The sequence below is a fragment of the Momordica charantia genome (assembly GCF_013281855.1).
Source record: "Momordica charantia cultivar OHB3-1 chromosome 5 unlocalized genomic scaffold, Mcharantia_2.0 BLBB01000005.1, whole genome shotgun sequence".
NCBI lineage: Eukaryota > Viridiplantae > Streptophyta > Magnoliopsida > Cucurbitales > Cucurbitaceae > Momordica > Momordica charantia.
This window is the reverse complement of record NW_028275163.1, coordinates 17280328-17352416: the sequence shown is the minus strand read 5'-3', so window position 1 is coordinate 17352416 and position 72089 is coordinate 17280328. Positions and strand designations below refer to the sequence as shown.

At 36.2% G+C, this 72089-nt stretch overlaps 2 protein-coding genes across 2 annotated transcripts; both read left to right on the top strand.

Moving 5' to 3' along the window:
* The first annotated feature begins 26601 nt into the window (after positions 1 to 26601).
* LOC111023663 (ARM repeat superfamily protein) lies at positions 26602 to 43520 on the top strand. Its single transcript, XM_022301137.2, has 18 exons — positions 26602 to 27304; positions 27624 to 28161; positions 28889 to 29134; positions 29918 to 30006; positions 31417 to 31627; positions 31805 to 31986; positions 32104 to 32274; positions 35127 to 35311; positions 36289 to 36382; positions 36938 to 36994; positions 38148 to 38282; positions 39198 to 39266; positions 40585 to 40695; positions 41401 to 41562; positions 41644 to 41772; positions 41937 to 42038; positions 42453 to 42532; positions 42619 to 43520. Exons 1-18 carry the CDS (start codon positions 26723 to 26725, stop codon positions 42983 to 42985), a joined length of 3510 nt encoding a protein of 1169 aa, XP_022156829.1. The 5' UTR covers positions 26602 to 26722; the 3' UTR covers positions 42986 to 43520.
* Positions 43521 to 70791: 27271 nt separating this feature from the next.
* On the top strand, positions 70792 to 71226 carry LOC148211469 (uncharacterized). Its single transcript, XM_088124428.1, has one exon. The coding sequence runs from the start codon at positions 70792 to 70794 to the stop codon at positions 71224 to 71226; it is 435 nt and encodes a 144-aa protein (XP_087980554.1).
* Positions 71227 to 72089: the final 863 nt, after the last annotated feature.

Here is a 72089-nt window from a genome sequence, read left to right as displayed (position 1 = left end):
ATTTTCCTATTTTTACGTTGTTCATTCTTCAAAACTGAGAGTTGTTTGGCCATTTTTTGAAATGACTTATTTTAAAGGGCTATATCGATTACCCTAAAGGATAGGAACCTCTTTAATAAAAGGTGAATTGATCGGGTCATGTAGGAACAAGGTTCAAGTCTACTGGTTTGTTAGGATGCCACCTCAACTGCATACATCACTACACTTCCACTTGACACCTATCGTGATGATAAATGGTTCATCTCGCCATTACCTTCTCTTGAATTCTCAAAACTTCTGTTGCTCCATCCCTGCAGGGCAGAGAACCCATCGTCGTCTCGGCTGTGCTGCCGGAGGCTTTGGGGAAGTCAGAATAGATGCCTCTTTTTTTTTTTTAGTTTTATAGGTTTGGGAAATGGAGTTTTAACCTAGTAGGGGTGTGAGGGTGCAAATTGAGAGTCTTTTGGTCCTCTTATTCGTGCTAACAGAACTTATCATGTTTTTCTCGCTCTCATTTTCTCTTCCCTCCTCTAACATTCTCATTTTCCTCGCACCCTTTACTATTTCATTGTGCTTCCAAGCTTTTATATGTTTTTGATGTCTTGTCCACCTACTTATGCTCTGATTGGCGAGGGATCCTCGTTATCATATATATCTCACTAGGTATTTTTTCCTCTTTTTTCTTTTAATATATATATTTATAAAATAGCATCTATATAACGGGTGCAAGCCCTATTTAACTAATAGCCTTCTTGCATAATTTAACGAAAAGGGTATAACTAATTGAGGTAAGTTTGAGATTTATATTGATAAATTTTAGTTTAGGGCTTTTACTGACTCAACTTGCAACGTTGAAACTTTTAATTAATAAAATTTTTAATTAAAAGTTTTAATTGAATCATCTTGTCAAGTCTTACTTTGGAATTGTGTCAACCGTGCTTTTAAAAACATCTATTGTAGTAGTATGAAGTAAATTAGTATTAGGTAAATTTCAATTTTAAATATAAAAAAGCAGTTGGCAATGTTTAGTAAATCATCTTTGTAAAATTATGGAACAACGGGAGTATACGAGATTTGGACAAAATAGAAAATACAATTTCTCTTGGAAATTCAACATGAATTTTCCACCAAATATTTACCTATCAAATGAACCATGAATTGTCACTATTTATAGGTAATTTGTACAACCATGAGGTGTTACAATTGGACACTAATAATAGGTAGAAAATAGACACATGGGACATTGAGAATTAAGCACTTGGACATTGGTCAATTTGACACTTGGAGACACTAAGCAAATGGAAAATTTTGACACATGAGTTAAGGCTTACTAAGGCATCTTTCTTTTTGACACCTGAGATTGGGCATCTATTATTTGATGATATGTATATAGATTATATATATATCTATATAATCTAATAAACCAAAAAATACAATATATTGTGCTCCCCCTCGTGGAAATATCACTTAAGATCTCTGAGTCATCGTATTCCTATATCACATACCAATCTTTCAAAGGTTGTAGCAGGTAATGTCTTTGTAAATAAATCTGTCAAATTATCATTCGAACAAATTTGTTGAATAGTGATGTTGTCATTTTCTTCAAGGTCATTAGTGTAAAAGAGCTTAGGTGAGATATTTTTTGTTCTATCTCCTTTAATATATCATCTTTTGATTTGGGCTATACATGCTGTGTTATCTTCGTATAATATTGTTGGAAGATTATTAAGAGACAAGCCACATGTTCCACGAATGTATTGAGTCATTGATCTTAGCCATACACATTCTCGACTAGCTTCATGAATTGCAAGAATTTCAGTATGATTTGAGGAGGTAGCTGTTATATGGTCTGTTTTATTGATTGCGATGATTTGACAGTTACTCCACATGTGAACAAATAACCTGTTTGAGATCTAGCTTTGTGTGGATCAGATAAATATTCACAATCTGCATAACCAACTAGATCAAAATTTGATTTGTTTGAATAAAACAAGCCCATATTAGTCGTTCCTGAAAGATAATGGAATATACGCTTAACTTCATTCTAATGTTTTTTTGTTGGAGAAGAATTATATCTAGAAAATATAAGTTTAACTAAAAATGCTATACCTAGTCTTGCATTATTAGCAAGATACATAAGTGCACCAATTGCACTAAGATATGATACTTCAGGACCAAAAAGTTCTTCATTATCTTCTCGATGTCGAAATATATCTTTCTTCACATCAAGTGAACGAACTTCCATTGGAATATTCAATGGATATGCTTTGTCCATATAAAATATTTTTAAAAAATTTAATGTATAAGTTGATTGATGCACAAATATCTCATTTGCTAAATGCTCAATTTGCAAGCTTAGACAAAATTTTGTTTTTCCGAGATCCTTCATTTCAAATTCTTTCTTAAGATACTCTATTGCCTTTGAAAACTCTTCATGAGTTTCAATTATATTCAAGTCATCAACATACACAGTTATAATAGCAAATTCTGACTGTGATTTCTTTATAAAAACACACTGACAAATTGAATTATTTTGATATCCTTCTTTTAGCAAATATCCACTTAGGCGATTGTACCACATTCATACTGACTGTTTTAATCCATATAACGATCTTTGTAACTTCATTGAATACAATTCTCAAGAACTTGAATTATATGTTTCTAGTATATTAAATCCTTCAGGGATTTTCACATAAATATCATTATTAAGAGATCCATATAAATATGCAGTAATTATATCCATAAGATGCATGTCCAAACTTTCATATACAGTTAGACCAATTAAATATCTCAGTGTAATTGCATCTACCACCGGATAATATGTATCCTCATAATCAATACCAAGTCTTTGTGAAAAACCTTGTGCCACCAGTCTTGCCTTATATCTTGTGACCTCATTATTTTCATTTCTTTTTCTTACTAATACTCATTTGTATCCCACAGGCTTAACATCTTCTGGTGTTCGAACTATTCGTCAAAAGACTTGACGTTTTGAAGGTGAGTTTAATTCTGCATGGATTGCTTTTTTCCACTTAAGCCAATCATTTCTTTGTTGACATTCCTTGATAGATTTTGGTTCAGAATCCTCACTTTTGGATATAATGTTAAGAGCTACATTATAAGAAAACATGTGATCAATAATTACATTAGTTCGGTTCCATCTTTTCTCTGTCATGATGTAATTTATTAAAATCTCATTATTATCTTCAGGTACTTAACATTCTTCGGTATTTTTATGAGTAGTCATGTTTAGGTTTTCTTTTGGAATATCCACATTCTCAATCAAGTCATTTTGATTATTGACTACTTTTCTTTTTCGAAGATTTTTATCTTTGGAGCCCATTAGTCTCCCACGCTTCTGGCGTGTCATAAACTCATTAATGACAACTTGTTGTATTGGGATATCAATTTTTTATGGAACATTTGCAGTGAAATATATGACTTAGTCACCTTCTTAGCATCTTTAAATGTATATAGTAATTGATTTGCTATATTTTGAAAATGGATTATCTTCTGAAGTACTTCAAGTTCACTTTGATTTTATTAATGTAAGTCATTAATTTTAATTAAATTTAAAATTATTTTTTTTTAGAGATTTGACTTCTTACATATGAAAAAAAATTAAGTATAGATTTTAAAATATTATTTAAACCACTAAGAATGTGGTAATTACGCTTTACAAAACTAGTATTTCTTAATTATCCCATATTTCATTAAAAAAAATTACCTCATATTTTAATAATGTTAGCCATTAATGTCTTAAAAAAATTTGACCTTTAGATATGGTAACAATGTTAATTATAGGGTAAAATTTTGTTTTTTAAATTGAAAATAATAAAATTAGTCCTCCTAAGGTAACTGTTCAAAGCAACAAATTAGTTCTCTTAAACGGGAATATTTAAATGTTTTTTTATAAATAATATGTAAATGTTTCAAAAAAAAAATATTTAACCATAATTATAATTTTTTGTAATCCATTTTACATATGTAATTTGATTTAAAATGAATAAACTTAAAATAATAAATAGTTTTCTGTTATGTTAAAATATATATTTTTTTATTTTGCACTTAATTAATATAATGTGTAATGATAACTCTCCAAAAGAAAGTTATTTGTGCAAGTATTTCATATAAATTAGCTAAGGATAGTCTCACTAACACCCACACTACATTGATTTTGTGGAAATAATGTTTCAAATTCACTACCATCCATGCATTTGCAAATGATGCTAAGATTTATAAAAGAATGATCTAACTTTGAATGTTTTGATGCAGCATTGTTGATGCTACAACATCGGAATAAAAAATGCAGAAAAGACAGAGCTGATAGTGATAGATTTTTACCCGAGAATTTAATGTAGTAAAACACAGATTCACCTTAAATTAAGTTGGACCCCGTTTTATCCATTTTGGTTGCACTAAAATTGAAGAGGAGTATAAAAGTTTGCATTCAAGGTTGCCTCCATTCATTATTCATCAATCCCTAGAGATAACAAGACAAGAGATGAGGGAAGACACTTGGAGAGAAACTTGAAGAAAACAAAACGGGAGCTGATACAGTGAAGGGTTGCTATTATTCTTCATTTTCTTCTTCTTTTGTACTTTACTCTTAAGTACACGGGCATTGTATGCTCTCCTTCCCTTTTCTTGTATGATATTGCGTAGCTAAGTTCATTGTTAGGGGGAGGATGTTGTGAACTTGTTATTGGGTTGTAAACCTTGCTTTAGTTTTTAATGATGATATATATACTAAGTTGAAGTTGTTTTTAACGTTTGATTTTCAATGTGCTTGGCCAAAATATTGGAATACCTCTTTATAGCTTTTGTAATAAGGAGTGTTTGGCTTCAACTCGTGCTAGATCTACTTGAGTTTAGAGCGAGGGTACTTAGGAATAAGGCTCACCTAGTAAGGCGCTATAAACTGTGTTGATATACTGTCATGTTTGCCCTAAAACGGAATAGCAAAAAATCTGGGAAATCTGGGAATATTCCATGTCTGTTTGGCTAGTATATTACATCGTTAATGCTATAGTTACTTGAGCCCAAAAGAAGTCACATAAACTCTTCTCTTTATCCTTGTTACATTAGTAGTTAACCTTTAATTCACTTTCCTAAAATCAAATTGTATTCATCTGTTTTTAATTCAGTTAGTTAGTAAGCTTTTTAAGCACTATTTCATTTAAATTCTAAAGTCTTTGTATTCAACCCTTTTGCTAAGAGTTTTCTTAAGTAAAATATTGAAGTGTTTAGTTATCAATCCCTGTGGATATGATTTTTTTATCACTTGCTACAACGGTTGTGTACACTTGCACACAAGGGTTCTAAACCGTACAACACGTAAAATGGAGGTTTCACCTTTTTAAAAAGAATATTTATTTTGAAATTTTTGGGATGGTGACACAAATTTTTTTTAAAATGTTTTTTAGTACTTTAGATTTTGATTTTTTGATATGGTAACACAAATTTTATTTTTGAAATTTGACTTTTTAGAGATGGCAACAACATTTAGTAAAAAAAAAACATTTAGTAAAAAACATTCCTTTTTAAAAAATTCACATAAATTTAATATTTAGTTTAGTATGAATTTCAAAGTTGCTAAATTATCAAACTACAATAATTTTTCAAGTTTTATTTTGTTCATTGTTTTATCAGCCATAAATATTATATTATAGTTGATTTTTTTGTTTTTTTTAATTGTTTTTATGTTGGGATTTCATATTTATGCCATAACATTTTATTAAGTCAAGATATCGATTTCACTTGAAGCTCGCATTTGGAACTATCTTCCAGCAACAAGTTGTTGTTCATCAAAGTGTAGGTAAATTGTATACATGATTAAACTTTCAATTTTTATACGTGATCTCACAAATTTTATGATTTATATTTTATATCTTGATATTTTAGACAGAAATAACAATGTCACTATAATATTTTATTTCCTTCACAAAGCCCACTATAATAATTAAAACCTATAGGCCATGATAATAATTTTCCTTCGAATTGTACGAAGAATATATAGTTTATAAAGAAATTCTTTTTTTATATTTGAAAATCTTACATTTTTATTCTCCTTGTATCTATTTATTTTTACATTTCTTAATACACGTCTAAGTTATTTGTATCATTTTTCAAATCCATACTCTGAAAATTAACAACAAGGACATATGTGTAATAAAAAAAAGGACATATGTATGTGCAAATATTATTATAAATTAAAACTACACAATTATACGTGCAACACACGTGTTTTTTACTAGTTTAAATAAAAAGTTTATGATTTGATGTCAAAATGTATTTTTTTTTTTGGAAAAAAAATGAAAAGTCTTATGTGTGGGTTTCTTTCTTTAAATAAATGAGGTATGAAGTTTGAGAAGTTTATTTTTAATGTCAAAATGTATTTTGTATTTTGGGAGAAAATGAAAAATCTTGTAAGTTTTGATAAATAAATGAGATATGATGAGTTGAATAGTGGGGTGTTGGCAATAATAGGTGATTAAGAATGAGTCTTTTTCTTAATAGATTTATTTTCTACTTTTGATATTTTACAACTTCTAATATTCTATAATTAAACACTATTAAATAATGATAAGAGATTTTTTTTTTAATATTCTAACATGTTAATATATATAGCAGTGTTCAAAAAATAAAAATAAAAAAGAAGTATTAAAAAAATAAAATAAAAACAAATAGTGAAATTAGAACTTGCCGGCAATGTTTACTATATATAGAGGTGTTAAAAAAATAAAAAAAATTAATGAAATTTGTAGAACCAAAAAAATTGGGTCAATCATAAACGGTCACGTCATTATCTATTTTATTTAGGGATTAATTATATATTAACCCTAAATTAAAATTAAAGATAATTTGACAATTAAAATATGTAATTAGGTCATATGAATATTGGGCTTGGAATCGATTTGGTTCACAAACTTTGCCCAAAACCCAATTTACCATGAAATAAAGTGGATTAATATTTAAATTTAAATAAATCCATTTAAAGAATTGGGTTTGGCCCAAAATTATCCAAGTCCAATGGCCCACCAAAGCCTATGGAAACCTCTATAAATATAGGGCACCTCATTCATTTTGAAGGTTCAAAATTTCAGAATTGAGAGAATTCATACCAAATGGAAGACTCTCTGAAGACTTGAAGATTCGAATATCAACTTGAAGACTTTGAATACTTGAAGACTTGGAAACTTTCGAAGAACATACAACTTTGATCCAAATTCAAGAACAAGCATCTCAATCTTCACATCAAGTTTGAGAGAAAGAATCAGATGATAAAGATTAGAGATTGAATCCACTATACAACACATAAAAACAATATAAAAGTTCAACTCCACAAAACTTAATTTCTTCGGAAATCTCATGTGAACAAATTGGCATGCCCAGTAGGACAATCTCTACCTCTCATCTCTTTCTCAAGACTTAAAGTTTTTCAAGAAAATCAATGGAATTTAAAAAGGCTTCTACAACAGCTGATTACATGAGTAACCTTCATACAAGTCATATCACCTATGGTTGCTCTAATGAATTCCAACTACGGGAACATCAAACTCCTCCTGTTGTTGCAAACAAAGTAATGATGCCACAAAAAACATCTATGGAAGATAAATTTCTTGTTGATCATAACCCTTTATTTGATCCTAATCCTGACATTGTCTCTGTTATGATGACTGATGCAAGCACTATGGATGAAAAAATAGCTGAAATGGAAAAGAAGCTAGCTGCATTGATGAAAACAGTGGAAGAAAGAGATTATGAAATCGCTTCCCTGAAGAATCAGATTGAAAGCAGAGATGTTGCTGAGTCGAGTCAAACCCCTGCTTTCAAGATAAATGACAAGGGAAAGACTATCGCTCAAGAAAATCAATCGCAATATTTCACTTCGATCGCTTCGCTGTCTGTTCAGCAACTCCAAGATATGATCACGGACACGATTAGAGCGCAATACGGCGGATCTTCTCAAAGCTCCCTCTTGTATCTAAGCCATATACTAAGAGGATTAATAATCTGAGAATGCCTGCTGGATACCAACCTCCAAAATTCCAACATTTCAATGGGAAGGGCAATCTCAAACAACATATTGCTCACTTCGTCGAAACTTGTGAGAATTCTGGTACAAGAGGCGATCAATTGGTCAAGTAGTTCGTCACAACGTTAAAGGGAAATGCCTTTGACTGGTATACTGATCTCGAACCTGAAACAATAGAGAGTTGGGAACAGCTTGAAAGAGAATTCCTAAATCGCTTTTACAGTACGAAGAGAACCGTCAGCATGATGCAGCTCACGAACTCCAAACAAAGAAAAGGTGAACCGGTTGTCGAATATATCAACCGATGGAGAGCTCTAAGTCTTGATTGCAAAGATAGACTTACTGAACTATCTACTGTCGAATTATGCACTCAAGGTATGCATTGGGAACTTTTTTATATCCTTCAAGGTATAAAAACTCGCACCTTTGAAAAGCTAACAACTCGTGCTCACGATATGGAGCTAAGCATTGCTAATCGAGGAAGTAAGGATTCTTTAGTGCTGGACTTAGAGAAAGAAAGCAAAAGTGTTGAGAAAACTTCAAATGAATTTTTTCGTGTAAACACAATCTCTCCCAAGTTGTTTTCAAAAATAAAAGGGAAGAGAATTGATAAGCAACAAGGAAATAGGAAAATATGGCTAAGCTTGAAGGAAAGACAAGAAAAGGTTTATCCTTTACCTGATTTCGATATCTCTTATATGTTGGAACAACTACTGGAAACACGACTGATAAATACTTCCTGAGTGTATACGGCCAGAAGAAATGGGTAAAGTTGATAATCCAAAATATTGTAAGTACCATCGAGTTATTAGTCATCCAGTGGAAAAGTGTTTTGTCCTAAAAGAGCATATCCTAAACTTAGCTCGAGAGGGAAAGATTGAGTTGGATTTCAATGAAATAGCTCAATCAAATCACGCTGCAGTAACAACAAATATAGGCAGCCAAACACCTCAAAGTTCATTCTACAATAAGAGGATAAACTTGATCAAATTTGGAACGTTGAAGCCTATATCTGTTCACTCTCAACAAAAGACTTCAAAAAATACCATTCTAGATGTTGTCAAATCCATCAATCAGGGAGAGGAAAATTGGGCTCGTCGGAAGAAACAAAAACAAAGTTTTGCTCAGAAGAAGTCATCTATGCTCAGCAAAGAGCATGAACACCAAGGAAATAAGGATTCAAGGAAGCCTAAATCAGATATGAAAGAAAATAAAGACTCCTTTCGACCCCAGATATCGGCGACCTTAAAAGAATTTTTCCCAAAAAATTCTTCTACATCAAAAAGAAGAAAGAAAATCTTGCAAGTTCACATTACATAAATGTGGAAGAGGTTGACAACTTTAAAATAACTGAGCAAAGGGTTTCTGTCTTCGATCGCATCAAGCCTTCAACTACTCGACCTTCGGTCTTCCAGAGGATGAGTATGACCACAACAAAAGAAGAAAATCAATGTTTTACTTCCATCTCCATTCAACCTTCAGTCATTCAAAGGCTAAACGTCTTCACGTCAAAGAAAAATCAATTTTCGACATCTGTTTTTGATTGTTTAGAAGTGATAGGCGATCAATTTGAAAAAACGATGAAGACCGTGAAGGCAAAATCAATTGGTGAAGTGAATGATGACAAGAAAATTCATAGCATTGTTCCTTCCCGTATGAAGAGAAAATTCTCTCTTCTCATAAATACAGAAGGTTCCTTTAAAGTAAAACAAAAGCTCATCATCTCAACCAATCCTAAAAATGGAGGATGTGATGAAAGTTGTGATGAAAATGAGAGCATATGAAATATAAACACTCCTTATCGTAAGAGTCTAAACTACATGATACTCTTGGCCCGCATGAGTTTAAAAGGTGAACAGCCCAAAAAAAATCTTGTATTTGAACTACGTTATGACTTGATCTCTTCCTAGGATACGTAGGCACACAGTAACGCTGCAAAACGCAACCTTACCAAGAGTGACGATACGACGCTTAACCCTATTGAACTCTAGCTTTGTAGCAGAATGAAGGATGGTCACCGGGGGCATATACCATCAAATTAGGTTGTGCCCCTCATGATAAGTATCATCTCTACTTGATCTTTGCTTGATGGTTGGCGAAAATGTTGCAGCCGATTGATCTTTGGTGAAGATATTGCAGGCGATTAATCGTTAGCGAAGAAGTTGCAATCACTTGATCCTTGGCGAATGAATTGTAGCTGCTTGATCATTGGCAAATATATTGCAAGCTTGATCGTTGGCAAAGATATTGCACCCGCTTGATGGTTTGTGAAGAAGTTGCAATCACTTAATCGTTGGCGAAGAATTTTCAGCTGCTTGATCATTTGTGAATATATTGCAAGCTTGATGGTTGGCGAGGAAATTGCAGTCACTAGATCGTTGGCTAAGAAGTTGCAACCAATTTATTGTTGGCGAAAATGTTGCAGACGCTTGATCGTTGACGAAGATATTGCAACTAATTGATCATTAGCGAATAAGTTGTAGTCGCATGATCGTCAGTAAAGAAATTGCAGCTTTGTGAAAAAATTGTAGCTGCTCGACGTTGGTGAAGAAATTGTAGCCGCCGAATGTTATCCCTATATAGGCGTCATCCCCGAAAGGATGGAAACCGTGAGGAATACTTCACCAAATTAGGTGGTCTTGTCCCATGAGGATGCGTGAGCCGGACGATATCCCTATATAGGCGTCATCCCCGAAAGGATGGTAGCCGTGAGGGATACTTCACCAAATTAGGTGGCCTTGTCCCGCGATGATGTGTGAGTCGGACGATATCCCTATATAGGCGTCATCCCCGAAAGAATGGTAGCCGTGAGGGATACTTCACCAAATTAGGTGGTCTTGTCCAGCGAGGATGTGTGAGCCGAACGATATCCCTATATAGGCGTCATCCTCTAAAGGATGGTAGCTGTGAGGGATACTTCACCAAATTAGGTGGCCTTGTCTCGCGATGATGTGTGAGCCGGACGATATCCCTATATAGGCGTCATCCCTAAAAGAATGGTAACCGTGAGGAATACTTCACCAAATTAGATGGCTTTGTCCCGCGAGGATGTGTGAGCCGGACGATACCCCTATATAGGCATCATCCCCGAAAGGATGGTAGTCGTGAGGGATACTTCACCAAATTAAGTGGTCTTGTCCCGCGAGGATGTGTGAGCCGGACGCTATCCCTATATAGGCGTCATCCCCGAAAGGATGGTAGCCGTGATGGATACTTCACCAAATTAGGTGGCCTTGTCCCACGAGGATGTGTGAGCCGGATGATATCCCTATATAGGCGTCATCCCCGAAAGTATGGTAACCGTGAGAGATACTTCACCAAATTAAGTGGTCTTGTCAATCCTTGGAGTATCTTTGCTGCAAGAGAGAGGAAAAAAGCAAACAAAAAGAAGAAAAGAAAAATCAAGATGAAGACAAACCTTGATAATTAGGTGAAGCACGAAAGTTTGATATCCCAATTCCAATAGAAGAAGCGACAAGATAAAGTTAGCTCCTAAAAAAAAAGAACGCACTGTTAAAAGAAATTGTTGGGAGAAATACTTTTAAGTTGAAAAAAAACAAAAAAAAATATTTTCTAAAATTTGAATGGAAGAGAAGTGAGAAAAAAAAAAAAAAGAATGAATGAAGATTGAAATCCTCCCTGCCACTGGCAGGGAGGTGTTAAAAAAAACAAAAAAAGAAAATCCTCCCTGCCATGCGGCAGGGAGTGTAAAAGAAAAAAAAAAGTGTTAAAAAAAATTATTTACAACTACCAATAGAAAGGAAAAAAATTGAACAATCTATCATTTTCGCCCACGAGCATGAAGCCTATTTTTCGTGGAGGAAGTAAATGGTCATATTGCATGAAGATAAAAGATAGTCGTAAATGACTATAGGAAAAAAAAGAAGAGAAAAAAAAGAAAGAATGGGAGAAATTTTGAAGCCAACATTTTCACTGGACTTCTGTTGTGCTCCTACAAATGCACCTGAAGGCTCAATTTATAGGCAAAGACTTGGGGTTCAAATCAGAAGAATAATCCAAATCCCAATTCGAATAGGATTCTTTTTCAAATTATGGTTGGGAATCTGATTTGATTCTTAAATTATATTTGACCCAAATCAAATCCCAACTCAAATATGATTTTCTTTTTCAAATTATGGTTGGAATTTGATTGGATTCTTAAATTTAACTCAAATTAAATCGAAATCTGATGGGATTTTAACTCAAATCAGTCCCAAATATGATTCTTCATTCAAATTCTAAATTTGATTGGATATTAAATTTAAATCCAAATTTTCAAATTCGTCTCAAATTTGAATTTGAATTATATTTCCAGCTTTTAAGTTACGTTGGATAAATTCCAAAAAAATTCAAATTGAACCATAAATCTAGCGTTTAATTTAAAGTTGGATAAATTCAAAAAATTTTGAATTCATCCAAAATTTGAATTCGAATTATATTCCAACTTTTAAGTTGGATTGGATAAATTTCATATTTTCAAATTTGATCCAAAAATTCAAATTTGAATCATGAATCCAGCGTTTAATTTAAAGTTGGATAAATTAAAAAATTTTGAATTCATCTCAAATTTGAATTCGAATTATATTCCAACTTTTAAATTGGGTTGGATAAATTCCATATTTTAAAATTTGATCCAAAATTCAAATTTGAACTATAAATCCAGCGTTCAATTTGAAGTTTGATAAATTTCAAATTTTCAAATTTATCCCAAATTCGAATTTGAATGATATTTTGACTTTTAAATTAAATTCAAAGTTAAAAAAAACTTCTAAAAATAATTTAAATTTCAATGGATAAATTCCAGATGTCTCATTTTAAATTGTGCAAATTTATTGTTAATTGGACCTACAACGATATCTTGGTCCACGATTAATATTTTTTTTTCAAAATTATGACTTAAATTCATCTTTTTGATTGCACAATATTTTCGAAATTCAGCCACAATTATATTTGGCATAAATTTTGAAAAGGGGGCATTTGTAGAACCAAAAAAATTGGGCGAATCATAAACGGCCACGTCATTATCTATTTTATTTAGGGATTAATTATATATTAACCCTAAATTAAATTTAAAGATAATTTGACAATTAAAATATGTAATTAGATTATATGAATATTGGGCTTGGAATCGATTTGGTTCACAAATTTTGCCCAAAACCCAATTTACCATGAAAATCTTGTGTTAACAAAATCAAATCATGCTGGCAAATGGGTAATAAAGAGTGTACTTAATATTTTATAAAAAGTAAAGGATAATTTTCCAAAAAAAAAAAAAAGTTTATACATATGTATATATAAGCTCGTTACAAATATGACAAAACAAAACAAAAAAAGTTAGCAAACTAGCAACTATATATGTTTTTTAAATATAACACTTAAAAAAATGCTTATATATTAAATGACAATTTTGCCCGCAAGCCTAAACCCAAGCATAGGAAACTTAAAAAGAAGTCCAAAATGTGAAAGTCCTAAAAAGTCTATGTTTTGATTTAACTCTGATTTCCATCTAATTACTATCGCTTTACCTCCTTCCCCTTCCACTTTTGAGCCTTATTTCGAGCATTTCCAGCCTTCATCATTCATTTCTTTTAAGTTTCTTTTGACTTTCTACCACGATTTCCTTTCGATTTCAAGTTTTTTCATTGTTTTTACTATTTCCACCTTTTGGTTCGATTTCTTTCGAATTCTATTTCGATTTTCCAGCCCTTCGATTACATTTTTTGGTGTAACCTCCCTTCGATAATTTTTGGTGTAACCACTCTTCCATTTCAGTAACTGTAAGTATCTACTATATCTCCCTTTTATTTTGGTAACTTCATTTTGTATTCCTTTCGATTTTGTTTCGCTTTCTTTCAGTGGCTTCCAATATCTTCCTTTTAACTTTCAGTGGGCGTTCAGTATCCTCCTTTTGTATTTAAGTGATTTTCATTATTTAGTAATAATTCTTGACTCAGTATTATTTTTCGTTGTTTGTTACAGTAATTTTAGTTTGTAATGGTAGATTTAAGTTAACTAGCTACTATAGATGTTATGTGTAGACCCCTAAATTTGTCCGACATTCAATTTCATTATTCTTTTTATTTGTATTTGTATTTATTTGTATTTTATTTTAGTTTTTAATAATTCTTTTTCTAGAACTTTTATTTTTTTTTATGGCAAATATTTTCCTTTTTGATGTTTTATAAAAAAAAAAGGTAATAAAAAAATAGAAAATAGAAAAATATTTTTATTCCCTCGTGTTCTCAAGATAAAATCTTTTGGGGAAAATAAAAAAATCTTTTTTTATTTGAAAACCTTCTAATTTTATTTAACAAGATTAGTATAAAAATCAAGCTTTAATGAGTCATATTTCTTTCCATTGAGTCGAGATTTGGGAGGTTTTTGTTTTAAGAAAAAAAGAATAAAATGAAATCTTTCTTATCAGGAAAACCTTTTAATTCGATTTAACAAAATTGATAAAAATAATAAGGCTTTTAATTAGTCATATTTCTTTCTTTTTTTTGCTCGAGATTTGGAGATTCTTTTTTTTTTAAATATCTTTTTTGATTTGGTTGAATTAATTCCTTTTATTTTTCCTTAATAAAGGAACGGTATCCATATATTATAAATAGGGGTAGGTTTAAATGTAAAGATGAGGACTTCTTTCAGTCATGAAAACAAACCCAGACACCTCACATCTCATAATCACTGTTTGAATGTCTCACGCATTAAGGGGAGAGGAGATCATTTTCTCAAACAAAACCAGCCACTTCACATTCCATTAACCACCATCTGAGCGCCCCACGCACGAGGGAGAGAAGAAGTATCCAAGATTCTATGTTTGGAGTATACCCACGATTCAAGTATCAATTTTCTAACGGTATATTCATCTTGGTAAGTTGCTAAATCGAAAAATTATCTTTAATATTTTTTATTATTATTTTTGGGTCTCTTACATCCGAAAAAGAAAAGTTGTTTTTTTTATCTATAACTTTTGATTCCATTAGCTCTTGTTCATTTACTTTTTTTTTCATGAATTTTCTTAAGGACATAAAATAAATGTTTGCACATTGAATCTTTGTGTAAATGGTGTAATCATAACGGTTTTTTTTCTTTTTTTTTTTGTATTAAGTAATTTTTAGTCATGTTTCTATTTGTTTGATTTAGTTATGTTCACATTTTTTTCTTTTGTTTAATTTGGTTATGTTCACAATTTTTAGTCATGTTTCTATTTGTTTAATTTAGTTACGTTTAATATTTTTTTTTCTTTTTGTTTAAGTTAGTTATGTTCATAATCTTTAGTCATGTTTCTTTTGTTTAATTTAGTTATGTTCACATTTTTCCTTTTATCGTCTAAATAATTAATGATACAAATTTACTTTCGAATAATAGTTTTAAAAACAACAATACATTTATTTTTCTAAAGGAAAAATTTCCCGATGGAACGTTGAAATGTTTGGGAGGCCGATGTTCTTGGATTCTTGAGAGTAAAGATCAATATCTCGAGAGGCCAATATTTGATTTTTAATACGATTCTTAAAGAAGTTGTGTAATTTTAATCAATATGGTTTATCCTTATATTTTGCAAAGAATGAATTGTTTTTGCACACTTTTTTTAAATGTTTATTTTTTAAGCAAATAAATATCTTTTCTTTTTAAAAAAATATTTTTCTCATTCTCTTAAATCTTCCTATAAGAAAATTTTGTTCGTAAAAGAACATTTAACTAAGAAAATATCTTTTATAAATGCATTTCTTCCTGAAAAGCCCAAGACTTTTTAAAAGCATTTATGATATTTCAAAAAAAAAAATAACAAATCAAAATTTTGTCATTAATATTTTTCCTAAAACATTTCTTATGATGGAGATTGGAGAATTCAAGAGGTCGATTCCGTAATATTCTTGAGATGATGAATTTATTTTGGGTGGCAATTTAAATTCAAATAAACAAAATTTTCTTAATAGCTTTAGGCCACTCATAATTATTGTTCATTATCTACCTTACGAATAATGATGAATAAAACGTGGGACATTTAAAAATAAAAATAAAATTTTTTTAAAATGTCATTTTCTTGAAAATAATGAAAAATAAATTATCGTTCATTGAACGAGTGTTATGGGGTGCTAATACCTTATTAATACACAAAAGCCCCCAAACTTACATTTTTTTGCGCATATCAACTTATCTGTGTATTTGGGTGGCCAGTTACACCTTATAAATAAAGAGTGGTGGCGACTTCATTTTTCTCCTTTCGAGAAGAAAATCGGCCACTTCACGTCGTAAACTTGTAGCGACATTATGTTCATCTAGTTTTCTTTTAGATATAAGACAATCTGGTTCTATTTTTTCATTCTTTTGTATGTTTTAATTCAAGATCAACATAGATGGAAAACAAAGAAGTCAAAACAAACAAAAAACAAGAATGAATGATGATTTTCGGTGAAACATACAAAGGGAAGAAATAGAAAAAATGAAAAAAAGGGGAATAAGGTATGTGATATACTACTGATATGAGTGTCTAATATATTATTTATATGAGTTTCTAATATTAGTGTTTGATATATTCCTAAGAAAAGTAATTGATATACTACTTATGTGATAATCTGATATACGCCTCATATGAGTGTTTCATATCAATATGTATGTTTGATATACATGTGATACACTACTGATATGTATATCTAATATATATGTGATATATTAGTAATATGATTGTGTGATATACTACTTATTTTGTTGATATTAGTATTTAATAAACTCCTGATAAGAGTGTTTGATATAATACTGATGTGATAATCTGATATATGCCTGATATGAGTATTTCGTATCAATATGTGTGTCTGATATACATGTGATATACTACTACATTTGAAGACACATCTTCAACGTAGACACCAACGCCACCAAAAAGTCATCCTCGCAATCCTCTAGATGTTAAGAACTCGACTTGTGAGAACCGTCCTATAATTGAAAGAGAACCCAAGAGATCGAGAGAGACAATTTCTCCTTGGAGTTTTAGAAACTCAACAACCGAGCATCGGGGTGAAAAGAAGGGGAGAACCTCCCTTTTCATAAGGGAGGAAGAGTGGTGGGGAAGTCACCAAGGTGGGAAGTGGAAAAACCTCCCCACTTTCCACCATTTTTTTCTTTTATTTTAATTAAAATAATAATTAATTAAATCTAATTTAATTAATTAAAAAAAGAATTATTAATTTAATTAAATTAAATCTAATTTAATTTAACCAAATTAATATATCACATTAATTTAATTAAATCATATTTAATTAATCAACTATATTAAAATCAAATTCTAATATCCATCCCTCTCATAATTTTGAATTCAATTTAAAATTAACTTTATATTATAATGTATCAACATACAATATATTAATTGTATCTCATACAATTAACTTTAATTCCCTTTAACTAATTTGAACAATTCGAATTCTTTTCAAAACTAACTGTTCTTAACTATCATTTACGAGCTAGCAAGGGGACCTAATGGACCTACAGATTGGAAGCTCCAACGATACGAGATTAATTGATTAAACTCATTAACCATATTAATCAACATTCATTAATTGTCGGTCACTCCACTAAAGACTCACAGTTGCACTCTTCTTACTGTAGAATATTTTGCGTCCATGGATTTTGACTATTAACTGTAAGTCAATCCTTCACCGGTGTTCGTAACCACAGTTGGGTCAAATTACCGTTTTACCCCTGTGTTACATCTTATAGCTTAAGTACCGCTGATCCTCTAATGAACAATTCGGTTATGGTCCAACCAATAATCGAAAGTCCCTCTCGGGCCAATGAGAGGGTGAGACCCCTTGTTTAAGTCTCAGAGTCAGGACTTAAGAGAACACTCATCTACTTACCTTGAAGTTGGGAAAAAGTGAATTCTATTTTGTGTAGTTATGTTTCCAGCTCCCCACTCGATCTCGTCCCCAAAATGGTAGGCATATTGAGTCGGCAACTCGGGTCACTCTCACCCATACAAATCAAAGGACGAGCCCTAACAGGCAGGAATCCATAACTGACTTAGGATTGATATCGAGTTACCTGGTCAACCTATTGAAATATTAATCTATTAATGACACGACCCGCCCTAAACATCTACTAACTATAGGACAAATCGTGCCGACCACAGACCCTCAACCATCTACCAAGTCTATAGTCAACTTCTTTCTAAATTTCTAAAACTAATTTAGATTATTCTTCAACATATAAAACATAAAGTGTAACATAATTCATCTAAAAAATAACTACTCGGCCACGACTCCTAAACATGTTGTACAACCCCAAAAGTTACAATTATTCCAGTATGAGTCATTCTAGATGTACATACAAAATGATATGCAAATTTTGAGACGGTGAGTGGCAAAAACTGGTCAGCTATCTCAATGAAACTCGGGTGCAGCCTGGTGGAGGAAAACAATGATAAACAGTGAGCTAGGAAGCTTGATGAGTGGCATTTTAGTAAGGAAATAATTTCATAAAACTTCTTCCATATAAACAACTGAAATTTAAACTCTTATAACAAACTTCTTTAAGTTGAAATCATAAGCTTTTCCAGAAAAACTTCATATACTTTCTAAAAAAAACACTTTCTAAATACATATCAAATATATTCTTTCAAACCTAAAACAGATTAAGGAAACTCAACACCATATATATATCCACATTCTATTCTGGTCTACTAGCGCAGAGTAATCTCAATACGCACAGCAGAATAATTCTATTTCTGGTCCACTAGCATAAAGTAATCTCAATATACACAGCAGAATAATTCTCCCAACGCGCGGAGTAAAATGGTCTCAAAGACCTTCTATTTCTGGGTATATTATAGAAACACATTCACATAGCATACAGGTAATCACCTAGATACAACAATATGGTGGTTTGAAAACTTATTTCTGCATAAAATTCTCAATCTTATAAACAATTCTAAAATTCTTCTTTTTCTTCATTCTAAGAACATTTCTTTCTCAAATCACTTCTAAACATATTTCTTTCTAATCATATTCAGTAAACACAACAGTTTCTCAGAAATTGATAAAACATTTTTATGTTCTCAGAAGCATTCATAAATTCTCGACAAACTCAATTTCTCAGCAGAAATAATCAAAACTCAATTTCTCAGCAGAAATAATCAAACATACGTAATATATATTTTTTCTTGAAGTTCTATAATAGATATCTTAAAATATTTAGTAAAATAACCACTCACAAATCCTATGAAGAAGGTGAATTGGGTTGGTACGCGACTCCAATATCCGATCGTCCTGAAATAATAACCAATGAAATTTCAATTCACACCCAATTTCCAATTAAACTTTACAATTCTTCAAATTAAACCATAAATTTAATCAACAACCCCACTCTCTCTCTACCATCCAATTACACCTCTTCCTCTCTCATTTTCCTTACAAATGGGACCCACAATACACAAATTCCAATTTGGTTATTAACCATTGGTTATACTCCAATTTATTTCCAACCAAAACCCACTTCATGTTTCCTTTGCTTCAATTTCCAATTATTTTCTTTTTTTTTAATTCCCAACACATAGTCTTTCTCTCTCCTCTACATTATTCATCTTCTTCCTCCCAAACCACAACCAACGAAACCCTCCATTTATTCCTCTCCATTTCTTCCTCTTCATTTCTTCTCTTCTTCTTCTTTACTTTACAGATTCCTCCGACCTACAACAATGAAATCATGCACAGAGCCGAAACCATCACAAAAGTTCAAGAAATCTCTTAGGCAAAACAACACCCATAGACCATTTCATTCCAATCACTCAATTTCATCCTCCTTCCTATGTTTCGTTTTCGTTTCTTTGGTTTCTTTTTTTTTCCTTCTCTTCTTTTTCTTTCGTTTTCTTCTCTGTTTCCTTTTTTTTTTACTTTTGTTTTTCATCTCCACGTGGCTTCCTCCACAACACACACACACATCTCACTTTTCTACTTTCCTTTTCTTCTTTTCTTTTTTTTTTAAACTTAAAATTATGAAAACACCCTTACAATTAGCTAACGGTGTTACAGCTAAAGATTAATTATTTTGCGGTCCAGTCTTATACAAACTCATTGTATATACCCCCACTCGCATGTCTCCACACGAACGACCTGGATCAAGTCATTTGTAACTATTACAAAAGTGGGTCGTATCCATAGTGTTACCAGGATAAGGTACCCAACCTTATCCATATACTATAGACCCTTTAGGTTACTACTAGAACATTATCCACCTGTATATTGAAATATACTCTATATATATACAACTTATATCAAATATATACGATGTATATTAAATATATATTGTATATCTATTATATACTGTTCCAATTACATGACATAACCTCAGATGTTAGTTTATTGGATTTGGGTTAATGTAATTCTATCAATAACAACTTTATTGAATGAATATTTGTTTTATGTTTACAAAGCACGAGTTTAGGGCATAAAACCAAACAATCCAGGTATCCTAGGATGCCCATTTGGAAGGCATCCGAGTCGATTTGGATGCCCTTTTGAAACATGGGTTTTCATGATTCCCATGTCGAGGGCATTCTATGTTGACGTTTTTACCCCTTTGTTATTTTTCATATATTTAATATACTGAATGACTAATAAACAATAAAGTATATTTATGTATTACATGTACATATAAAACAAACTTCAATTAAATTATATAATATCTCAATTTACTTTTAATATTTTGAATGAATTATTATGAATAATATCTATTGTCTTAAATACATAATTTTAATACAACATTGTTTTAACAATCAGCTTACATTTGTTTTATTCTTAAAAGAATATAATTTGATAATATAATAAATGGATTTTACCTCATATAATATTAATTATATAATTGTACTTTTAAAAAAATATTAAATTGAAAATGAAATTTATAATCAATATTAATTACTTTTTAAAAAAAGTCTTATATTAATATGAATTCTACCTAATAACATACAAAAATTAATACATATACGCAATTAATCTAAAATAATCTAAAATATTAAATTAATTTTAAGAAAATCTATTATATATATGCAAATTATATTAGATTAATGTATAAATTATATGAATATTCGTAAGGGCATTTTTTGAACATTATATAAATTTAAAACATTCCCATGAATAAATCCTACAAAACAAACGTGGTTATCCAGATATTCCCGGATATCCTTATATATTTTCCTAGGAAACAAACGTGGTCATCTGAAGATGTTGGAAATTTAAAATTTCGGACATCTGAAATTTCAGGCATCTATATTCCCAAAAAATAAACGGCCCCTTAGGTAATAGACTTGGAAGGTTATGATATATATGTCCTTCTACTCTAAATGTGTATACTCCTTTATGTAAAGAAGCTGGATCGTTATCTACATTTAGCCCAAATAATGTGAGAGAGAAAATACTATTATAAGCAAATATATTCTTTCTAAATAAAATTTGTTCCTCAGATTGTGAGATAAATAAATATTTTATCTCATCAGGTATTGCAGTTTCGGCAAGATGTACCTATGCAATAAAGAAGTATTTACGAATAAAAATTTAATCATCTAATAAATACAATATACAATACCTTTAAAAAAATTAGCGTAGTAGAAACTTATACCTAACTATTGAAGCAACAAAATGTTGGAGTTTCATGATCAAATTTGATTGCTCCACAAAATTTGCATCGATGTATCTTTTTAAGCTCATGTCTTGGAGAATAAAATGGTTCGTACAAAATTTGTACTGTGTAATATTAGAATACAAACATTAATATATGTAAAAATAATGTTAATAAAAGAGATATTGAAATATGTTAGTCTGTGTGGCTATACTAAAATCATTTTTTCTCTAATATGTGCTTCCTGAAGTTTTCTTTTTTTCCTTGACTGCACAGACAATTCAATTGTTTTTCTTCTTTCTTCTTGAGAAAGTGTGGAGTATGTTTTTTTTTCTATCACCATCAATATTTTCCTACTAAAATGATAACAAAGCCAAGTAAAATTAAAATAAATTCCAAATTATAATTTATTTTTCCACGTAGTGTGTTTAAATGTTTTTTGTTTTCCTAATAAGAATTGACTTAGTTTTGTATTTTTATATCAATTTGTTTTACGGTTCATGTTTTGATTACCTTAATCTCTCTCATTTATTTTATGAAAGTCAATGCTCGTAAAGTTCTATCCTTTTTAAACAATTACGAAAATAAAAATGTAAAGTTATAGGCATTAAAGCCCAGAGGAATAGTTACAATTTTAATTTACCCATAAATTTAATTTCGATTTAATTTGTTATATTTTTGTTATATTTTTCAGTTCAAACCAATGAAATAATAGCATGACGGTTTTAACTAGATCGGAAATAAAGTGCAATGAGTAGAGGTACATAACCAAATTGACACAACTAAACCGATTTTTGTGGTTTGGTTGGTTTGCAGTTTAGTTCGATTTATTATAATTTTGTAAGTAAAATATTTACTTTTATAATAGTTTGGAGTTGAAAAATAGAACTTCAGAAAAATGAACTATATATAAAGTTTAAATTCTCTAGCGTATTTATATATAAAGTTTAAATTTTCTAGTGTATTATGATATAGAAAATACAGAATTCAAATTATAAATTTGATATTACACTTGAACATGTAACGTATGTTTAGATTATTTCAATAAGTTAAATTGATCTATGAACAAATTTTGCAATTCATATAAATAAAGAGAAAATAAAATATTAAATTGAAAAAATAAATAAAAATTAAGGACAGACATGGGAGGAGATCAGAGAAGAGAGATGAAGGAGGAAGAAAAGGAAAGGAAGAAATAACGAAATAAAAAAAAAAGGAAAAAATCGATTTTAAGAAAAATTAAATTGTCTATTTTTTATTATTATAGTTATCTAAAATTTCCTTACTTAAAATATTATAAAATTTAATAATTATGACATGATTTAATTATAATTACATAATTTAAACAAAAACAATTCTTAAGTTTTAAATTACCGAGATTAAATATATCAAATTTTGAATATACTTGTATATTTATTAGAAAAAAAATAAATAATCAATATAGCTAAATAATTTTAATATTCTTAAATTACCCTTTAAATTTAAATGAATAAATTATTGTAGTTCGACCATATTTTTTAATTTAAATAAATATTTTGGTTCTGTTCAGTTATTTACCCTATTTTTTATGGTTTAATATGTCTTATTTTAATATTGTAAAAACATATGCTAAAATTTTAAAATAATATATAAATTATAATGGAATAGATATTAAAGATCTTGAACTAAAATTACAATTTTTTTAATTAACGCATGAATTAAACTTTTTACTTAGTTCTTTTGTTTTTAGATTGTGAAGGAAAAAAATTATATTTTAAGATTTATTGATAAAGATTTGTTCAATCTTTTTTTCCTTTATATCAAGATTTATTCAATCTTGAACCGATTAAAATCGTTTTTATAAAAGAATATATACTTATTTAATGTTATTTTTATCTACCAACTATGGAAGGAAAAATGACATTTTTAAAAATCAATTAATATTACTTTTATAAAAAAAAAAGAATAATAAATAATTTATATATTATATATTAATTTATGATTTAATGGTGGTAGTTAGTGTTCTTACCGAAAAAGTTCCGATAATCACAATGAGGTCTTCGAGAACACTCAAAGATGAGATCCTGCAAAAAGGAATTAGCACTCCGAAGATTTTATCAGCGTAGGTGTTACAATTGGATCTAATACTTTCTAAGTTAGAGTTTTCACGTGACGGTAGGGGTTTAGAGGTGAAGGCTTGGGGGGGAGATCGAAGTAGGACCCTAATGCGTCTGCCTCGGGCCCCTTGGGCTGCGATGAAGACGCGTAGCCAGAGTGTGAGTTCTCCTCGACACGAGCCATGGACGGATCAGCAAGGTTGTCAAGAACTCCAACCCCAGTAGGGGCAACCTCCCTTGCCCTTCCTTCTTCTCTGTTCGAGCCTTGCACATCGCCCAATACGAGAATCAGTCCTAGGTTATCGGTGAGCTGAACCATGGGAGAGGGGTCAGAAGAAACGACATCGCTTGAAGATGGCTCAGCGACATCCTCGACCCGGAAGGCAGGTTCATTGATATGCACCCCCGTTGAAGGACTAGCCACGATCTCAGTAAGTGACGACGATTAAGCGGAGGTACTGCTTCCTCGTGGTTGGTCAACAGCTTGACCGATTAACTCTCACCGTTAGTCTTGGTCATAAGGGTGGGGGAGGACACGATCGCTGCCGCACTCATGAACGCCCACACTACTACCGCTACAAGCCCCGCTCAGAGAGTCTTGTCTTGTCCTCAAAATGAGCTAAGTAGACGATCTTGTGAATAAGCCAGTTGTGGCCTTATTAAACCTACACGAGAAACCTAGTTATGAGAAGACAACCAGCTCGCCAAATCTGTGCAAATGAATGTTTGAGCAAACTTACTAGTTGATGCGCTGGCTTGGTCAGAGAAGTCATCACAGTTTCAAACCGACCCTGCAGGGTCCCCGATGAGGTGATGAAGCTCCAACTTCTCATCCGAAGCAATGGACATGGGAACCCTTTGAGAAAGGAGAATATCCTGAATCTTCCGCAATACCGTCATTGATTCGGGAGGAGGAAGTGCCACCTCACTTGACAGCGTCATAGAAAGAAAACTACGTCGTCAGAATAACCATGAACGAAAAAAAAGAGGGAGTAACGGTCGAATACTGACCGTTTTCCCTCAAGTGGTTGCGCACGCACCTGCAAATCTGTTCATCGCCAGCCAGCCATCGTTCGCCAACAAAGAACTAGTGGTCTTGTTCGAGGAAGGAGGCTTAAAGAGTATCCCAGGACGGGAGTTTAAGTTGTAAAACCCTGGGAAGCCAGAGATGGACTTCAACATCGTTAATGCGGTCAAAAGGCCCAACGTCATTTGTTCCCTATTGTCAAGTTTCGACAAAAGTATGGCCAACACCATCATCATCCCCCAAGCATTAGGGGGTGGTTAAGCCAGCGTAACTAGGGCGAATGACATAAAGGACTGGGAGAGTTAAAGTCTCACCCAATTGGGGAACATTGAGGGTAAAAAATTACCCACCTGCGGGAGGAGCGTCAATCCTACCGTCCTTCACCGGAAGACACATGAGGATGTAATAAGGGACATGGTATATCAAGCAGATGTCTATGAGGTCTTATTCCGTCACCTGCGACGGAACGTGGACGTAGGTCACTAAGGAATGGTTGATGATGAATTGAACGTTTTTACTACCGGCCATGGCGAATACGAAAAACGAAGAGAAGTCTAGAAAGCAGGAAGTGAAGGAGGTGAAGTGAATCATCTTCACCCCGTCTGAGGAATTTAAAGCCTCTCCAGGCATCGTTTCGAATCTCAATGGCACTTAAAATCACAACCGTTAACTTCACCGCTTCGACCACCGCGCCAAGGACGCGGCGACCCACGAAACGACAGCGTACATCTGTCCTCTCATAAATGTGACTGTACAAGCAAACCTCAGTCCATCGCGACTGTTGCATAACGCAGGCCCCACGTCCCGATTCGAGAAGATCCTCTACAACGCGTGCCTCGCCACGCAGACCGCAGTCATCCCGCTTTACTTCAGTGCTTTCGGACCCAGTCTCCTCCTGGCTGAGTAGCCTAACCCCAAAAGGGGGCTAATTATTAAGGGTAAAATCGAGTAGGACACACGTCAAAAGCTGCGAGGCGCAGGACCTTAAGCGATTACATGCCGTACACTGCGATGGTAGGAGGGAGCGCCTCCACTCCTGAAGTACGGGAAGCGCGTTGAGCAATGCGACCAGCCAGCTGCAGGTGATAGGTTTTAGGCCTGCAGGCGAATGTGCCACTCACTAATTGTCAAGGGCATACACTCCCCATCAAAGAACCGTACAACATGGCACGTCCCTGCCATCCCAACTATCGTCCTTCTTAGTAGGTCATCCGAGCCTATAAAAGGGAAGGACGCTCACTTTCACAAGGTAAGTTAAAAATCTGTCACACAAAACACTAAATGTGTCTTTTCTTATTTCTTACTCCGATTACTAACTTGAACGTCAGAGTGTATTAGGTGAGACACGCACTGGCGTTGAGTTTTCTAGTTGAAGGCTCATTTGATCCTCGGCGAAGCTACTCGTCTAAGGAACACGTAGACCTCTCTGCAATTCCATGTCAACAATTTATGTTATAACAATTTTCAATTTAGTCCATCATCTTTGATAATTGTTAAAGTTGGCTATAAACGAATATGACATGATATTTGGTGAATCAGTAAAAATTTAGAAAGAAAAAAATTCATTTAATACATGAAAGTTTCTAATCCATCCTATAACCTTCAGAAATTGATAAAAAATTCGAGTTTTATTTTACTTTAAAATTATATTTTCCCTAAATTTCCATTAAAGATGGACTATGTTTGTTTGTCACCAATTAAGGGAAACATTCACGTAGTGAGAGATTAAATTGACAAAATATTGTCTTGAAACACATGGAGTAAGTTAAAACTTTTTTAACCCTAAAGAATAAATTTAGAAAAGGTCTAATATTAAGAATCAAATCACATATTTAGCCAAAAAAGAAAAAGAGAAAAAAAGGCGCCGCGCTAAAACCCCATATACCAAAAACCCTTCGTCTTGCTCCAATTAGATTTTTGAATCCCTTCCCACAGCTACAGCTGTAGCTGCGTTCTTGAAATCGTGCTTCCATGAAAGTAAACCCAGAAAGAAGCAATCAATTCAAAACCATGTCAGAAGAACACAAGAAGAAGAAGAAGCAGAAGCAGCAACAGCCGGAGAACGATGATACGGAACCCGTAGCAGCTCTCAGCGATGCTTCCGACATATGTGGCCAACTCATGGACCGCTACGCCAAGTCCTCCGCCGCACAGCACCGCCATCTTCTCGCCTCCGCCGTCGCCATGCGCTCCATTCTCCAGGCGGAGTCCCTCCCCCTTACCCCCGCCGCCTACTTCGCCGCCGCTATCTCCGCCATTGATAATGCCTCCGCTTCTGAATCCCTGGACCCTACTGCGGTGTCTGCTTTGTTGTCATTTTTAGCCATCACGCTCCCCCTGGTGCCGCCGGGGGGAATTTCTGCTCCAAATGCGAGCGAGGCGGTGGGCGTACTGGTGGTGCTGCTGGGGAAGAAGAGTTTGGCTGTGTCCAGCGTGAGGGCTGCGGTGAAGTGCTTGGGGGTTTTGTTAGGATTTTGTAATTTGGATGATTGGGGCTCGGTTCAGTTGGGATTTGAAATTCTGCTGAAGTTCTCGGTTGATCGGCGTCCCAAGGTATGCAGTTGATTTGTATTTCATGCGGAAGTGTTTTTCAAATTGGCGAAAGGGAGTCTATTATTGATATTTTCTTAGAGGTCTCCTGTTCAACCTTCCGATTTTTATTAATAACAAAAAAAAACATTAATGTCTCCCGGGTTAGGGCTTCGGGCGGGCACGGGTGCTCCAATTATAAAAAAAATTGGCCATGGGTGGCTGAGGATTATTAGTTTTTCATTGAAAGTTCAAATTTTCTTGAACCAATCTTTGTTGCCAATCATTTAATACAACTTAGGGGTTGATATTCTCGATTTGATATGCCAATTCTTGAATGCAGGTTCGACGTTGTGCCCAAGATTCGCTTATTACGGTTTTGAACTCTTTGAAGCATTCTGCTACTAAGAAAGAGGCCAGCAAGTTGGTTTTTTTGCTGCTGAAAAGCTGCATGCCATTGGCAATTAAATTAAGTACCAGCGCCCTTGTTGATGGGCGTGAGGAAGATAATCAGTCAAATGGTCAACATCTTGATGTCCTGCACATACTGAATGTTATCATACTTGCTATTCCATTACTATCAAACAAAATTCGTTTGAAAATACTTAAAGAATTGATTAAACTTGTAAATCCACAGTTCTCTGTAGTTACAGGGCACAGTTTCAAAGCTATCGAACTTATTCTTAATTCTTCAAAAGCTGAAGTTATTGCTTTGGAAGTTGAAAACATTATTGTTTCAGTCGGCTCGTACCTTTCTTTGGGAGATAAGAACCCCTTAGACACAGTGCTTTCTGCTATCACGTTGTTGAAATGTGCCATGGATGCAGGAGGTTCAAGTGGAGGGATCAGAAATCTTCCTGTAGTGTGTGGTTATTTGGCAGGTAAAGTGGTAAACCAAGAATTTCCTTGCTTCAACTTTACTTCCGAAGTTCATGACAATCTAAATTTTTTTTGGGGGTAAATGTATATATAGTTTTTGGAAAAAGAAGGTATATACATTTTGTAAGATGTAGAAAAGGGAGATTTTGTATCCACTCAAATGAGCTTGTTAGGTACATCCTTCTATTATCTTTTGATCCTATTTTCGAAGTTTTATAATTCTTGTCATCCAGAGTTGGATAGAAAGATAATAGATTCAATGAAGTTTTGGCATAAGTGACAATGAAGAAAACATTAGTAATACGAGTGCTCGAGATACTAGAATAACACATCGAGGGACATTGAAGTTTGAAAATAGCATGTTCGGGAAACAAGTGTCTAAGATTTTCTCTAGGCAATGTAACAGGTATCTCGAGGACCTTTAGTATTATTTTAACTAATAGTCGTTATTTTTTGGGTTTGGTTTGTATAGCCTCATGTTGCCTTTGTTGTTTTGTTTAGGCCACCAACGTTTCCCTTTCTTCACATTTCTTAATGTAATTTGATCTCATCATGATGTTTATGTTTACATTAGAAAAAAATCTTTTCTTTTTTGTTAAGAAACCAAAACTAACATCCCTTGGTGTGTTATTCTAGGATCTCGGGCGCTCATATTATCTGTTGTGATGTATTCCAGGATCTCTGGCACTCATATTTTTATGTGTTGGAATTATTGACTTAATGATGCAGGTCTTTTGACTTCTGATGTGAGTAAGAGTTTACATGCTTCTGGTGTACTTAAAGAGTTAATACAGGATCATGTGGATCGTGAATGCTTGATTGGTAAACATCCATGTCTAGAGGACAACCAGGAGAGCATCGAAGTTCAAGCCATAAAATCGACGTGTGCCATTTTTGAGGAGGTCCTTAATAGTTATGATGGAGATCTTGGAGAACATATTTTGGATGTCATATCTGCTTTGTTTCTCAAACTAGGTACGTCTCCAATATTGATATGATAGGACATAGGTTATAGTTCCTTTCCACTTCCCTGTGTTTCTTGGGTGACTTCTATGGCTTCCTATTCAATGCCTTGGATGTTGTCAGTTTCTGTCATTTGGCTTTCGAATAATATATGAGTATCTTCCATAGGTCTTATTACATTTCTTCCCATTTTCAGACCGTACAAAAGCAGCCTTTTTGAAAGTTATCAGAGTTGGCCCCTACTTTGAAATCCTCCCGCATTCTTCCATTTGGAAGTTCAGAATTTCGGAGAAAGTTAAGGTTTTTTTGTGGTCCTAATACCCAAGACAGACTCTTTCCCCCTTTGTGTGCAACTTATGCTCAAAAGTGATCATATTTTTTCTCCCTTCCTTGAACAAAATTCCTCTATAAAGGAAGTTCCAAATTATTTATTAGGGGTCTATGGGAAAGGAAAGATATATTCATTCTGGAAATTTTTTACCTCTCGTGTTTCAGTGAGTGAGACTGAGTGTTTTTCCCAGTGGTTGAAGATTGTACTGAGCCTCATTCATATTCTTGGAGAGTTCATCAAAATCTCTGAATCTCTGATGGTGGCTCTTGTGCAGTGCATATAGGGGTATTGAGCTGGTGTTTGAACCACTATAGTCGATTGTGTAATTTTCTCCTTGCTCGTACTTTCTTATTAGCTGTTAGCTTTCGTTGTGCTGATATAGTTTATCCTTTGATTTGCTCAAGTTTTTAACATATTGCAAAATTACTGTTTGGTCTACTAAGTATTTTTCATTTTCATTGTAGGAACCACTTCTTTCATCTTTATGAAACATATTTTGCTCAAACTTGCTGATTTGATGAATATCGCAGGGAATATATCTAATATTGATAATGTAAGTGTAATCAACATTTTTAACATTTGCATATCCATTCTGTACCTAAAAGATTAACATTTACATATCATGTACCACTTGTTAATATCCTTCAAGTTTCTCAACTTGCTGACATATATCTAGTGTCAATTATGTGTCAAGCAATATAAGTTTTTCTTAAGTAACAAAATTTCAATTTTATTGATGAATGAAATTACAAAAAGTAATAGGAAAGCCTCAACTAGATCCAAAGGGAGTTGCAGAAAACTCTTTCGGTTGGAACTTGAAGAGGAAACAAGGATTGAAGGGAGAGTGTTTGAACACAAAGCATCAGTAGAAGACTTTTTTCAAGGCGAGTATCTGAGGCATCTTGTCACGGGGAAGAAGCAACAACATCGAAAACAGGGTAGTTATGGATGAGGTTGCAGAACCAATGTTTTTCTTACCAACAGGGATTACGAGATGATTAGAGCAGCCAAAGCCTATGCTTTACCATCTAAGAACTCCTCTCTGTTAGTAGTTTTCTCAGTCCCGAAAACATGGTTCTAATTTCTCAGCTTCTTTTAAAAACTTCTGATCGAAAGGGGTCAAGGGAAGAACTTGGAAGGAATTAGATAGCTACAGGATGTAGTTCCAGTGTAGAGAGATGAAGTAAGAGTTATCTTTTCCAGTCTTCATATATTTTCTTGGTTTCTCTGTGTTTGATGTCAACTTCTATAGTAAAGATTCCACTAAATCTTGGTGGAGTGAATCGTATAGTTCCTGGAAGCAGTGGCCATCTAGAGGAGGCTAGAGGGCGAGGGGGAAAGAGGAACTCAGGGAGAGGAAGATAGAGGTACCATGTAGAAATATGGAAAGGATAATGATATGAAAGAAATAGAAGTTTGCTGTACGGAACTAAAGTATAAACCCATTTAGTGCTCGTATTGCAACTTAAAGGTAAGGAACCAGTGGGCCAAATATTTTCATAGGTACGATAAACCCTTTCCAACTAGATAAAGCTCCTCTTTGCAGTGGAGGTAAGGAGGAAGTGAGGATTTTTTGTTAACAGAGGTTGATGCACTATTGGAAGAGTAAAGCTTGTAAGAAAATTAATTTTTTCTAAGAAAGCTAATTGTCTACTATTGGGTTATCTCTACTGACTACTAGACATTATTGGAAGAGTAAAGCTTGTAAGATTTTTTTTTTCTTTCCCTCTGGTATGTGGTTCATGGGAGGGATTAATATCCATGAAAGAATACACACAAGTTTCCCAATTATTCTCTCTGTCACCTGGTGTATCTTTTGTAACTTGGACCAGGCATTGCTACTTCTCCTTTTCTTATCTTTGTCGATCAAGCTTTTTTTTTTTCAAGTTTCCTGGCCTTTTCTTCTTCTTTTTTGAAAGAAGATCGGTTTGTTACCTAATAATTGCTTCCGTTCACTTTACAGATTCAGAAATGTATTGGATCTGCTGTAACTGCTATGGGACCCGAGAAGATACTAACTCTTGTTCCCATATCAATTGATGCTGGCGACTTAACCGTTCGGAACATGTGGTTGGTACCAATTCTACAAAGTCATGTTATTGGAGCATCACTTGGGTACTATCTGGAACATATTGTGCCACTTGCAAAATCATTTCAGCAGGAGAGTTGTAAAGGTGAGTCTTTGTTCCATATCTTCTTGACCTGGGAATTAATGGGTATGTAAGGTTGGGCGAGTGGATAATGTGGCCCTAATTTTTTGCTTTCTCACTTTTTTGTATTTTTCTCATACTCATTTTTAGATTTTTATTTTGGTTTTGTTGTTCAATTCAACTTAATTACTCTCGTCACAGTTAAGAAGACTACAACGCGTAAAAATCTACAGACTTGTGCCTGTAATTTATGGAGATTACTACCTGCTTTTTGTCGCCATCCGAGTGATATGCACCAAAGTATTGGAATTCTTACTGAATTCTTAATTACACTTCTTAAAGAAGACTCCTTTATGCATGAAGATATTGCTGTTGCCATACAGGTCACACAATACTGTTGACTTTTATGATGTTTTACTTTCTACTACTTTTTCTTGTTTCATTTTATTTGCTTTTATTCTTTTGATTAAGTTGTTTTTAATTTGTTTTAATTGGTCTAGGTCCTCGTGAATCAGAACACTGTTGTACCAAATTTCAGTGATGTATCTGTTAATTCAAAGAAAACGGCAAGTAAGAACATGAAGGCATTGGCATCATCTTCGGCTGAGTTGCTTCAAGCTCTAGCTGAGTTATTTGTTGATTCTGTACCAACAAAGCGCTCACATTTGAAGGTTTTCCTTCTAGTATCTCAGCAACTACTTATTGAACATAATGAAATATTAAATTATACCTACTTTTATATTTGAACATAAAAAACTGCATTTTTTTGGGCTGTCATCTAAGATTATTGCAATAATTTTATTTATTATTTTAGTCTTTAGAAATATGAGGGTGTCTGGATAGAGAAAGGCCTATAGAGAGAGGTGGTTTTACTTTTTAGTGATGCTTGCAATGCTTTCATCTGGGGTATAATTTCATGTTTGCTAGTTTGAAACCCTTCTGTCGACCCATCTTCCTTACGTCTATTAAAGAGACCACTAAGATAATTTGCGACCAATAAGAATAAGAACAGATTGAGGGGTTCATTTTGATGAAGATCTTCTGAAGCTTTAATTTTTTTACCTCAAGGCTGGTCACTAATAATGATAGAATAAATAGTACTGAGTATGTATCCCTTGTTCCATTTTCCCCAAGTAATATCGAGGTCTTTAGCTTCAAGGATCTTACCCTGAAATCTCAGTTAATTCTATCAAGACTGCCCCAGTGGAGAATGCTCACTGAAAGTCATTAATTCTTTCAGGCTGCTCACTGAAAGTCTTTAACTTGAAGATTAAACTTTTTTTTCACTTTGAGCTGTCACTCATCTACTACCTTTCGAGACCTTCCTTTAAAGATTAGATTTCCCAAAATCTTTTAGCTTTCTTCTGCTCCTCACGGTACAATCTTTGATTATTGGGATTCAGCTACACTTTCATGGGAAGTCCAAACAAGACGGTTTCTCAAAGATGATGAAATAGATGAGTTTATAGAACTTCTATTTCTACTAAATCCGTTTTGTCCCAATTGTGAAGAAGATTGGAGGGTTTGGTCTTTGGAGCCCACAGGAGTTTTTTCGATTGCCTCTTTATGTAGGCCTCTTACGGCTGTCATTATGCCATCTGACTTGTTTCAGGTTCAATGGAAATCTAAGAGCCCAAAGAAGGTAAACATTCTCACCTGGATCATCTTAAAAGGGCGGTTAAATACAACTGATGTTCTCTAAAAGAAGCTTCCCTCTTCCACCCTTTTGCCTTCGTTATGTATTTTATGTCATGTCAATGGAGAATGCCTTGCCCATCTTTTATGCCACTGCTCCTATGCACAACATTGTTGGCATTTGTTATCCTGTGAATTCAATCTTGGATGGGTTTTCGGTTGTGAAGCTGTGTAAATCAGTTGCTTTGTTGGCCGGTTTTATCTCCTGAAGTTCGAGTCCTATGGATTAATGCTATCAAGGCCGTCTTATATGATGGTTTGAAAGAAATCTTCGGATTTTTGAAGGCAAGAGCAAGTCTTCATTCGAGAGTTTCCGTTTAGCTAAGTTTAAATCCTCTTAATGGTGTTTTCTTTCAGTTCTTTATGGGAATCATTCTCCTAGCCTTATTTGTTCTAACTGGGACGCTTTTATTTTCCCTTTTTAAGTTTTCCGTCTTTGCTTTTTTCGGGAGTTTGTATCTTTAAATATTTTTGTTCCTTTTCATTATATCAATGAGAAGTTCGTATCTTCTTAAAAATAAAAATAAAAGTAAAAATGTCTATTAGTGGGCTTCATGAGATTCCTTCCACTGAAGAAGTAACTAGACAAATCTTAATTACTTAAAATTTCTTTTTCTTTGTTTTTTTCTCCCTAAAGAGAAACGAGGATTTCATTGATAAATGAAATAACAATGGGAAAAGGAACCCAAGCCAAAGGATTACCAAACAGCCTTCCAATTGGCCAAAAGAATTATAAGGCTAGACACTTCAAAACGATCCATCCACTACCTCTGAGTGTCTTCAAAAGTTTTCTGACTGCTCTCCAACAAAATCTCTGAAATAATAGCTTTAACCACATTTATACATAATAAATTGGTGGATTAGTAATAAGTTGAAGAACATAGTTCTGGCTATGAAGGAGCAGCCCAGTTGGAAAAGGTTTTGGGTCTCTTGGTCATATTAGCTTAGAGGTCTCAAGTTCGAACCATCGATTGAGCTTAATACCAAAAATCCTTGAGGTCTCATAGGTCCAGGCCTTGGAGCGAGTACGAGTGCCTCGTATATGGGAGCAAAGCTTCGACTTTTGGTTATTAAAAAAAAAATGTTGAAGAACATAGTTATGAGAATCTTGAGAGAAAACTCAACACAAATTAGGTATCTGGAAGAGATGATTCTAGCAAGACAAGACCTATGGACTACCAAAGAATGCATGATTATGTTGTTCTGATGTTGCACAACACAAAACAAATCGATGGTGAAATATAAGATGACATTGTATTTTGTGGAACATCCGAAGTGAAGCTTTGTATATGAGAAAAATTTTTCCTTATCTCTTAAGTGGTGAGTAACACCCATATTTATACAAGAAGTTCTAACCATATGAACTAAAAAAATATGAGAAATATTTATGCATGATTATGTGTTCGGACGTATCCGTATCCGATATGTGTTTTACAAGGACACTCTGTCCAATGCTTCTTAGATAGTGGTCAAGTATACTCAGACAAATTAAATTTGAATTAGCTTGATAACCGTAGCCATCTCTATATAAACTTTAACTTTGATCCTTTTGTAATTTATTTGCCGTTGTATGGAAAATCAAATTGTATAGAACCTCCGGTTGAGTTTTGATGCTTTTGGTCATGATAATGAGTAGCATCTTTCTGTTGTTGTTTGAGAATGTTTCCTTCTTTAATGCATGATTTTGGTTTTAGCATTTTAAGTTTAGCTTTGCTGTTGTGCAAATTGATGTTTATGGTTCCTTATGTGGTTGGCTGTTCAGATGGCCTTATATGTAAGCCGTGGAAAAGATTTGTTAGTAATAACAATATCTATCATATATTATCAGGATGCCATTGTATGCTTGGGTTCCATCACGGACTCCAGGATGACCAAAAAAGTTTTTATGTCACTGCTTGAGAGGTTTCAGTTTCTAAATACCAAGGGTGAATTTGAGGAGCCAGGAGGCAATGCTGATGAACTAGCTCAGAATGCTGAAGGAAGTTTTGGGACTAGAAAGGTTGATCTTCAAAGGTAAATTCACAGTTTTGTTCCATGCAAGATGTTGTAGGTTGAAATTAAATAAATTAAAGTTGTGTGATACCATAGAAGTGCACTTAAGCACAAGGTTTTTGTGGCTCTTAGAACAATGATCTGAACAGTTTTTTTCATCTTCTTTCATTCACTCTAGCCTTTGAATTTCAGTCCAAAAGTTTCTTTCAACTTTAGCATCCATTTTTAACTCGGTGACTTCTTTCTTCTTCATTCGTCACTTCTTCTTCCTTCTTCGACTCTACCCTTTGATTTCTTTCTTTCACGAGAAACAATTTTAGCATTGACTTCGGTCAATAATTCGATCAGTGTCAACAATATTTCTTGATTTCTAGAGCAACCTCTGCTCTTCTTTTGCAAAAGTTTCTGGTCTTCAACATTTTTGCTTCAATTTTTATTTTGGTTTTCTCTTCAATAGTTATCATTTGCCTTTGTTTCTTTTTTTCCCTCTCATTTTGTTGTTTTTTTTTTGTCCTCATATGATCTTTAAATCATTTCGGTATCTTGTTGGACCCAGTCCCTCTTAAATTTCATTTTGAAAACCCTGTTCTTTTTTTCCCTTCCCATTTAATCTACCAGCTTCAACAATTATTATTTTTTTTTTAAATTTAAGTTCTTTAACACTCTTTCCATTTGAGCCCCTGTCTCTAGGGGGTTTTCTTTGGTCGGGCTGTTTTTTTATGCCCTTGCATATCTTTTAATTTGTCTCATTGAAAGTTCAGTTTCTTGTTAAAGAACACTCTTTCCATTTGATATGTTTAATGGTTAGATATTTTCTATGGCTACGTTTTCTGTACTTATTTTATATATATTATTGTTTTATTTATTTATTCAAGGGCATAAACTGGTTAGATATTTTATAGATATTTTCGATGTTTAATGGTTAGATATTTTCTATGTCTCATAAACTGTCTCGCTGAGGCAGTGCTTCCATTCTTTATTTAAACAAATTTTTACAGATGTGTAATGTTGGAGCTAGCTTCAGCTATCATTAAAGGAGCTGACGAGGATCTAATTGATCTGATCTATAAATTTGTTAAGCTTTCTTTTCAGGTATTTTTTTACTCTAAACACCAATATTTGTGGTTTTTGTCGCTAGATTGATCGAGTTTAATCTTTTAGCTGTTGAATTATTAATAATATTGAAAGTTAAGATGCTTCTGTTAGAGTATATTTAATTAATTCATATTAACTGTTAAATTTGGACTTAGCATGATAGTGGCTACTTACCGTTAAACTTTCAATTCTTATTGTAAATTTTAAACTTTTAGATAGTTATTTTAAAGATAAAAGATTCAATTTTTTTAACACGAGAAACATCATTAAAGAATCTATAATGATTGAGCTGAGGTGAACATGTCACATCCTCCTACTTATGAAAGGCAAAGAGATTTCAGAAAGATTTTCCCATTAGTATTTAACTAAATGAATAAAACATCTTACTCAATTTATTGCACCTGGCTATCATGAAATAAGAAAGGAATGAGGATTTAGAGATTTAAAATTCTTTTTACCCTATGCTTATCGTATCATTGATTTCAAATGTTTGCCTTTTTTGGTTTGTTGATTTATTTAAGTTGATTCCTGTTTCCAAATTTTGGTTTTTAGGCATCCTATGAGTTGGGCCGTCATGAAGCATATCAAACTCTCAGCAGAATTCTGGAGGTTAGGCACACCATGCTACTTGGGGATTCAACTCAGGATAACTATTTTTTGGATAAGACAACTCAGGATAACTAAATGAATCAAATCTCAGTCCTTTTTTCTGAAAATCAGTTTTTAGTACATATAGTGTGCTGCTATTTGAAGTTAAAAGCACCAACTAAATGGTAGTTAGAAATTAACACTCCACTAACAATATTTTAATCCAACCAGCAGTTATTGAAATTGAAGCATGCAAGTCGCTTGGTACATGAAGCTCACAGCTACTGGCAATCCTCTAAAAGATTCTGACAACCGATATCAACTCTGGGTCCTTATTAAGGACTAGTAACCCAACAATTATCTAAAACTATTATGAAGCTTCAATTTTATTTACTTATAAGGTAACCAACTGACCAATACATAAGATACAAAAACATTACATTAGTTCCCAATGCAATCTAGAATAGAAACTGCTCCATATTTAATCTGCCATAAAATACTAGAATTACCCCTTGAAATTCAGAATGATTAGTGAATTAAATTCTTGTCCTTACTGTTCTTTCTCCATTTAAACAGAAAATTTCTCTACTTCAATTGGAAGTCACTATCTTTGATTTCAATCCCTCAATACTGTATCCTGACTTTTCCTTTGATATTTCTTGATCACTCTGAAAGCGGCCACCTCCTAATCCTCTACCAAACTGGAGGCAACCCAAAGATCATACAAATTCTCACTTTGATACTAAACAGACAACCTTGTAAACCAACCAGCTTCTTACTAACTTGTAACTACGAGTTACTCTATCATAGCAGTATTGGCAAGTGATAATAAAAAAAATCTAGCTTTTCTGTATATCCTTTAAAAAAAAAAAATTAAAAGGAAAAGAATTTTTCGTTGATGGAATGAAAAGAAAAGATCATCAAACAACCGAATACATGAGCAACCAGCAGTCCAACTATAACATCACAGTTAAACTAAACAACAAACCACAAAACTCTACCACTATATCTTGAGACCAGCCTATAGGCTTGACAACTCAAACCAAACCCAGTTTTGCTTCATATATCAAGTGTTGGTTGTGACGAATATTAGTTGATATCACCGTGTCTTTATTATGGTCAGAAAAACTATGTCATACTATATTTAGGTCTAATCGTTCATGGAATGATGCAGGAACATGCTTGGTTTGCTTCTTCTAGATTTTCTGAGCTGGCAGATATTTTAATTGATCTGCAATCTCCTGTTGATACTTCATCTCAAAGAAGTCGGTTTGCTTGTTTCCACATTCTTCTGGTTCATTCATTAAAGGTCCAAGTTCTTCCTTGAAAGATTTTATGTTTTCTTTTTAGATAGAAAATAGAGGATTATATTAGAAGAAGACAACTTGAAATATATAAGAGGATTTAAGACTCGATGTATGTACATATAGAGAATATAATTAAAAAATAAGTGTCCATCTGGAATATAGGCCAAAGAAATTTGAAATCCTAGTCCTTAACAGTCTTTGGCTAACATTTTGTGACCCTAGATGGGTTCTCTCCCCTTTTGTATTCCCCCATCTTTCATTTCATTTGATCAATGAAATTGTTCCGTTTCCAAAAAAAAAAAAAGGTCTTGGGCTAACAATAGGAAGATGGTGGGATTTTTTTGGTGGAAGGAATAAGAATCTTTTGCTTGTATACAGTTTTCATTACTGTTTGTTGGGTTATTTATTTGGAAAGGAGTTGATAGGTTTTTGGTATAAAGTTGAAGTTGAGGTTGCTCATGCTAGAGTTTGAATTTCTCACGTATTGAGTCATTGTTTTCTTGTTGGTCTAGCAATATTGTCCTTTAAAAGTTTGGTGTTTCTTTTGTTTGTCTTTATTTCAAACTTCAATTGGGGTTTATTCTAAATCTAGCTCAACTTTATTTTGGAGGATACATTGTCCTGTCTAATTAATGTAATTTTTTTTTATTATTAAAAAAAGATTTATCTGATGATTATGTTGGTCACTATTTATTATTTTTTATATTCTAAAAAAAAAAATCATCACTGTGGGTTAACATGGGTTATTTTCATATTTGAACTTTGAAGCCACAATGCTTACTATTGAAGGGAAAAGGAAAAACTCTATGGAGTTGTATTTTTTGTGAATTTTTTCATCAAAATACGTGAACATGAATTTCTTTTTCTCTGACATCTTGTGTGGCCTAACCTTTACTTACTATTGGTGCTTTATGTAGATTAGCTCGGAAGAGGAGAATAACAGGGCTTTTCTTATGCTCAACGAGATCATAGTCGCATTAAAAAGTGTAAGAGCTACTTTCAAAATGCTTCTATTCTCCTACTAAATTTGGTAGTCAGGGAATTTGGCGGGGGGGGGGGGGGGGGGTGGCTCTCCACAGGCATACTTCCTGTCTCAAACTGCCCTGAAACTTGTGTGCAGGTCATCTGTGAAAAATTTAACAAAACAGTATTCAAATTTTAGTTTAAAATAATGGGCCAAATAGAGAGTTTGAAATTACAAACGCAATACATGTGTCAGAGGTGGGATAATGAATAAATTGCATAGTCCCTTAACCTTTAAAAGAAATTGAAATTAAATTTTAAAGAAAAAGGAATGCCGTTAATGAACGGTTCTGATTTCCACATTCATTGCATTTTTGGTCGAAATGATCAAGAACAGGCAAGAAAAAAGCACATGTATTCTATCAGATAAGATAATACAGCCATGCTATCATCTGATTTTATGTATTATTGTCCCCTATGAAGCTAGAAGATATAAGTAGTTCCTTTCCTAAGACAACCATTAATTAGAATTCTCAACCAAACATGGTTAGTATAAAGGTTAGGACAGTCCCTGAAGCTTGAGAACTGACCGAAAAGTCTTGATTTATTTATTTATAGACAGGATGTTTAGAATTTAAAATTGAAGGAGCCCCTCTTCTAAAATTGAAGGAGCCCCCAAGGGGTGGCTCTGTTGGCAACAACTCAAGGTCTCTTAGTCATACCGGCTTAGGGGTCTTAAATTCTAACCTTCGCGTGAGCTTAGCATGAAAAAACCCTCCATGTCTCTCAAGTCCGGACTTTGGGGTGGGGGCAGGTGCCCTGGGTATAGGGGAGCAAAGTTCCAACTCTGGGTTATCATTAAAAAGAAAATTGAAGGATAATTAAACTCAGAGAAATAAAAGCTCCAATTCTGGGTTATTATTAAAAATAAAATTGAAGGATAATTAAACTCAGAGAAATAAAGAGAAGGATAATTATGGCAATGCGACTCTGCAAATATTCCCACTCTTCTAGCAGTAAGCTACTATGTTTTAAATCATTCGGTTATTTATTTATTTTCATTTTTGGGAATCAACATGGTAATCGATCCCATCTCTACACCGCTGACCCCCACCTTTGCTTTAGGCAAGTTGAGAGATATACCATGAAGGGATTTTCTAATGATCTTTTTTTGCAATACTAAATTGTAGCATTGTAATTAGCTAATTTCAATTCAATATCTCATAAGATGAGATTTTGAGTTCATATGTGCACTTTTTGTATTCTCTGGTGTGCTCATGCAATATCTTGAGAGATATTTGCCTTGTTAATATGCCAAATGTCATTTATGTTATGACGTAGGCAGAGGAAGGCAGCAGAAAAGAAGCTTATGATGTACTTCATTGTATCAGTTGCAGCCTAAAAGATTTGTCACATACAAATTCAGATGCACATGAAAAATTTGTGACCATGGTAAGTGGATAGGCTCTTTCTGTAGGGATCTTTTTATGATGGAATCCATTTATATATCAGTACCAAATATCTGATACTTTTCGGGATGAGTTGAAAATTGAAGATGATCTTTGGGATGTTGTTGTTTATCAGTCTCTTAAGTAGTGTCTGTTTGGATGTCCAACTGAAAATCCTTTTTTTTTCCCACTCCATGGTTTTTTGTTGTGTATTATATACTCATTTGAATGGATAATCTTGTTTCTTTCAAAAAAAAAAAAAAGGTAGAAGCAAATGTTTGGTATAGGTCTGTTTTGCGGTACCTTTTTTTTTGCACCAAATCTACTTTTCGTTCTTGCTATATCAGTGTATAAAAATACTTTTTTAATGAACCACTATGAGCATACCTGTGGAGAACGGTTGGTTTGCAGAAAGCAGAGGTTTTGTTAGAGATTCCTACATGCAGCTTCTCCACTAGGGATTCAATCCCTGCCCACTCAAATCTCCAATCCTTATATTTGTACTCTCTTATTAAGCCAGTACCTTGTAACCTTAATTTTCCTGTATGACTTTCTTTTTTTTTTTTTTTTTTTTAATTTCAAGAGATTGAAGATTAGTTCACTCACATTAAAAAGGAAAAAGGAAAAAAAAAAAAAACAATGATAGTCAATGTGATTCTTTTATTTTTTATTTTTTCACATGAGGCAGCTGACTTTACAATATTCTCAGATGTTGGGCTATCTGTCTGGTGCATCTCCTCACGTAAAGAGTGGAGCAATTTCTGCACTCTCAGTGCTGGTCTATGAGGATGCAGATATATGCATTTCAATCCCCGATCTTGTGCCCTCCCTCTTATCTTTGCTACGAGGAAAGGCTATAGAAGTAATAAAAGTATGCATCTTAACTTCGGTTTCTAATTTTTATTTTCACATGAGTCTCCAACGTGACAATTTGATCTGATCCATTTAATAGGCAGTGCTAGGTTTTGTGAAAGTTTTAGTGTCTTCCTCGCAAGCTAAACATCTTCAGAGCATCATTTGTGATATTCTTGTAGCGGTTCTACCTTGGTCGTCTGTCTCAAGGCATCATTTTAGATCGAAGGTAACATACAAATATAGCAAAGAGACCTATTTTTGGAATTAATATTTGTATAAATAACTTTACATTTTATCAATTTACCATTTTCTTTTTGTACTCTGGATATTCGTAATTGTTGTTAGTTATCCTTACAATGTCTTAATCTAATACGTTCATTTTGCTCAAAGGTCACAATAATTCTGGAGATTCTCATACGAAAATGTGGTTATGCTGCAACTGAGGGTGTTACTCCTGAAAAATACAAGTGTTTCATCAGGACCCTTTGGGAGGTGATTTGCTTGCTGCCCCAACTTTTTCTAACTGAAATTATGTTTATTGAATTCATGGGCATCGTTTGATAATCTTTTGGAGTTAGTCACGGTATTCACTAGACTAATATTTGTAATTGTTTTGTTTTTGTAATTGAAAGGATACTTTTATTTATGTGAAATTGAAACTATAAGATGTTTGAATCAATTCATAACTAACTAGTTCATTGTTGTGCATAAATAAGATATGGCAGGATATAAAGCTCCGACTCTTGGTTGTAAAAAAAAAAAAAATTGTTCTGTTTCTTATCAGGAAAAGAATTGTTCTGAAGTATTCCCTGCCAAATGTGTTTTTTAAAGAGGAAAAAATGGAAAATTTCTTCAGGTTCGAATTTCCACCCTAAACTTCTTCTATCCATGCCCATCTAATTGCAGAAACGCCATAGCAAGACCAGTTCCAAGGATGCTGGTGATGATGACACAGATGCTACAGTTGCAGATTCATCTTCTAATAGGTCTGAACCATTTTCTAAAGCCAACTTGTTTTTGGTACATCGTGTACACATGTTTATTACATCGGTTGTTACTTGTCATTTCTCAGGGCAAGGGGTAAGCAACACGATGGGGTGGATTCTGTACCCAAGAGTAATGTATCAGGTCATCACAGGAAAAGGAAGAGGGAAAAGTTTTCTGCTTCCTTTGGGAGAAAAACTGATGATCATACATTCACTGATGATGGTGGTAGATCCAAGATGAGAAAAAGAGCTACTTTCTCTAGAAATGAGAAGATTTCGACCATGGATGGTTTAGGTGATGGTCGTAAAGCAAATTTTACCAGGCATGGTGCTCCTAGAAAAGGTGGAAATATGGGGATCGGACGTGGAAACAAGCAACAGAAAGAAAGATTTGGAGTTAACAAGACTGCTGGAGCTTCAAGATTCAATCACAAGAAATCTAGTAGTAAATGACTGGGGATCAATTCGTTAGGTTTCTCGAAGAGGAGCAACTATTCTTGCAAGCTATAAGACCCGCGTCAGGCACCCTGCATCGCATTGCTTTTGAAGTCGCCTGGACGTTTCTCTGTTTCCAGGAAGTTTTAATCTGGAACACAAAGGAAATGACATAGGAGCAAAGCGGGTCTTCCTCTAGAATTGCATGCAAGGGGGGAACTACAAGGCCAACCTTCAAATGTCTTTGATGATGGTGGTGGTAAGTTGTGCAGCACACCATGACAGATTCCTGAGGTTACCTTCTTTTTTCTTTCTAAATATTACATCACAATCGAGGGGTGCGGATTCAAACTTCGACCCGAAATGAAGAAGTATGTTGAGTTAAGATTAGGTTGACAAATTGTAATTTCTTATTTATCTGAGGCATTATTAATTTAGAATCTCAATTTGGGTTACATTTGTACTATACTATTTTCAATAGTACTTGATATTTAAAATGTAAAATTGATTGGTTTGTCAGTATAGAAAGTTTTCAATGTGTTTCTCTCTACAATCCTCAATTTTGACTGTGGAACATGTCCTTTTTTCATATTTATTTATGTACAAAATTACCCTTTTGAGCAATACAAGTAATTACTCATTTATGCCTCTGTAAATGCTGGATGCTGATACTAAAAGAGAAAATGGTGTCTGAATGTAAGAGGGCTTGCTCCTGCTGTGTTACTTTGGCCATTGTTGCCTGCATCAGCTGCTGTGCTGAAATTGAGGATTTAGATTTTGTTGTAGGAGACTGCTTGGCTTTATATTTCAAGCATCAGCTGCGGGAACAAGAGAGATAATTACATATTATACAGTAGAGATAATGTATTCGTTGAATGATAAATTTTGGTCCGTTATTAAATGCTATTTCAATATTTTAAAATTATATTTAGAACCAATCACAAATTTAGGTATTTTAAATTTGGCCAATCAAATTATGCATAATGTCTTTCTTATGATTGTATGATGACATCAATTAATTGAATCGATCAATCTCTAGCTCAAATCCATCAAGTTCATGATAAAAATGTCCAAGACCCACTAAGATTCTATAAATAGAGAGATCATCTCTCATTTAGAAGGATGAAGAGGAATTGGAGATTTAGGGCCCTCCGAACATTCAGAATCAAAAGAATATCTAGAGCCAACAAAATATGAAGACTTGAAGAATCAAAGACCATGAGACTTCAAAAGTTATATCTTTTCTTCGTCATCAACGAGTCCAAGATTTTCAGCAAGCTCAAAGCTGAAGACTTCAAAGACTATTCATCAAATTGCATAGCTAAAGAACTTCATCAAGCTAAAGCCAAAAAAACTTCATCGATCTACGAGTCGAATAACTCTTCACAAGTTACAAGTCGAAGAATTTCATCAAACTCCATAGCCAAGAACTTCAACAAGTCAAAGAACTTCATCAACAAGCCGAAGTTTTCAACACACTAAAAGTCGAAGACCTAAAATATCCTTCAACAAACTAGAAGCCGAAGGCGTTATTTTTCTCGATTCGAGCAGTGGCGGTCTAGGATTTTATGTTAGGAGGGCACAAATACATGTGAACATAATTAAAAACAATATCAATTTTGAGTATGAACTTGACGATTTGTATCAAGTTGCACCATTGGGAGCTCATGTTTTCATTGTAATCTTCTGCAAATTTTGCTCTTTAATAGATTTTCATTTGAAAATTTATTTGAAAATAATATTCTCATATGTATCAATGAATTAGAAACATAAATTTTGGTATGAAATTGATATGATTTAGACAAAAATAACAATATAGATGGTTTTTTAGCTTAAATTTATAGTTTAGCAGAGTTATTTAAGGATGAATTTTAATTAAATTTAATTGAAAACTTGATGTTATTAAATTAGTGACTTTTGTGGATTTTTTTTATTTAAATTAACGAGTGAATTAGAATAAATTTAGTACGAGGGATAAAAATTATGTTAAAGAAATATGGCAACCTTGCTTGTCAAGATACTAGCATGTGATTGGTGCATGATGTTCATTGCTTCATCACCTCATAAACACTGTATAAACCTAATTAGACATATTTTGTTAAAACATTTTTTTATTTAGACTTAATGATGTGATCATATTTGATCAAACACTCCAAAATGACACCTACACCAACAAATAAGAAGAACTTGAGGAAAGACCCCCAAACGAAGGAAACTTCATTGGACACATCAACAAATTTTGACTATTTTGAAAGCCAATGAACAACCCACTACGGTCAAAAGGAAGCATGGAGAGGAAGAGAGGTGAAGCAAGTGACCCCATTTCAAGGACAAGCCTATCGAGTGGCCACTCGCACGCAAGCACCGTCAGGCGCGCGCCCCTGCCGCGCACGCCAACGTGCCGCTAACCTCATAGCACCCATCCCCTACGCGCGCTGCCGCTCGCCCACTCCTGTGCCAGCCGCCTACGCCCCCTGCATGCTCAAGCGCCCGCACGCCCTGCCACCGCCAGCGCCTATACCCACATGAGCCGCACCCCGCCAGCACCCCTGTCGCCCATGCCGCTCGCCCTGCCGCCCATGCCGCTTGCCTAGCACCCTGCCGCTCAGCACCCACATCGCCCGCGCCATGCCACCACCAGGCGCCATCGTCCATGCCGCCCTGGTGCCAGCGCCTGCCCCAGCGCCCCTGTCGTCCGCCAGCACGCCCTGCCCAGCGCTCATGCGCACGCCCTGGTGCCAACGCTTGCCCCCAGTGCCCCGCCGTCCGCCAGCGCCTCTGCCCTAGCGCCATGCGCGCGCGTTTCCCCTGCTAGCTCAGCCACCCGTGCACGCCCAGCCCACCTTGTCGCCCACTCCTCCCAAATAAGGAAAATATTTTCTTATGAATTTGGTTTATTTTGGGGAGATTTGATTTAGGATTTTATCTTTGATTTATTGTTTATTTATGATTTTTAAAATTTACTTTTAGGCAAGGTCTCTACTTTAGGAATTTATCAATTTTTATTTCTTTTTAATTTTGTTATTTTCCTTAAAAGGTCAAGGGCCTTAGTCTTTATATAGGCGTGTAATCCCCTTTGTAACAAACCCTTGGATTATTGAAGTTGAATAGAAAGTGTTCTCACCCTTGACTCGTGCAAACCCCTACTCAAATTTCGAATCTATTTGTGTGGTTGAACTTAGGCTTTCGTATTTGAACCCCTCGGACCATGCTTTTTTGATTGGTCACGAAACTCGTGGAGTGTTTTCGGCCTCGAGTATAGTGAGTATTCTGTCTACTCAAGGTAGAGTGCAAAGGTAATCCCTCTAACTCTTACCCTTTCGAGTTGAACCATCTCTACGATTCGATTCAAGTGGCTTATGGCTCGAGTAGCTCAATACGCTTGGGTTGTCGCGTATCATTTAAAATTTCGTATTTTAAATGGAAAAAAAACATGTCATTTTTCAAAAAAAAAATATTTTAAAAAACAAAAATAGTACACTATTTTCTGTAAAGACCAAAATAAAATTTAATTTTTTTTAAACCTCAAGAATTGAAAAAAAAAGTCTTAAAAGAGACCGTCTTTTCTAATTCTTATAAACTAAAAGTGCCACTTCCATTTTTTCTAAAGAATAAAAAACAATATTTAATTATGGAGGAGAAAAGATACATATACATAAAAAAAATATATTTTTTAAGATATGTGTTTATGCTTCTTTGCCTCGAACCCGATCCTAGCTACGACCTGAAAGATTGGGGAGACCTGCACAAGAGGGCAAAATCTCCGACGCTCAAGTCAGTAAGTAGTTCGGACTCACCATTAAGTTCGAGGAGAAAATCGATACCTAATGGTGAAATGAGACCTCTATTTATAGGTTTGGATCTCGACAAGGGTCACGACAGGCAATTACCTTGGTCAATTTTGAGGTCGGATATGTCGGGTTCAAGTAGATCGCACTTGGATACTTTCGAGGTGGTAACACAATTAGGAGTAATGAACTTCCCTCCTCGGAAAGTTCCCAGGAGGAGCTTTACAAAACAACTCTCCTAAACAATCTCTTCTGATTGCCAGTCTCTATCGTCCACATGCCAATTGGATATTTTATCCCGAAACAATATGCAACCAAAACTGTAGTGGAAGATGGGTGTACTTGCAGAGGAGCAGAGGATCAGAGGAATACTACAACTGCAAAAAATATGGAGAATGAGTAGGGAAGAAGCCACCGGACCGAACAATTTTTTGTATTATATTATAGTAATATACATACTTTAAAAACAATGATTTGTGTTTTAGATATATACAATATAATAATTAAAATTGAGGAGGGGCACATGCTCTTTAGTGATAGGAAAAAAAAACAATATATTCCTACTGGAATAAACAGAAAATAACTGATGAATTAAAATAAATAACAATAATAAATAAAACACAAGAATTAAAGTAGAAAACTTCAAATTGGAAAAAAAAACTACGACTTGCATAGGAAATCCACTATGTGAAAAATTATTACAATCACACATATTCCTTTCACCGATCCCAATTACACAAAATACTCTCAAGTGAAATACGGCTCAATTAACTAAAACTAGCATGCTAGGCTTTATTTCAATTGGGGTGAATAAAACCCAAGGTTTTGAGTTCCTTTTATAGTAGTTGGAGCACACTCCTCGTTGTATCTTCTCGACGTGGGACAAACTTCAATTTTAATAGTTCTCTAAATTGACAAGATATTGAAGAATTCACAACTTCAATTGCACTTATTATCTTCACCGACAATCATAATTCTCAATTTAGAGAACTATAACCTACTCCACCATAAAAGTGGGCCACTTGGAATGTCGTCTTCAAAGATTTTTCTTCCTTGTCACATATCGATAAATTCTGCTGAAATTTATGGTCCAACTTTCACCTACTTGGCTTATTTGGAAGTTCGTCAGATCGACATAACTTCCACCACACACCCTGCATAACCGTCAAGCCAATGCCCGTGTGTAAACTTGTGGAACCTCTAACATCATATCATCTATCATGGTAAAGCAGACATGCCATGAGGATGAATTCTCTCTCTTCAGAGGAACTGATCATCATCACCCTTGACGAGAGAAACATATTCAGCATTCGACCCAGAACCCTTTGACAAACCGACTTCGTTAGGACAATCTTTTTTCATGTGCCCGGAATGTCTGCATCTCTAATATCAACCTTTCTTTTACACGCAGAGTCTTTTTTTTTCTTCCAACTGCTAGCTACCCATCTTGAATCTTTATATGACGCGTTTCACTATTCAACCTTCTTTCCTCTAACAATAGTTTACTAATAGCCTCGGCAAAATTTAAAATATCCTTCCCGTACATCAAGATCGACTTCATGTGTTCATAAGAAGGTGAAAGTGACAAGATGAGCTTGAGTGCCTTATCTTCATCATATATCTTCACTTGGATCACCTCCAGCTCAAAGACAATGCTTATTAAGATTACTCAGATGATCTAAAATTTTCATACCGTCCTCAATTTTGCAGCGTGTCAAACTACTCCTTTAGGTACAACCAATTTGAGATGCCTTTTGCCTGATATAACGCTTCAAACTTCTCCCAAAGTTCTTTGACTATTGAATTTCCATGCACGTTTGCAAGGATATTCTTAAACCAACCCTGTTTGTAACGCGCTTGTAGCTTTCAAATCCATCTCCTCCCAATCTTCATCACTCATGCTGAACTTTTTAAAACTCCTGTTGGAACCACCACTATACTCTACTGGACCACCAATCACCGCTTTGCTTTTCAGAAGCACCTTCACTCGGTCTTTCCTTCAACGCCTTGTGTAACCTAGTATGAACATATCTTTGACATGCAATTGCCACAAGCCGAAATTGATCATTTCATCAAATTTATCCACTTTAATCTTCACTGGACTCATAAATAATGACTTATATGCTTCACACTCCTAACGAATCTACAAATAGTGAACAACCCACACTATTTATAGAACCGTAGCTCGTTTTAAGAAATATTTCTGATGTGGAAGTTCAGATAATCTTGCAACCACAAAGTATACTAAAAAAATTCGAAAAACTACAAACCTAAAGCTCTTATACCACCAGATGGGAAAAATAAAAAAAATCTCTTATTCCTACGGTAGGAATACACAGAAAATAACTGAGAAATTAAAAGAAATAACAACAATAAAGAAAACACAAAAATTAACATGGAAAACTCCAAATCGGTGAAAAAGCTACGACCCACGTAGGAAAATCTACTATGTGAAAAACTATTATAACCACACATATTTCTCTACCAACCTCAATTATACAAAACACTGTCTCAAAGTAAATACCGCTCAGTAAACTGGAGCTAGTATACCATGTCTAAAGTATTTCAGTTGGGATGAATAAAACTCAAGGCCATAGGTTTCTTTTATACTAGTTGGAGCAAACCCTCTCCTTGTATCTTTCTGGTGTGAGACAAACTGCAATTTAATATTTTTCCAAAACCCAACACCTGGTCCCTTCATGGATCCGCCTCTAAATTACATATTAGAGATTGTAACACAATAAATAATAAATACAAATACAAATTCATTAATTCGAGAATCTCTTCATCTCACGCAAACAATTTCATGGTGAATGTCGTAGGTTCAGTTGATTGAAATTATTATGCATAAGCTGAGTTTATTGGATAATTCTGATTCCCCACATTTCTCCAATTAACAAATCAATAAATTCAGATGCAGTTGCGGTTGGTATCAGTTAGTATCTCCACTTCTAGTAATATCCTAAACTACATGGATATTCATGTACTGTTCTTGAATGTTTTCCAACAAAACAACATTCATCTAAATATACAAACCTAGAGGTGTATGTACGAGCCCTCCCCAAACTTCTAAATATGAACGATTTGTATATAAAAGTCACGCCCCAGCTTCATGTCCCATGCATACTTGTGTACGTTCGAGTTTAGGACTCCTTTATTTTATTTTATGGAATTCATCTTTTATTTCTTTATGTAATTCGTCTTTTTGTTTAATTTTCTATGTAATTTGTCATTTATTTATTTTTTTATGTAATTCTGTCTTTTTATTTCTTTAATGTAATTTTTATTTTATTTATTTTTTTTATACAATTCGTAATTTTTTTGTGATTCGTGATTTTTCTATAATTTTTGATATATAGTTTTTTCATATGTTTTCTTGGAAGTTTTTTTTTTTTTTTTGTCAATTTCAATTTTAAAGAAAGCAACATTATAGATTAGGTCAATTTTTAAAAATAAGAAAAAAAGAGAAATTATAAAATTTCTATAAAAATATATCAATTTTAAAAAAATAAAAATAAGAAAATATATAAGTTGCTAGGATATTTAAATTCTAATTTAAATGTGTGTAGCCCCCACCTACTCTTTTGAACCTACAATAAATTATTTTTAATTAATAATATCATTTTGTCATCTATTTCGTACAATTTTTACAATTTCAAGGGCTTCTTTTTTCCAATTTATATCTTTTCATTACATATGGGTAATATTTTTTTATAAATTATTGTAATGATATATTTTTTCTTTTCTTTAAAATATCATTTTCGAGACTCAATTGTTCTTATCCAATTGAGTTTTCCTCACAAGGTTTTTAACGAGGCAATTACTAGATTATAAGAATAATGTATTTTTTCCTTCTTTTGAATTTTTTTCCTCAGGGGTTATTTGTTTGGTAGCAATCTAAGATACCCATACTATGGACATCTGGATTACTGTTATGTCTCTATCTTGATATATAAGAGGCGTAGAGTTGAACTTTTATGCTGTTGTATGTTTGTGTAGTGGATTTAATCTCTAATCTTTATCTTTTGATTATTTCTCTCAAACTTAATGTGAAGATTGAGATGTTTATACTTGAACTTGGATCGAAGTTCTATACAGGTCGAAAGTTTTCAGGTTGGTCTTTAGATCTTCAAGTCTTTAGAAAGATTCTTCAATTTGATGTATAAATTCTCTAAATTCTGAACCTTTGAATAATTTAAAATGAGGGAGACCCGTCTATTTATAGAGTTTTTCAAAGGCTTTAGTTGACTTTGAGTTTGAGTGATTTGGACCAACTCCATGAATTTTGGGTATTATTTAGATCATGGCCCAATTTAACTTAAAAAAGTCTGGGCTTGGGTGATTTTGAACCCAATCCAATTTTTTTAAATGGATTTAGACTTATTCAAATTTAATGAAGTCTATTATCAATCCAATAGTCTTATAAAAATTTGAGTTCTGAGCCAGGGCAAAATAACTATCAAATGGAATTTTGGACTAAATTGATTATGAATCAAATTTTCATGACTCAATTAAATCAATTAAATTCAAAAGATATATGATATTATTTGAGAATTGTATTTTGTTTTTAAATTTAATTTTGGATTAATTTATAATTGACCTTCAAATAAAATATAGTTTAATAATGACGTGACCATTTATGATTGACCCAAAATTGATGGTTCTACAAGAGGTTTTCGTGTAAGCACACACTGTCACAAGTAAAACAAGAAAAATGTATTTCGAGTTCATATCCATAGGACTTCTAGTATAATGAATTGTGAAAAACTTTTTGTGAGCAATCGGTTATTTGGGTAGCAAAAGATGATATGGTATGGTGTGTTGGTTTTAAACTAATAAAATATCAATTAAAAGCAATCTCTCTGCTTCATATATTAGCTGTAAATAGAAAAATACAAGATTTACAAGTAGCGTCCTATGCTTTTAGCTATTTTACTGCAAATAAGTTTCTATATGATGGAATCCGAAATGGGTCCGGCTGCCAGGCATAACAAACCGTGTGCTAAAAATCGATTTTAGCATATCCAATGGCACAGTTTAATTAAGACAAGTAAATATTTTCAAATAACATAATTTGGGGTCGAGTACCTTTCCTTTTAAATGACAAAATGTTTAGACTTGACTAATCTTTCTGGCTATCCTCGATCTACAGGAACAATGCGTGGGTACTCTTTGGGGAGAAAGAGTATAGGGAGGAAATGAGTTTCTCAAAAACTTTTTTCACTATGCTTTTCCTAGAATTTGACCTATAAGTTTTCTTATATAAGATTTTTGGGCCAAGACTTAGAGGACCAATTATTTATTATTGAAACTAAAATCATACTATTTTCTTAATTAGTATTTGGCTTCCATCTTATTCTAGATTAGGTCCAAGAATTGGACCTAAACATGACCCAATTATCCAATTGGACTTCCAATGTCCAATTCGCTCCATATTGCAATAATATCATATTTATTATTATTAAGCAAAATATTAAATTAAATAATCCACAATTTTCTCCCAACTCATTTTTAGTTGCAGAGGTCAACGAGTTGACAAGGAAACCTAATTGACCTATAGATTTGAGCTCCAATGATCAAGAATTAATTAATTAAACTCTTTAATTAACCAATTTTACCATTAACACTAAAGACTAAGGATTGCACTCGCTGAGTTATATCCACAGATATAGTCATAACTACTCATTTTATTTTTGACAAAATTATTCATGGTCCAGCTAGGCGAGTTTTGTCCCTAATGTCATCTCTTGCTCCTTAAGTCTCCCTAGTTCTCTAATAGATAACCTTCCATGATCTCGTCATTGGCATTAATCCTTCTTGGGAGTATGAGGAAGGTAGGTACCCTATTATCCAAACCCCAAACCAGCACTTTAAAGGAATCGCTTATATACACTATCAATAAGGAGAAGTGCAAACTTTGTACTTTCCACTATTGAGAGGCTGTTAATATTATCTTGTGTAGGAATGTCCACTACAAGAAATAAGGTTTTTCTAACTCTTCAAAATATATGAAAATACCTTAAAAATGATGGGAGTCACTTTTCTAGACGAAACAAATGTGTCTACTTTTCTCGAAGGCTTTTCAAAACGTCAGGAAAAGTCTACTTCTCCCAACGTTTCTTAAATAACTTCAGGAATAGGAATTTATAAACTTCCTTTAGTATAAGTAAACTTTTCCCTACTTGTTTTAAATAACGTCAGGAATAAGGATTTTTAAACTTCTTTTAAGGTAAGTAAACTTTTCTTGACGTTTTATAGGAAGGTTGGGAAAAGTCTACTTCTCCCAACATGTTTTGACGTTTTATAGGAAGGTTGGGAAAAGTCTACTTCTCCCAACATGTTTTAAAAAATGTTGAGAGTAAATTGGCAACTTCATGCGCAAGTATATTTTCTCCCGTCGGTCAAAAAATGTCGGGAGAACTACACCTATCTCACGTTTTGTAAAAATCATCGGGCGAACTAGACCTATTTCGACGAGTTAGATTTCATCTAGAAATAGATCTTTGCCCGATAACTTTTTGTGTGTTGGGAAAAAAAAAGTCGAGAAAGCTACTTACTTTTGTAGTGGTCCCCAACTCTCCACTTGAATGTGTTCCAAAAATATAAGGCTTATTATGCGAACGTTCACATCATCCTTACCCACGTGAATCAAATAACACACCCTCATAGGCCGGAGTTCATAACACACCGAGGTCTAGTCTTATGCAATCTCATTATATATGATACCTCAACTCATTCAAATGTTATCACATGAGCGACCTGTATAGAACCATTTGTAACAGTTACAAAGTGGACCGTATCAACAGTGTTTCCAAGATAAGGTCCCCAACCTTATCCATATAATGTTGACCATTTAAGCCACTACTCCTAAACTAGATATTCTCATATGTCTGGTACATATACCTAGTTCAAGAATACATCCAGTGGCTTAGGAGCAATTAAACAATGAAGGTAGATACAAAGGATAAGATGCACATTAAAGTTATTATATTTCACGAGCTTAGGGCATTCATTCCAACAATCTCTCACTTGGACTAAGGCAAAAGAGATATGAACCTAAAGCATCTCATACTCTTACATACTCCCACTTGCCCAAGAAAGGTAATATCTCGTATGTCTGAAATTTCTAACACTTTAGTCAAGAAAAGCCCCAATGAACTTATCAACATTTTAATCACAAATGCTATTTTGGTCACTACCAAAATATTTTTGTTCTTACTTGCTTCTATAATTAAATGATCCAATTAACATATATATTTCATAAAGCGGCTTTTTGGAACTCTTTTCAAAATTCTTAAAGGATTTTGAAAAGCAAACAACTATTCTTTGGATGGAGAAAGTAATTATGTATCTACCTGACTCTCTTTTCATTTCAAGTTCATTTTACCAAAGATAAAAAATCTCTTCATCGTTATTAGCTCATGAAGATTTGAGGCTTCAACTTAATCCAATAGTGGTTCATTTCCTCCCACTATATTGAGGTATTGGTAAAATCTTTCGTAATGCAAGAGTTTTGTTATCAATAACTCTTATTGAAAAATAATATTAATAATAAACATGTGACGTGCCAAAGGTTTTTTTGAGAAAAATATTGTCATTACAAATGATTTACTTTTCTTCCAACTTTTAACTTGGGCTAGCCAATAATTGCAAATTCGTGAAGTATGGTTGTGCTCTTTGACTTTCAATCGCACATTTGTCTAAGCATTGATTTTATAAAGAACTCTTATTACTTAATGGAACACTCCAATTTAATTACTCGAAATATTAGAATTCTCAATTCTATTGTTTCTTCGTTGTGATACGATCTAATCGTAATAGTATTCCCTATTAGGTTATATTATTCTTCATCCTTGAACCTTTTAAGGATGTTTGGGTAGTTAGCATCATAATGTATGAGAATAAAGTATCATCACCTTCTTTCAAATCGTTTTAAGCTTTGAGTTCCGGACAACTCATAAACTTATTAAAATTCTATTTTGGGAGAATAAGATAGAATCACCAAGAAAGCTTTATGTTTCCCTAACTTTTAGAGATACGTGCTCTATTAGTTCTATGAAATATGCCTCTTTGGGGATAAAAATACCCTGGACACGTGGAGGGTGCTCATTGGTGTTCAGGAAGTAAAAGAAGTATTTCAGGTCCACCTTGAACCTGTCGAGGAGACTGGATTTGCCCATAAACAAGGCTAAGTGTAAAAAGCCCTGGTTCGACGTGGAAGGGTTCGATCTGCTCAAACTCGACAGGTTTGACATGAGAAAGACAAAGGTAACTGCCGGTCGTGAGCACTGTCGGACCCACCATCTATAAATAGAGGGCTTCATTTCACGACTTAGGTACGAAAATTCACCTCGAACTTAATATTGAGTCAGACCAGAACTGACTTGAGCATCGGAGAGTTTGCCCTCTTGTGCAGGTTCACTCTTGAGTTCAGGTCAAGCCGGGGACCGGGTTCGAGCTTGGTTCGTAAAACAGCATTGTGCAGTTCTTTACATAAACATTTGGCGCCGTCTGTAGGGAGGACAATTTAAGTCATCCCGGTCCAAGGAACATAAGCAAAAATGGTTCAACCAGCAAACTCAACCAACACAGTAGACCGAAGAGCTCTGGCTGCTAACGATGGCCACCAGAGAGAGGTCGGGGCGGAAGTGGCAGAGGGCCAGATTCAGGAAGGCCTAGGGACCGAGCCGCTCCGTAGGTCGGCACGCATCACCACGCCAGTTCTGCCGCCAGCACATCCAAAACCATCTAAGGCCAATCGCGGCCGAGGTGGTGCCTCGAGAAGAACCACTCGAGGAGCAGCTCCAGCTTCTACTAGGGAGAACTTTGATGTACTCCAGAAAAAAATGGAGGCAATGCGCACCTAGATGCCTGGAAGAGATGTACAACGAGATGGTGCAAGCTGCTGGTGTTGGGTCTCGATCTGAAGACCGAGCGGCGCGTGACGAGGTGCGTGAGCAAGGAGGTCTTCACCTTGACCCAGTTGATGAGGAGCACCCCGGAGGTGATGAGGATGAGGAGTACACTCACCAAAGAGGTGATCTCCGGACCATCTCAACAGGAAGAGAAGCTCGTCCCTCCGAAGAGGACGAACTCCAACATGCTCGCACAAGAATTCCAACCAGCAGGCTGAATCTTCTTACAACCCGATAGTTCCTGACGGAATGATTACGAGGGAGGAGTTCGACCAGCTCAAGAGCAAATTTGATGCTCAAGTAGAAGCCTTAAAGGCAAGGTGTGAAGTGAAGGGGAACACCTTTGAGGATGGCGACCTGGGAGAATCGCCATTCACCTTGGATATCCTGGAGGCTCCGATCCCTCCAAAGTTCAAAACTCCCACTACGAAGCCATATGATGGGTCTAAGGACCTAAAGGATTATGTTGATGTCTTTGAAGGCCTCATGGATTTTCAAGCGGCAACGGACGCCATTAAATGCCGCGCTTTTCAGATCGCGCTTACCGGCAGTGCGTGTTTATGGTACAGAAGATTGCCGGCTAGGTCGATCTCGACCTACTCACAGCTGAGGAAAGAATTTTTTAGTCAATTCTCTTCTCGGCACTATGACAGAAAAACAACGACTCACCTCGCCACCACCATACAGAAGGAGAGTGAGACGCTTAGAGAATACGTCACAAGGTTCCAGGAGGAGCAGTTGAAGGTCGCGCACTGCTCCGATGACTCGGTCATGTGTTACTTTCTCACCGGCTTGGCCGATGAAACTCTTACGGTAAAACTTGGAGAGGAGGCTCCAGCTACTTTCGTCGAGGTCCTGCAAAAGGCGAAGAAAGTTATTGATGGGCAAGAGCTCCTCCGGACCAAGACTGGCCTACCAGAAAAGAAGATCGACCAGAAGAGGTCCGGTCAAGACAAGAGTAAGACTGATTCCAAGTCCAAAGACAAGGGATCATCCTCGTCCAACAGCTGAACTGATTATCGCAGGTCAGATAGTGGTCTCGACTGAAGCCGACCTTACGAACGTTATACTCCTACCACCATCCCCATCTCTGAAATACTAACAAACATTGAAGAGACTGGGATGGAGAAGCTCCTCAAGCGACCGGAGAAGCTCCAAGGAGACCCAGAAAAGCACAACAAAGATAAGTATTGTCGTTTTCATCGTGATCACGGTCATAACATTGAGTTGCTGGGAACTCAAGCGCCAGATTGAAGACCTCATTCAAGATGGTTACTTCAAAAAATTTGTTGGCAAACCGAGGTCTAACTCGGTAGAAAAGAAAGAAGAGAGGAAGCGTTCAAGGACGCCAGCTCGCCGAGATGACCGACCTGCGGTTATCAACACCATTTTCGGAGGCCCAAGTGGAGGCCAGTCTGGAAATAAGAGGAAGTAGTTGGCTCGAGAAGCCAGGCGCGAGGTATGCGCCATTAGGGAGCAGCAACTGACCTACTCCATTACCTTTGATGACTCCGACCTGGAGGGGGTCCATTTGCCCCATAATGATGTACTTGTAATCGCACCTCTCATCGATCACGTCTTGGTTCGGAGAGTATTGGTAGATGGTGGTGCATATGCCAATACTCTATCTCTTACAACATATCTTGCTTTGGGATGGACCATGGCACAATTGAAGAAGAGTCCAACACCTTTGGTTGGATTTTCGGGGGAATCAGTCTCCCTAGAAGGGTGTATTGACTTACCGGTTACGATTGGGCAGGACAGTACACAAGTCACGCAGATGGCCGAGTTTGTCGTGATCGACGGAAGGTCGGCTTACAATGCCATCTTTCGAAGACCTGTCATCCACTCATTTCGGGCTGTTCCCTCAACGCTTCACCAAGCTTTGAAGTACTCAACTCCCAATGGGGTAGGCATAGTACGAGGAGGGCAGAGGATGTCAAGGGAGTGCTATGCCTCAGCACTTAAAGGGTCATCGATATGTTCCTTTGAGAAACAAGCCGAACGTGCAGGAGAGCAAGACTTAGAAGCAAGAAGGGAGTTCTCTGCACCAACAGAGGAGCTCGAGCTTGTTCCTTTACTTAGTCCTGAGAAGCAAGTAAGCATAGGAACTAAGTTGGGGGCCACTGAGAGGGAAGAACTGATCAACTTCCTCAAGTCCAACTCGGATGTTTTTGCATGGTCCCACGAGGACATGCCTGGTATAGACCCAAGGATCATGGTGCATCGCCTCAACATAGATCCATCATTCCGACCTGTAAAGCAAAAGAGAAGACCTGTAAATAAGGAGAGAAGTGATGTAATCGTTGAGGAAGTAAACAAACTTTTAAAAGCTGAATACATAAGAGAAATTTTGTATCCCGAGTGGCTCTCTAATGTTGTATTAGTGAAAAAATCCAACGGGAAGTGGAGAATGTGCTTAGACTTTACAAATTTAAATAAGGCATGCCCAAAAGACTGCTTCCCACTACCGAGGATCGACCAGCTTGTAGACGCAAAAGCCGGGCACGAGCTGCTCACCTTCATAGATGCCTACTCCAGATACAACCAAATTAAAATGCATGTGCCAGATCAAGATCATACCGCGTTCATAACAGACCAAGGTCTGTATTGCTATAAGGTTATGCCCTTCGGCCTAAAAAACGCAGGTGCGACCTACCAAAGAATGGTGAATAAAATGTTCATCAAGCAGATCGGTCGGAACATGGAAGTATATGTGGACGACATGCTTATCAAGAGCAAGCAGTCAAAGTCGCATCTTTTCGACCTGACCGAAGCGTTCGAAGTTCTGCGAAAGTATCAAATGAAGCTTAATCCAGCCAAGTGTGCCTTTGGAGTCTCCTCGGGTAAGTTTCTTGGCTTCATGGTAAATAACCATGGGATCGAAGCTAACCCAGAGAAGATAAAGGCCGTGCTCGAGATGGAAGCACCCAAAACACTTAAGCAGCTCTAATGCCTCAATGGAAGGATTGCAACTCTGAATGGATTCGTCTCGAGGTCAACAGATAAGTGCCTTCCTTTGTTCAAAGTCCTAAGAAAGAATGGACGACAGAGTGCGAGCAAGCACTGGAACAATTAAAGACCTACCTCTGCTCGGCACCGCTGCTCGCCAAACCCTTGCCGGGAGACAAGCTCTACTTGTATCTGGTGGTATCCGATAGTGCCGTCAGCTCGGCCCTAATAAAGCAGGAGGGAGTACGCCAAAGTCCAGTTTACTACACGAGTAAGACCATGACTGAGGCCGAGACCAAGTATCCATAAATGGAAAAGCTGGCCCTCGCCTTGGTCACTTCTGCCAGAAGACTTAGGCCGTATTTCCAAGCACACACCATTGTGGTGCTTACCAACTTGCCCCTGAAGAACATCTTCCACAAGCCAGAAACATCAGGACGCCTGATGAAGTGGGCATTGGAGCTGAGTGAGTATGACATCCAATTCGAAGCCAGAACTGCGCTAAAGGGACAAGGACTTCATCGCGAAGCGCACTCCACCATCTCTATCTACCGCGTCTGAACTCCCGTGGACGATCTACGTTGACGGATCTTCCAACGAGAGAGGATGTGGAGCAGAAATCCTCTTGCTCACACCAGGTGGCATGCGGTTCGAGTATGCCCTACGATTCAACTTTCGGACTTCAAATAATGAGGCCGAGTACGAAGTGCATCTGGCAGGACTCCACGTTGCCAAAGGATTATGGGCCACCCACATTAAGGTCTTCAGCAACTCCCAGTTAGTGGTAAGTCAAATCAAGGAGGAGTATCAAACAAAAGACTCCCGGATGGAAAAATATTTAAGTAAAGTCAGATCGCACCTCGCCCAGTTCGAAACTTACGACGTGAATCAAGTTCCAAGATAGGAGAATTCAAACGCAGATGCCTTAGCCAAATTGGCGTCGGCGTACGAGACCGATCTAGCGAGATCGGTGCCGATCGAAATCTTGGATAATCCTTCAATTCTTGAGTAAGACATGATGGATATTGACACACCAGTGCACTCATGGATGGATCCAATTGTGGAGTTTATCAAAGGAAACCCACCGCAAGACTCAAAAGAATACAAGAAGATCGCACGAAGAGCAGCCCGGTTCATACTCCGTGATGGGGCATTGTACCGGCAAGGGTTCTCCCTGCCCCTCCATAAGTGTGTAACTCCTGAAGGTGGGAGCTACATCCTCAGAAAAATTCACGAAGGAGTATGCGACAACCATTAAGGAGCCAAGTCGTTATCGACCAGGGTGGTCCGACAAGGGTATTATTGGCCCACCGTTGATCAGGATGCCAAGCAGTTTGTGAAAACTTGCGACAACTGCCAGCGATTCGCAAACATCATCCATCAGCCTCTTGAATTGCTCACCCCCATCTCGGCCCCGTGGCCATTCGCGCAATGGGGAGTGGACATTATAGGTCCTTTTCCCCTTGGCAAAGGGCAAACCAAGTTCGCAGTTGTCGCTGTGGACTACTTTACCAAGTGGGCCGAGGCCGAGGCGCTCACCCACATCACAGAGTCCAAGGTCACGTCGTTCATATGGACAAACATCGTATGCCGCTTTGGTATACCGAACGCCATTGTGACAGACAACGGGAAGCAGTTCGATAACGCAAAGTTTAAGGACTTTTGCAGGAAGCTGAACATAAGCCACCTCAGTTCGTCCCCTGCCCATCCAAAGGCTAATGGGCAAGTTGAGGCATTAAACAAGATCATCAAGCGTGGACTTAAACTGAGGTTGGATTCAAGGAAAGGAAGGTGGGCCGAGGAGCTACCCGAAGTGTTGTGGTCATATCGAACCACCCCAAGAGAGTCAACCGGTGAAACTCCGTTCTCACTGGCCTTCGGCTCTGAAGCTGTTGTTCCAGTTGAGATCGGCATGCCGACAGACAGGGTAGAGCAGTACGAACCAATGAGAAACGAGGAAGAACTGCTCCTCAACCTTGACTTATTAGAAGAAAAGAGGGAAATGGCTCAACTATGTTTGGCAGAGTACCAAAACAGAATGGCTAGACATTACAATGCCGAGTCTGACCTCGAAGTTTTCAAGTCGGGCATTTGGTCTTAAGGAAGATTCAGAAACACGTGGACACCCTTGACCCAAGTTGGGAGGGACCGTTCGAAGTTAAAGGTATAGTCCGACCAGGAACATACATACTGGCCGATCTGGAAGGAAACGTGCTTGCGCATCCATGGAACGTAAAGCGTATTACCCTTGAAATGTAAAAATAGTCCTAAAATGGACTTGAAAAAATTTTCAAGGGGAGGAAATTTTAATAAACAGAAGAGCTATTTAATTTCATGATTTCGAGTTCCATGAGAAATTAAATGGGGGCCAAGAACTCCCATAGGACTTAAACCTGGCGAAGTAATTACTGCCAAGGTAAATTTTATAAAATTCAATCCTCTAAACCTACGGGTTTGAGGTGCGATGTCAAAATTATTTAATGAGTAAACATTTAAAAATTCAATCCTCTAAGCCTACGGGTTCGAGTTGCGATGTTAAAATTACTTATGAACTTGAAGTTCAATCCTTTGAACACCTAAGTTAAAGGTGCAATGTGGAAAGTTCAATTGTTCAATGTTATCCTTTGGACTTCCGAGTTCGAGGAGAAATGATGAAGTCAATAAAGAAAACTCTCAAACTCAATCCTTCAAACTTATGAGTTAGAGGTGCAAGATATTTATATATGATCAATTCTAACAAAGTAAGTTTAGAAGCTTAAGGAAAAAGTAAGAAAAGAGCAAAACACAATGTACAGAGCTGGAGAAGTGAAAATTTCATTAAAGGACAGAGCCAAGGCTTGTGTACCTTATAGCTCTGCCCAAAGACTTGTACAAAAGGTAAAATAAAAAGCAAAGGCTCAGAAGCGTCAGCCACTCCTGAGGTGAGAAGACAATTCACCTTGGGATCCCAGAAGGTTGACCTCCTGGGATCCGCCCTGCTGCGAAGAGACTTCTTCTTGGGTGGTGCCGACCTCATTAGGCTCCTGACTAGGGGCATCTTATTCTTCCAGGTCGGAGTAGTCAGAGTTCAGTTCTCTGACGTACTTTTCCACCAAGGATGTAGGGCCTGGAGTGCTGTTAGGCCCAAAAGCCCATTTCTCAGCATACCTCTTTTTTAGATCGCCGAGGTCGATTTGGAGGTGGGGCATGTCAGCAGCAATGCCCTTCATCAGGAATTTGAAGCCCGCGTCACTGAAGTCCTTGGCGAACCCATCAAAGTCAGGGTGTTGCCTGAATGCTGCTTCCAAGAGAGCTCCATTGGTAAGGTGTTCCTTCTCCTCCTTGAGCTCGGTGGTAAGACGCCCTATCAAAGTGTCCTTCTCCTCAAGGACTTGAGCCAGGTCGTCCTTCTCTTTCAGGAGCTGGAACTTCTCCTTCTCCAACCCCTTGGTGATGGCATTAACAGCTCGGAGGTGGGCCTTGTGCTTTTCTTCTTCTTTTTTCAGCAGCAGAACCTTGGCCTCCACCTCGAATTTGAAGGCCTCCATTTCGGAGCGAGCTTTCAGTAGCTCGCCCTTCATTGTGGTGGCAACTTCCAAGGCAGCAGAAGAGTTCGCACTCTCCCTAGCTGCCAGGATCTCCCTCTCATCCAACTCAGCCTTTATCATGACTGCCGAGTGAATGGAAGCAATGAATGCCTGCAAATACAAAACACACAAGGGTAAGACCGAGCTACGAGTTGCGAAAAGAAAAGCAAGTACGAAAGCAAGTCTTACCTCAGCGACGTGGTCAATGGTCCGTTGCAGTACAGACCTAGGGTCGCTCATGAACTTGGACGCCCTTCTAAGGCAGCCGTCCAAGCACGCAGCCGAGATGCGGGACGCCTGGTCCTTTACCCCGGAGCTCGATGGTTCTATCCTGAATCGCACCTTCACGTCGTCCCCCCCATCCGAGCTTCGGGGTCGTCCACCAAGTCAGTGTGACTCATAGACAAGGGCCCACGAGGTCCAACCTACGAGGAGGAGGTGGTTTTCTTCTTCTTCTTTTTCCTCTTCAGAGGAGTGTCTCTTCTTACCTCGCACAGAGGAGACACATCCAGCGCCTCGGACTCATCCCTCGGGCGTTTCTCTGGAGTGCTCCTCGGCAGAGTCCAACTCGATCACCGGAGTTGGGGAGTCGACAGAGGGCCCAGCTTTGTCTTGAGCCGCAGGTCGAGCGACAACGGGAGTTGCTGGCTCAGTGCTCTGAATGGTCTTGAGGGCGTGAGCACGACCCTTAGACTTGCGCTTCACGCTACTAGTGAATCCGCACACCATTGCTGCAAAGCAAACAAGCAAGAAGTTAGAAACCAAAATTAAAGAATGTATTAAAGCAAGGTCGAGCTCGACTTACCGAGCTCAGAGTTCGGTCTTGAGGCTTAGACTGGGCGTACAAGGGGTTGTAATCTAACAACCCGGATTCGAGAAGCAGCTTTTTAGTCACCAAGGTTCCGATCTTCCTGCCCCTTGGAAAGCGATCCTTATAATACTTGAGGGCGTCGAAGGAGGCTTAAGTGAGCTCGGGGATTAGTCTGATCGACACTACACAAGACAAAGAAGAATTCAAGTTAGATATGAAAAGACAGAGTAGTAAGATCTAAAGTTGCAAAAATAATTGTAACGACCTCATACCTAAATTCTCAAACCTAACAGGAACGTCAAAGAAGGGACGACCAGACTCGTTTTTTGCCAGCCATTCTCTAGAGACAAAGAACCATTTCCCCACCCATCCTTTGATGGAGGTCGGCCCTTTGACTATACCACCCGCGCCCTTCCTTGCGCACATGTAGTACCGACCTGGCTTCTTAACTATCCTTTTAGCTTCAAAGCACCCTAGAAGCTGTTCAATATCTAGCAGATCGGCCTCGTCCTCTTCTCGAGCTCGTCGCCAAAAGAGGATGGCCAAAGCAAAAATGACACCCCAGCCATTGAGGGCCACTTGAGCAGGAGTCAGTCCAGTTCGGTTTAAGAACTCCTGGGAAAAAGGGTGAAGGGGAAGTCTGAGGCCGTACTCAAACATTTTTAAATAAAGAGTGACCCATCATTCTGGAGGATTGTCAGCTCTTTCCCCTTCCTCCGGAATTCTAAGGATGATGTCATCCGGAATGCTAAACCCCCTACGGAGGGTTCCAAGATAGTGTTCAGGCATTTTCGAAGGGTATTCCAAACCCTGGACCGAGGTGGAAGTGTCGCTATCTTCCCCATCATCAGAAAACCTAAAGTTCTCTACCTCTTCCAATTCGGACTCTAACCTATGAGCTAAATCCTCCCCAGAGTCACTTGGCTGAGGGGGTGAACTGCTTATAGTCCGACCTGCGCTACCTAAGCCATCACTAGTAGAGGGGGAGGACATGAAAACCAACATATTCGAAATAAAGAGTAAAACAAGAATGACTGACCTACGAAGGGTTCGAGCTGGTTTCAGATCGAACTCCAAAAATTCAGGGAACGTAAGGTTTGAGCTGAAGTCTCGGAACTATTTATAGCTAATCGGAAAAGCCTCTACGCCGTACATGTGTAGTGAACGAGTGGCTAGGATCATCTCGAAATTCGTAACGATGGAATACTCGAGTGCTCCGACAGCCTGGCAGATCGAAACATCTTCCACAACGGTCATATTTTCTCTACGATTAGAAATCGCCACGTGTTCTAAATTGAATCAGGTGACTTCTCTGCCAGATCGAGATCGAACCTGACAGAGAGGGGGCCAATGTTTGGGGATAAAAATACCCTGGACACGTGGAGGACGCTCATTGGTGTTCAGGAAGTAAAAGAAGTATTCCAGGTCCACCTCGAACCTGTCGAGGAGACTGGATTTGCCCATAAACAAGGCTAAGTGTAAAAAGCCCTGGTTCGACCTGGAAGGGTTCAATCTGCTCAAACTCGACGGGTTTGACATGAGAAAAACAAAGGTAACCGCCAGTCATGAGCACTGTCGAACCCACCATCTATAAATAGAGGACCTCATTTCACGACTCAGGTACGAAAATTCACCTCGAACTTAATATTGAGTCCGACCAGAATTAACTTGAGCGTCGGAGAGTTTGCCCTCTTGTGCAGGTTCACTCTTGAGTTCAGGTCAAGCCGGGGACCGGGTTCGAGCTTGGTTCGTGAAACAGCGTTGTGAAATTCTTTGCATAAACAATGCCAGTTGTAATTGGTTTAACAGCTATCATAAAATCTAATGAATTAGTTGTTGCCTTTTTGGCCCTTAAACTCGGTTAATTAATTTAATTCATTAATGCTTTGATGATAACAAACATATTTAGTATTAAATGTTTTTGGTGTGTAAGAATTATTGTTATAAAGCATAAATTTATTATCAGCTTCAATCATATTATTTGATTTATTGATAATAAATATTTTGTTTAAAAAAGAGTTTTAGTGTTTTGAAGTGTCCACAGCGTAGTGCTCGAAATAGCGATTCCAACGGATTTTGAATTACCCAAATCGGAGCTCAAACGAAGAATTTATGATCCAAAGAAGTTTGAAGAAAAAAATATCGAGAACATAATGTGGTAGACGTTAACAAATACAAAAAGTGGATGACGTGACAGCTGAATCATTGTAACGGCCATTGAGAAATTGACATGTGGAGTAATTTGTATTGATAAAAAAATAGAAAAAACAAAAAGAAAAAAAATATAAAAGAAAAAAAAATTAAAAAAAAGAGGAAAAAATATTACCGTTGGAATTTAAAAAGAAAAAAAAAAATCTGAAGGAGCGGATCCGAGAAAGATTTATTATTATTATTATTATTATTATATTCAATTTAATAACAACCTTTGATTTTATGGTTCAAATTTAATTTGAATTTTAAATTTCTTCCCAACTTTTCCTCCTCTATTTAAACCCCTCATTCTCTCAAATTTCTTGAATAATTCTCTCCCAATTTTCTGTCCAAAAAAATTGTTATTCTCTCTTCAAAGCTTCAATTTTTGTTCTAAATTCTTGAGGGAGATTTTATTTGAGTGATATTTGTGCTTCTAATTTTTATCTTAGTCATTTGAGGGCTTTATTTTGTAAGATTTTTTTTTTTACAAAATTTGTGAATTAAATTTGTATATCTACTCTTTTTAGAGAGTTGGTGAGATTGTTCTTCAAATTCAAAATCTTTGTATGGGTTGCTCTTGAGCCCGAAAAAGAGAGTTGTAACGGTTTGATCCTGAACCGTGGAAATGATCAGATTTCTTCTAGCTCCCGAAAAAAGAAGGTTTTGTGCCGGTTTGACTCCTACCGTGGAAAGAGTCAAAGTTTCTTAATCAAATACCCAAGAGGCCCTTAGGGAGTGGAGTAGGCGGTTTGCCGAACCACTATAAATTTGTGGTGTCATTTTCTCTAACCCTATACTATTTAATTTTTGCAATTAATTTTCTTTATCATAAATGACATAAAATTAATTGCTATAATTTGTTGTTCATGTTTATGTTCAATATTTAATTTGAGTGGTAAAATTAATTAGGGTGTTTTGTATTTCTAACCTATTGAATGATTTGTGATAAAATTAATTATTTGTTCAAAGTTTACATAATTGTTTAAATTTGGCCTATTAAAAAGTTTATAAAATTTTATTAAACCCTATTCACCCCTCTAGAGTTGTCATACCGATCCAATATTAATTAGCTCATTTTAAACCAAAGAATATAATGACCTGTGTTAACTTCTTAGCACTCGAAGAAAGTTTCAGCTGCTTATGGTTATAATGAAATGATAATGAATCACAGTTATTGTAGAAGAAATAAAGAATAACATTTATTCAAAATGGAAAGTCTATGAACAACATTTTTTCAAAAAAGAAATTTGTACTATTGAATAATATTTATTCAGTGACTAAAAAACTACTAAGCAATAGTTCTTTGCTAACATAGATCGCAACACTTCTGATCTTTATTAGTAGAAGGACTTGGACTCGGTCCAACAGCTAGAAGACATCTACTTCTCGAACGTTTCAAGTGCATGTCTTACCCTCTTTTTTCTTTTTCTTTTTTGCCAATTACTTTGGAAAATTTATCTTCGAGCGACCTTCTGAGTAGTGAAAACACATTCCTTCTACCTTCTTCTTTCTTCTTGTTTAGTATTTGTTAAAGCTCTTGAATTTCTTACTCTTAGTCCCTCGGGTAGATGGAATTGCGGCAACATTTCCTATGCTTCATTTTACTTCTTATTGCACATCATGGACTCAAAAGTTTGTAGTTCACTCAATTATTGAGTGATTTCGTAGTTCAACTTATTCAGTATATAGTTGGTCTTAAACTAAATTAAACTTCTAGGAAATGATTCCAAGATAAAACTTAATTTGGATATTTTCATCGATAACAGCTTCATTGATCTCCATGCACATTGAAATAGGTCATCAAGTTAAGGGCATGCTCCCTAACTAATGATTCATCTTTCATTTTAGCGTTGTATACACACTTAAATGCTTTGTTGGCATAGTCACATGATTGTCCAAACGTATCATGCATCGACTCTATTATCTCATATGCAGTTTCCATTGATGTTTCATGTTTTTGACCAGGGTATCATTCATACTAGCCAACATGTAAACTCAAGCCTTCTCATTAACTTTAAACCATTTGTCATATGTATCACGAATAGTTCAAATACATTTCCAGTTTTTGCATGACATTCCTAAGATGTGACTGGGGGTGTTCAAAAAACCCGACAACTAGACGAACCCAACCAAACCCGTAAGGGTTGGATTGGGTCTCGGGTTGGCCCTTGAAAAAATCAGGTTGACCCGACCCGACCCGACATACCTTTTTTTTATATTAAATTTTTATATATATTATATATATATATATATATATATATATATAATATTAATTTAGACCTTCACTTTTTATGTTCCATCTCAGCCGTCCGTTGCCATTCATTTATCATTTAGGGTTTCTCATCTTTCTCCCCTACCTCGTTTTGAATGTCTTGTCTAATCTCTTCTTCTCCTCCATTGTTATCCGACCAAACCCTCTCCTCCATTTTTGTCCACCCAACCAAGCTCTCACCATCTCCTCCAGCCGCTGCCGCACTCATCGTCGTTGCCCACTACCGCTGCCCATTTTTTAAGTATGTAAGTTTCATCTCATTTTTTTATTGTTAGTTCTGATTTTTCTATACTTTTTTTAGTCCGTGTTATGAACAAAATTAAAGTAAATAAATAAATATATATAAAAAGACAACCTGACAACCTCGAAATTTTTGGGTTGGGTTGGCCATCAATTTTCAACCTGCCGGTTTCCACATATGGCCAACCCGAAAATTCGGGTTGGTCTCAAAAACACCCCTAACCCGACCCAACCCGAACACCCCTAGTTGTGACAAATTTGGGATCCTCGACAATCAAGATAGTATTAATATTTGTCTTCCATTTAGTATAATTTTCTCCCATCAATGTTTCATTGCTAAGAATAGCTATCAACGTAGAAGACATTTTTCTGAAAAAGAAAAAAAAATAACTTAATAAGTGTAAAGCATTCAATAATTTAGCATAAGTTCAAACATAACAATTGTTTAACAAACACAAATCCCATAAAAAAATGTTCTATGCCACACGATAGATCAACAATCAAGGATGAATGGTGCCTTAGGGTAGGTCCGTCATCCTTTCTCATTGGATTGAGATTTATTCTCAATCAACCACCATAGCAAAATAACTCTTGTTTCTATAGTGTTAATTATCGTGTTTTAATCAAGATTTTGCCGACTACTTTAGCAAATTATTTTTTAATGTGACTCATGTTTTAGGTCCACGAGACTTAACCCAATATAAAGTCACCTTACAGCCAGTAAGTTACTGAGGTACACTCAGACTTGTATCTCAAAGAGAGGTTCATCTTGGTATTGACCCGCACAAAAAACCTTTCTTAGGGGGACGATAACACCGCCGTCATGAGGGCTTGGGTAATGTTATAGTGTGAGCCTAACAATGGAGATCATAGGATACATTGTCATATATCTTTCTCCCACTCAATTTTCAAAACTCAGAAAACAATTATAGACTCCACAAAAAAATTATAAGTCATTTAACTCAATATGCTTAACACTTAAAAGGAGCGTTAGGTTAATTTTAATGTAATATCAAGTTTTAACCTATTAAAACTAATCACATTATGGACACTCTTAATTAATTTAAATAAGACATTGATCAATTCAACTCCGAGGCAGTTCCCAGATAAAGGTGTTCCCTTACAGTCAAGTTAAGTATCTCCTCCTAATCAGGACTCGTCTGAGACACAGTTCCCTTATGATCAATCCTATTATTAAATTTCATTAATTTTTAATGAAAAATTAATTAAAACAAATAAAACTGATGTGAATTCAAGGTCCAATTTGTTCAAACAAATAAAAATCTACATTAATTAACCAACCAATTTTAGTTCCTATAAGTTTTAAAACTACTTTAAATCTACTTAACTAAAATATTATTTTAATTTTTATTCAATTTTAAAACTATTTCAAAACTGAATTAAGACAAAAAAAAAAAACCTAATCCAATGAGGAAGCATTCAAAGGCATTTCACAAAATAACAATTATTTATATAAAAGAAAATTTGACGGGCGTATTTGGCATATCCTAAGGACAGTTAATTAAATTACATAATTTAATTCCAAGATATTTATTGGTCTTTAAATTTCTCCCGTTGGGCCCACTAAAATTAGGGTTCCAAAAACCCTAAAATTTAACTCTTTGTTTGTTGTAGGGTTAATGAACCTTTTACACCAAAAATCACTGCCAGCCACGCAGTCACAATTGGTGTAGCTTGAACCCATCTGACTCCAATGAATTGAGTGGAATAAACATGCAAGATAAATAATGTTTGGCGGTAAAAATACCTTGGATACATGGAAGACACTTATTGGTGTTCAACGATTAAAATATCCCAGGTCCACCTCGAACCTGCCGAGGAGGTCGGGTTCGCCCATTAGAGAAAGGCTAAGTATACATGCCGAAGTTCGACCTGATTGGGGTTCGATCTGCTCGAAACCCAACAGATCCGACATGAGGAAAAAAACATGTAACCGCCAGTCGTGAGTACTGTCGGATCCACCACCTATAAATAGAGGGCCTCATTTTACGCTCAGGTATCGAATCTCACCTCGAGCTAAATACTGAGTCCGACCTATACTGACTTGAGCGTCGAAGTGTTTACCTTCTTGTGCAGGTCCACTCTTGAGTTCAGGTCGAGCCGGGGATCGGGTTCGAGCTTGGTTCGTAAAACAGCGTTGTGCAGACCTTTGCATAAACATTTGGCGCCGTCTGTGGGGACGACAGTCTAAGTCATCCCGGTCTAAAAAGCGTGAAAAAAAATGGTTCAGCCAGCGAACTCAACCAACACGGCCGACCGAAGAGCTCTGGCTGCCAATGATGGCCACCAGAGGGAGGTCGGGGCAGAAGCGGTGGAGGGACAGGTTCATGAAGGCCTTGGGACCGAGCCTCTCCGTAGGTCAGCACACATAACCACGCCTGTCTTGGCACCGGCACATCCAAAGCCGTCTAAGGCCAATCGTGGCCGAGGTGGTGCCTCAAGAAGAACCACTCGAGGATCAGCCCCAACTCTTACAAGGGAGAATTTCGATGCACTCCAGAAAGAAATGGAGGCAATGCGCACTCAAATGCGCACTATGGAAGAGATGTACAACGAGATTGTGCAAGCTGCAGGTGCTAGGTCTCGATCTGAAGACTGAGCGGCACGCGACGAGGTGTGCGAGCAAAGAGGTCTTTAGCTCGGTCCAGTCGAAGAAGAGCGCCCCGGAGGAGACGAAGATGAAGAGTACACTCATCAGAGAGGTGATCTCCGCGAGCATCTCAACAAAAAGAAAAGCTCGTCCCTCCGAAAGGGACGATCTCCGTCCTGCTCGCACAAAAATTCCAACCAGCAGGCCGAGTCTTCATACAACCCGATAACCCCCGAGGGAGTGATCACAAGGGAAGAGTTCGACCAGCTTAAGAGCAAGTTCGATGCTCAGGTTGAAGCCTTGAAGGCTGATGCGAGAAAAAGGAAAGTCTGTTTGATGATGGCGACCTGGGAGAATCGCCATTCACCTCGGACATCTTGGAGGCTCCAATCCCTCCAAAGTTCAAAACTTCTACCGTGAAGCCTTATGACGGGTCTAAGGACCCAAAAGACTATGTCGAGGTCTTTGAAGGCCTCATGGACTTTCAGGTGGTAACAGATGCAATCCAGTGCAGCGCCTTCCAGATTGCGTTCACCAGCAGCGCGCGCCTGTGGTATCAAAGACTGCCGGCCAGGTCGATCTCGACGTATTCCCAGCTGAGGAAAGAGTTTATCAGTCAATTTTCTTCTCGGCACTACGACAGAAAGACAGCAACTCACCTCGCCACCATTAGGCAGAAAGAAGGTGAGACGCTGAGAGAGTATGTCACAAGGTTTCAGGAGGAGCAGCTGAAGGTCGCGCACTGCTCCGATGACTCGGCCATGTGCTACTTCCTCACCAGCCTGGCTAATGAGACTCTCACCGTGAAGCTTGGAGAGGAGGCTCCAACAACCTTCGCCGAAGTTTTGCAAAAGTCGAAGAAAGTCATTGATGGGATAAGAGCTCTTTCGAACCAAGACTGGCCGACCTGAGAAGCAGATCGACCAGAAGAAGCCAAACCAAGAGAAAAGGAAGGTTGATTCCAAATCTAAGGACAAGGGATCGTCCTCTTCCGGCAGCCGAACTGAGTATCATAGGTCGGAAATTGGCCCCAATCGAAGCCGACCTTACGAACGTTATACTCCAACCACCATCCTCATCTCTGAAATACTTACAAACATCGAGGAAAGTAGGATGGAAAAGCTCCTCAAGCGACCTGAGAAGCTCCGAGGAGACCCAGAAAAGCACAATAAAGATAAATATTGTTGTTTTCATCGCGATCCCGACCATAATACGTCAAACTGCTGGGAACTAAAGCGCCAGATTGAAGACCTCATTCAAGATGGCTACTTTAAAAAATTCGTTAGTAAACGAAAGTTCAACTTGGTGGAAAAGAAGGAAGAGAGGAAGCGTTCGAGGACGCCACCTCACCGAGATGACCGACCTGCGGTCATCAACACCATTTTCGAAGGCCTAAGTGGGGGCCAGTCTGGGAATAAAAGAAAGGAGCTGGCTCGCGAAGCAAGGCGCGAAGTGTGCATCATTAGGGAGCAGAGACCGACCTCCTCCATTACCTTTAACGACGTCGACCTGGAGGGGGTCCATTTGCCCCATAATGATGTGCTCGTGACCGCTCCTCTCATCGATCACGTCCTGGTCCGAAGAGTACTGGTGGATAGAGGCGCGTCTGCCAACATCTTGTCCCTTCCAACATATCTTGCCTTGGGATGGACCAGGTCGCAACTGAAGAAGAGTCCGACACCCTTGGTTGGATTCTCTGGAGAATCGGTCTCTCCAAAAAGGTGTATTGACTTGCCGGTCACAATTGGGCAAGATGATACACAAGTAACTCAGA

Bases quoted from the DNA above. Each gene is read 5' to 3' on its own strand.
- LOC111023663 (XM_022301137.2), top strand. From the start codon at position 26,723: ATGAAAGTAAACCCAGAAAGAAGCAATCAATTCAAAACCATGTCAGAA. The intron at 41,563-41,643 runs GTATGCATCTTA...TCCATTTAATAG, and splicing joins AGGCTATAGAAGTAATAAAA to GCAGTGCTAGGTTTTGTGAA. The intron at 42,533-42,618 runs GTCTGAACCATT...GTCATTTCTCAG, and splicing joins GCAGATTCATCTTCTAATAG to GGCAAGGGGTAAGCAACACG.
- LOC148211469 (XM_088124428.1), top strand. From the start codon at position 70,792: ATGGACTTTCAGGTGGTAACAGATGCAATCCAGTGCAGCGCCTTCCAG.